This window comes from Chionomys nivalis, chromosome 17 (assembly GCF_950005125.1).
Source record: "Chionomys nivalis chromosome 17, mChiNiv1.1, whole genome shotgun sequence".
In the NCBI taxonomy this organism is placed as follows: domain Eukaryota; kingdom Metazoa; phylum Chordata; class Mammalia; order Rodentia; family Cricetidae; genus Chionomys; species Chionomys nivalis.
Genome location: NC_080102.1, coordinates 56,473,751 through 56,544,235, shown reverse-complemented (window position 1 = coordinate 56,544,235; position 70,485 = coordinate 56,473,751). Strand labels below are relative to the sequence as shown.

The 70,485-nt window shown below is 49.1% G+C and overlaps 2 protein-coding genes across 5 annotated transcripts; both read left to right on the top strand.

Moving 5' to 3' along the window:
- The first annotated feature begins 16,696 nt into the window (after positions 1–16,696).
- On the top strand, positions 16,697–22,317 carry Bcdin3d (BCDIN3 domain containing RNA methyltransferase). Its single transcript, XM_057791246.1, has 2 exons — positions 16,697–16,962; positions 20,105–22,317. The coding sequence occupies exons 1-2, from the start codon at positions 16,735–16,737 to the stop codon at positions 20,699–20,701; spliced, it is 825 nt and encodes a 274-aa protein (XP_057647229.1). The 5' UTR covers positions 16,697–16,734; the 3' UTR covers positions 20,702–22,317.
- A 12,175-nt stretch (positions 22,318–34,492) lies between these two features.
- On the top strand, positions 34,493–68,712 carry Nckap5l (NCK associated protein 5 like). 4 transcript variants are annotated; one of them, XM_057792208.1, is made up of 13 exons: positions 34,493–34,620; positions 54,063–54,123; positions 55,648–55,776; positions 56,120–56,188; positions 56,274–56,312; positions 56,934–57,053; positions 61,470–61,583; positions 62,500–65,114; positions 66,444–66,606; positions 66,763–66,844; positions 67,118–67,338; positions 67,512–67,654; positions 67,872–68,712. In XM_057792208.1, exons 3-13 carry the CDS (start codon positions 55,666–55,668, stop codon positions 68,032–68,034), a joined length of 3,840 nt encoding a protein of 1,279 aa, XP_057648191.1. In that variant the 5' UTR covers positions 34,493–34,620; positions 54,063–54,123; positions 55,648–55,665; the 3' UTR covers positions 68,035–68,712. The 4 variants fall into 4 exon arrangements, with proteins under 4 accessions (XP_057648191.1, XP_057648189.1, XP_057648190.1 ...); XM_057792206.1 differs by having other exon boundaries at positions 67,118–67,426; XM_057792207.1 differs by lacking the exon at positions 34,493–34,620 and adding an exon at positions 36,154–36,445 and having other exon boundaries at positions 67,118–67,426.
- The last annotated feature ends 1,773 nt before the right edge of the window (positions 68,713–70,485 follow it).

Genomic DNA, 70,485 nt, shown 5'->3' with positions numbered 1-70,485 from the left:
GTCTCCCTTCTGAGCATACACAGGAGCAAATAATCTACATGTAAAATAGAATTATTTGTGGGTTTTGCTTTATGTTTGGTGGAATGGAAGGAGGAGTTGCTTGTCCATAGGATGTTTTATTCCTGAAGTAAAAAGGTCAAGATAATTCTAGTTTTTTATTATTTACATCAGTCTCAATCTTTAGACTTTAGGAAAATCCATTCGCATGTCTTTGTAAACCTTAAGGTTTCATTGCAGCCTACAGTACAACATCACGAGTGGCAATTAAAAAAAAAAAAAAAGAAATCCTGCCTCAAAGACAAAGAAGATCTTATCTGTTTCCAATTTCCAGGAGGATCTATATATGTTTTTCTTTGGGTTCACCTTATTACTTAGCTTCATGAACTATAGGCTCAATGTTCTTTGTTTATAGCTAGTATCCACATACCATAATCATCTTTTTGGGTCTGGGTTACTAATTCCATCCATTTAATATCCTTTTTTTTTTTTTTTTTTTTTTTTTGGTTTTTCGAGACAGGGTTTCTCTGTGGTTTTGGAGCCTGTCCTGGAACTAGCTCTTGAAGACCAGGTTGGTCTCGAACTCACAGAGATCCGCCTGCCTCTGCCTCCCGAGTGCTGGGATTAAAGGCGTGCGCCACCACCGCCCGGCTTCCATTTAATATCCTTATAGATGGCTGTGAGCCACCATGTGGTTGCTGGGAATTGAACTCAGGACCTCTCTTAAACTCTGAGCCATCTCTCCAGCCCCCTGAATTTATAATTTTTACTAAAAGATTTATTAATGTTTCTATACTGAATTTACAATAAAGTATACTCTAAAGGGAAGTTTAAAAATTACATATATACAGCTGGGTGTGGTGGCTTGTACCTATTTCTAGTAACCAGAAGCTGAAGTGGAAAGATTGTGAGTTCAAGGCCAACCTGGGCAAAATAGTAAGTCCCAGGTCAACAAGGATTCCAAAACAAGCTCCCCCCATATACACACAAATCAATTAAAACAAATAAAACAAAACAAACAACAATGAAAAACAGAAAAGAGGAAGGAAGGAAGGAAGGAAGGAAGGAAGGAAGGGAGGGAGGAAGGAAGGAAGGAAGGAAGGAGAGAGAGGACAGAGAGAAGTGTCTTGGTATACAAGTATCCTTTCCTGAATATTATTTTTTGCCCCCTTTGTAACACTGTATTTAAAGTGTGTGTGTGCATGTGTGAATGTGTGAGTTTGTTCACTACTTGTGTTCAGGAGCCCGTGGAGGCCAGAAGAGGGTAGCACTTACTGGAGACACAGGGAGGCTCAAATAACATTCAGAAAGATCCACAGACATTTTCTATAAGAATCAGAAAGGGGCTGGGTGGTGGTGGTGCACACCTTTAATTTCAGCACTCAGGAGGCAAAGACAGGTGGAGCTCTGTGAGTTCGAGGCCAGCCTGGTCTACAGAGAGAGTTCTAGGACAGGCTCTAAAAGCCACAGAGAAACCCTGTCTTGAAAAAAAAATAAAAAACATCAGAATCAGAAAGTGTAGCTGAGGATTCCAGAGACATGGTCCCCAACATTTTCTTTGCCATATCTTATAGTGAGCTTCTGTTTTTCTCACTATAAACTAATATATGTCCATTACTGAGAGCTCAAAAATATTATATTTGAAAAGAAAAACCACAGAAGAGCAGTTTTAGGGTGAAGGGGCTGGCTTAGCTGGCAAAGGGCTTGTCGTACATGCATGAGAGCTGTGTTTGCAGGGTCGAGACTCTAAACCCTGTTCACACTGAGCTATGTGTGTACAGTGACTGTGTACAGGGTCGAGACTCTAAACCCTGCTCACACTGAGCTGTGCTGTGTACAATGACTGTGTACAGGGTCGAGACTCTAAACCCTGTTCACACTGAGCTGTGCTGTGTGCAATGACTGTGTACAGGGTTGAGACTCTAAACCCTGCTCACACTGAGCTGTGCTGTGTACAGTGACTGTGTACAGGGTCGAGACTCTAAACCCTGCTCACACTGAGCTGTGCTGTGTACAATGACTGTGTACAGGGTTGAGCCTCTAAACCCTGCTCACACTGAGCAATGACTACCATATACATACACACACACACATATTCAGATATCTCTTTGAAAAAATGAAAAATTAAATAAAATAATAGATTAGTGTGATCTTACATTAATAATAGTAAATAATAAAATGAATACTTGTGAGCTATTATTTATGGACAATTTCCAATGGTATAGATTCTTGTATATTGATACAAGTTCAAATTGTATTTGTTATGTTGAATATTCTCCTATTTCTGTTTAGAATATTTGTACACCTGTACAAAGTTATTTTGTCATATTGTAACTCTTTTTTTTTAATATTTATTTATTATGCATACAATGTTCTGTCTGTGTGTATGCCTGCAGGCCAGAAGAGGGCACCAGACCTCATTACAGATGGTTGTGAGCCACCATGTGGTTGACTGGGAATTGAACTCAAGACCTTTGGAAGAGCAGGCAATGCTCTTAACCACTGAGCCATCTCTCCAGTCCCCTATTTTGTCATATTGTATGCAGAAATGTTTCTACCTCTGTTTAAGACATTTTGTATATTGATACAATTTTAGGATATGTTTATCATAATGTATTATATATTTCTACCTCAGATCAAGATACTTGTACATTGTTTACATTTTGAGGTCATTGTCTTCATTTGCTGTACAGTTGTTTAAAGACTGTTTAATATTCAAATATAAAATCTTAATCTTTATATAGGTATTAAGAATTATAAGTCAGTAGTCATTTATGTTTGTCATACTTATAGCTAGATTAATCAGGGTTTTTTTTTAGATACATAGAGATTGTATTTTATATAGATAGATAATCTTCAACCACTTCAAAGAACTGTAGAATTTAAATAACTTAGGGTTCTGTTGATGTGAGACACGATCACTCCTGGCAGCACCGATCTATTCCTGAGAAATGATGAGCACCAAAGACACTCCACTTGGAGTTTGTTTTCTTCTTGGCAAACTGGCCTTTGGGCAAGAAACTGCCCATGCCTCGACCACTGACCACTGACAAAATATACATTGTCTGGACTGGACAAACAGGATACAAAGAAAAAAAGGATGCCAAACTTTGCCAAGACAGGGTAAGACCATTTTTAAAAGAAATTCCTGCCTCTGAAAATGGTCTGTCAGTTACTCTAGACCTTAGCCAAAGTTGGTTGCTTCAACGTTGCAAATGAGACTTTGGGTGATTGCCCAGGTAGCCAGTTGTCTCTGTCATCTACTGCCCATTTTGGAAGCTGCTTGATTGCACTTCCTGCCTACTCAAGTAATATTATCTCCCTTCTCAGGCCTTCAATAGGGTTGAAGACTAAATAGTCACAGTTACCTTCCTCTTATGATTTAGCCAAGCCATTTCTAATACAAGACTTAGACTACTTAGGATAAAATTATTATTTAGCATATGTTTCTTGCTTAATATTGTTTATGCTGGTTATAATTCTAATTTTTATTCTTGATATCTGTTCTTGGTGTATATAGTTTTGTATTGGGGTTGGAACTCTCTTATTTAACAAAAGAGGGAGGTGATGGGGAACTGCCTTCAGCCAATGACCTTTGAGAGGCTGGACCAGGTTGACGTGTGGCTTTGGGGTATCAAAAGGCTGTGGTCCTGCCTGCTCACTCCTCTCTTCCCACTCCACACCTGAATGTTCCTGTTCTGTGAGTTTTCCCTTTTAATAAAGAGAATCATTAGAATACTCTACTCAGAGTTAGCTTGGGGTACTTGACCTGTGTTCCCCTTATTCGATGCGTTCAGCATCAACCTTTCTTTTGGCACAATTTTGCACTTCTGAATGTTAACCCCTATTGCTAATTATTTGCTCACTTTCTTAATTTTCTGAAGCCTTCCTTACCAACAACTGAGTAGGTAGCTCTTCTCTCAGTGGGTGACTGCTCTCTCCATGTGTGACACTCTGATGCTCTGCTAACTGCGTGTGCTGATGCATTTGACTGCCATGACCTGTGCTAGTCACTCTGTAGGTCTGCACCTCGCTGTTCTCTCCATCACCATTCTCCCCTCTTGGGAACTGCCTTCTTCTAGAGTCTGTGATTGTCAACTCTTAGTTTTGTAAGTCAAAATCCATTTAATTTTCATTGTGTGTGTGTGTGTGCGCACACACACGTGCACGTGCATGCATGCATGTGCAGGGAGTGTGCATGCCTCAGCATATGTGTGGAGGTAAGAGGAGAAGCTGGAATGTCAGTGCTCACCCTCCATCTTGTTTGAGACAAGGTCACTTATCCTCCACTGCACATGCAGGCTAGCTGGCCCTCAAGTTTCTGCCTCCACTCCTGTCTCATCATGGGAGCACTGGTAATACAGATGAGTCATCGACACCCAGGTGAGTTCTGGGGAGACTTCAGGTCCTCATGCTTGTAGAGCGAGCACTTTATCCACTGAGCCTTCTCCCCAGCGCATTCTCAGAGTCATTTTGGGGGAACAGACTCTGCAGCAGCTTCTCCAGAAAAAAATTACAAAAGAAAATGCCTGTGGTTCCTTCCATGTTAGGAATGCATTTTTGCACTTAATTAATCATTTGATTATGTGCAAGATGGAACATTAAAAAATCATTTTCCTTCTGAATTATTAGGGCAGGGATTGGAGAGTAGTTGGTAATCAAGAGCACTGGCTGCCCTTCTAGAGGATCGGAGTTCCATTCCGAGCACCCACAGGGCAGTGAAACGGTCTCTGAACTGCAGGTCTTAGGGACTCAGCGCCCTCTCCTGGTATTTGTGGGCACTGCATGCACAGGGTGCACAGACACACATGCAGACAACACTTACACACATAAAATAAAAGTAACTCTTGGTTTTTTAAAACAGGATCCCTCTATGTAGTTCTGGCTGTCCTGGAACTCACTACATAGACCAAGATGGCTTTGTCTGTATGCCTCTGCCTCATACATCACCATACTGGACCCAAAATAAATAAAAATTAAGAATTAAAAGCAAAACATAATTATCAGAGCATTGTCCTGCTGCTCCATGCTGCCCAAATCTCTGTTTAGGAGCCCATTGTTATTATGGTTGTGAAATCCGTTTTGATTCTTGAGATAGGGTCTCATGTAGCCCAGGCTGACCTTAAAAATCACTATGTAGCCAAGGATGACCAACCTCTGATCCTCCAGCCTCAGCTCCTGAAAACTAGAATTACAGGCATGTGCCACCACACTTGGCTCATGTAGTCCTAGGGGTAAATCACAGGGTCTTGTGCATGTTCAGCGAGTAATCTACCATCTGAGCTGTGCTCCCAGCCAAAAACCTACTTTTAAAAATAATCTTTCTTGGATCTGGAGGTATAGCTCCGTGGTTAATAGCACTTTCTGTTCTTGCAACCCCAGTTCGGTTCCCAGCACCCACGTCACCTCTGACAGTCTTCTATTACTCCAGCGCCCTCTTCTGGTCTCCTCTGGCACTAGGCATGCAGATGGTGCACAGACGTACATGCAGACAAACACTCATACACCTAAACAATAAAAAAGATCAATTTTCTGTAAGACTCTGTGTTCTGTTTGTCATCTGTTGTGCCCTACCCATAAAGGAAGGTCAAGGGAAAGAAACAAAGAGCAAAACCATAGAAAATGCAGTCCTTCTAGGTAATAACCTATGAAACCCAAGCCTCAGCTAAACCAACAGCTTATATTAACACCAGACAGAGAATTCAGTTAAACGGCTCACATTTTCCAGAAAGCAGAGAACTCAGGCTCAAATGGCCTTCAACAAGCAATCTGTAAGCCTGCTTGCTATTTTCAGGAGACAGTTTCTCATTATGCTGTTTAGGCAGGCTCCACGCTCCTGGGCCTAAGTGACCTTCATGTTTCAGCCTCCCAAATAGCCGGGATATGCACCACCATGCCCAGCTTGTGTATGTGTTATTTATTTTTATCTGTTCTAGTTGACAGATTACTATTTCTGATATATATGTATATATAATAGTATAATATATATAATCTTATTATTAATATATATTAGAAATAGCCAGGTGGTGGTAGCGCACATCCTTAGTCCCAACATTTGGGAGACAGAGACAGCTGATCTCTGAGTTCGAGGCCAGCCTAGTCTATATAAGGTGTTCCAAAGCCAGGCGGTGGTGGCGCACGCCTTTAATCCCAGCACTTGGGAGGCAGAGGCAGGCGGATCTCTGTGAGTTCGAGACCAGCCTGGTCTACAAGAGCTAGTTCCAGGACAGGCTCCAAAACCACAGAGAAACCCTGTCTCGAAAAACCAAAAAAGAAAAAAAAAAAAGAAAAGAAAAAAAAATAAGGTGTTCCAGGACAGTCAGGGCCACACAGAGAGATTGTGTCTCCAAACAAACAAAAAGGAAGCGATAGTAATCTGTCAAGCTAGGAATGGCAGTGCACACTTGTCATCCCAGGACCCAGAACTCGGGCGTCTGAGATGGAATTTCCGTGCTTTATTATATAACATGAGTGAGGCCAGCCAGGGTTAAGAAGTAAGACCCTATTTTGTAAAAACAAAGCAAACAAATTAAAAGAGAATCTATCCAAATATTTCTCAGGGTGTCTCTGCCGTATGATATTTTCACCGATGAAGGGTGACACACTCAGTTTCTCCCCTGAGCTGATGGAGCATGTGGTGCCATCGGTGTTTTCTTCATTCTCCCCGTCTTCACTGATGGGGAGGGGTGTTCCGTGGAGGTCTCAGTTTATCTTCTCCTAAGGAATGGTTATGTCTAAAACATTTCTGTATGTTTATCTGACTTCTATCCTCTTCAGTGAGTTGTCTCCCAAACTTTTGCATATTTTAGTTGATTTTATTGAAGATTTTTGCATAGAGTTTTAAAAAGTTTATGCTTTAGGTGCAAACCTTTTTGAGGTATGTGGCTTGCAGATGTCTTTTCCCTGGTTGCAGTCCATCTACTTATCCACTTAACAGAGCTTTCCTCAAATTAAAATTGTCATTCACTGATTTTTCTTCTGTTTTTAGACAGGGCCTCACTCTCTAGACCAGGCTGGCCTTGAACTCAGAGATCCACCTGCTTCTGTCTCCAACACACTAGGATTAAAGGCTTACACACCACACCGTGGCTGACCTGATTTTTTACTTTGTGAATCATGTTCGGTTTTACATATTACACTTTTGTTTGTTTATTTGTTTTTCATGACAGGGTTTCTCTGTGTAGCTTTGGTGCCTGTCCTGGAACTCACTCTGTAGACCAGGCTGGCTTCGAACTCAGAGATCCGCCTGCCTCTGCCTCCCAAGCACTGGGATTAAACGCGTGTGCCACCACTGCCTGGCTTTAACTTATATTCTTGATCACGTAATCAATATGTATCTGTGTGTGTTCGTGTGTATGCATGTGTAGGTACACATGAATATGTATGCACAAGTGTGGAGGTCAGAGGTCAATTTCAAGTGTTATTCCTCAGGACCCCAGCTGGCCTGGAACTCGCTATGGAGACAAGACTAGCCTTGAACTCATGGAGATCCTTCTCCACCTGCCTCCCCAGGCCTGGGATTAAAGGCATGGGCCTTCACGTCTACCATCATCTTGTAGTTTGAAACAAGGTCTCTCACTCGGACCTCCACATCCCTCCTTAGGCTGGTCTAGCTGGCCAGCAGGCCCAGGACCCTTCTGTCTCTGCCTCCCCCGCACTGGGATGACAAGCATGTGCCATCATCCTTGATTTCAATGTTTTTTTTTTAATTTTAGGAGATTTAGGTTGAAATTCTGTCTCCTCTTCTGTGTGTGCCTACTGATATCTAATTGTTCAAGTACTATTTATTGAGAGGATTTGAAAATAGCCCCCACAGTCTTATGTTTGAATGCTTGGTCCCCAGATGAGTACTGTTTGGGAGGATTAGGAAGTGTACTGTGGCCTTGATGGAGGAGGTGTGGTCTTGTTGTGGCCTTAGAGAAGGTGTGTCTCTGAGGGTTAAAAGGCTCACGCCAGGCCCAGGTCTCTCTCTAATGCTTATGAATCGAGATGGAATGCTCTCAGCTACTTCTCCAGCATCATGCCTGCCTGCCTGCCACCATGCTTCCCCCCCGTGATGAAAATGGACTGAAACTCCATACATATGAGATACGGAAATTCTGTTTCCCATTTGTTTGTGACAGGGTCTTGCTTGCTTGCCCAGGCTAGCCTCAGACTCACAGCCGTCATCTTGCCTCCTCAGCCTTCTGAGTGTTGGAATTATATTTATGTAGCACCTCACCTGACTGAGAATTTTATTATTTATTTATTTTGAGAGTGGATTTTACTATGTGGCCATGGCTGAACTGGAACTCAGAGATCCTCCTGCCTCTGTCTCCCTAGTGCTGGAATTAAAGGTATGAGCCACCACACCAGACTGAGAATTCTATTTTTAACTTTTCAAATATTACATTTTTATTTACTTATCGTGTGTGTGTGCCACAGTGTGTGTGTGTGTGTAAGACAGCTTGTGGGAGTTAGTTCTCTCTTCCTACACCACCTATGGTTCAGGGATCAGACCAAGGCCTTTAGGCTTGGAGGCAAGCGCCTTAACACCTGCTGGGTCATCTCATTGGCCCTGTTTTTAACTTTCTTGGGAGCCTCCATACTGTTCTTCATCATGGTGGTACTAACTCATATTGCCACCAACACAGCACAACAGAATGGTACCTCTTCATGTAAGCGATACTCAGTGCATGACCCTTGAAGGGCGAACACAGGCTTCCTGTGTAGCTAGTTGTTTGAGCTCAAGCTTCCTGGTCTTTATAGCTTGAGAATTCTCCAAGAGCTTAGTAGCAATGGTCCAAAAGTCATTAGGGTTTGTAAGATGTCAAAAACTTAGCTATTTTATTGCAGTTGGCTAAGGCAACTTATTTCCCCTTGCTCGCATTTTTCCCTGTGCTGGATGGCACAGCAGTGGCCATGAGCGTTTTTGGCATCCAGCACAGGTCAGCTGAGTCGGAAATGCCCTCCATCTGGGCTCTTACTACAGTGACAGCTACTCCTCACTGCACATGTATGAACATTTGACAGCTGTCCTCACAATCACCCAGCATGCAAATCACCTGGGGTTGTGGCCCGTGTGGACACATCTAGGTCAAGTCAGGGCATTAAACATGTCCAACAGCACCTAGGACTGGAAGTCTGTGGGAGTGGAGAAGAATCAAGGTTTTAATAGACACGAAGCCAGAATCTAGTCTGAGGTGTTGTAATAGGAGCGGCGGGGCTGCGTCCCCGGCACCCGGCCGCCCGCATGGCTTTACCCAAAATAATTACACGGAAACTGTATTCTTTTAATCACTGCCTGGCCCATTAGTTCCAGCCTCTTATTGGCTAGCTCTTACATATTGATCTAGCCCATTTTTAATATTCTGTGTAGCACCACAAGCTGGCTTACCAGGAGAGATCTTAACCTGCATCTGTCTGGAGTGGGAGAAACATGGCGACTCACCGACCCGGCCTCTCTCTCCCAGCACTCTGCTCTGTCCACTCCACCCACCTAAGGGCTGGCCCACCAAATGGGCCCAGGCAGTCTCTCTATTAATTAACCAATGAAAGCAACAGATCAATACAAGACCCACTTCCATCATTTCCCCTTTTTCTGTTTAAACAAAAAAGAAAGGCTTTTACTTTAACACAGTAAGATCACATATAGCAAAACAGTTATTAAGCAAGAATTACAGTTACAATATTTATATCTATTTTATCTTTTATTATAACTAAGGAAAACTATAACTATTACTAACCATTTTTTAACTCTATTAAAGACTCCAGAAGGATATAATATTACCTAAGTAAACAAGAAGAAAACTCTAGAAATGACAGAGGCATCTTGCTGCCTGGACAGTCACCCAAAGTTTTTTTGTACCATTGGGGCATCCGTCTTTGGCCTTCAGGCCCATAGTATCCAGCAGACTCTTTCATGAAGCAGGAAATTTTAAAGACAGTTTAGTCACTTTTTGCTGTGTCCTGTAGAATGTCTCACAGACTCTTTTATGAGTCAGGAACCCCGAAAGACCATCTCACCTTTAGGCAAGTTTAGTAGTCCTCTCTCTGAGGGTTTTTTGTGTTTAGTTTATGTAACAGTCCAGGCAAGAGCAGTTTCTTGCCCAAATGGCTATCAAACTCCTTAAGGAGCCTCTTTGATGCCCATTTTTTTTTTGAAGTAGATTGGTGTCGCCAGGAGCAGAGTGTCTCATTGTCATGAAAAGTCCTAAGTTATTAAAACATTAAATGCCATATTTTGTAGTCTTTGAAAGATATGAAAAATGCCTATTTAACTGAAATATATCTATGCACATCTAGAAAATTTAACTAATATGACTAAAAGTTTGATAATTATCGATGATTATCCATTAACAACCTATATACATTACATTTTTAAATGAACTACACAATCACAATACCTTAATCAAGATTAGAAATATGTATACACATATAACAAAATTGACCTTTAAATCCACACCAATGCAAAGCTGGCTTACCAGGAGAGATCTTAACCTGCGTCTGTCTGGAGTGGAAAACATGGCGACTCACCGACCCGGCCTCTCTCTCCCAGCACTCTGCTCTGTCCACTCCACCCACCTAAGGGCTGGCCCACCAAATGGGCCCAGGCAGTCTCTCTATTAATTAACCAATAAAAGCAACAGATCAATACAAGACCCACCTCCATCACTGAGGAAAAATCTTCCAATCATCAGCCTTGCAGAATTGTCAGCAGAAAATTCCATTCCATACTGGCATCAGTGAAACTAATTTTACCCTGTTGGCAGTATACTCAATAATACAGCACATATACTTATTTAAGCACTGTGGTGTGTGTGTGCGTGTGTGTGTGCATACGTGCATACATGCTGAGAATCGAACACCCAGGGCCTGTGCTGGCTAGCTGCGCAAGCACAATGAGCTATATACCCAGCTCTCACTGTTTTTGAGATAATGTCTTGTTATAGCTTGCTATATATTCATACATCCCCGGCTGGCCTCCAAGTTTTAACCTTCCCACTTCGGTCTTCAAGTTTATCACCACATCTGGTTCATACTTTTCCTTTTTTATGGAAATTATGCAAAATATAACTTATCAGAATTTCTATGTTTAGGGCTAGCAAGGGTTCAGCGAGTAAAGGAACTCACTACCAAATCTGGACAGAGAAAACCATTCCCAGAAATTGTCCTCTGACCTCCACATGTGCATCATGGCACATGTGGTTTTTAAAAAGTGCAATAAAAAAAATCAGGAGCTGGAGAAATGGCTAAATGGTTAAGAAAATATACTGTTCCTACAGAGAACCCAAGCTCAGTTCCCAGTACTCATGTCAGGTAGCTTATAACCAACTCTAACTCTGACTCCAGGAGATCTAGTACCCTCTTCCTGCCCCCTCTGACACAAACTGTCCCCAATTCCATATACACACACTTTAAAAATAAAATCTTTTTCAGTTTTGAAGAATTCCTATGTTCAAATGTTTTATGACTTGGCACAAAATACTTCTCTCAGTGCAAACGAGATGGAGGATTGTAGAGACGGAGAACTGCTGAGACGGCGCAACTCCTGCAGAGAGGGAGGACTGCTGAGAGGGAGGACTGCAGAGACGGAGGACTGCAGAGACGGAGGATTGCAGAGACGATGCAGCTCCTGCAGAGACAGAGGACTGCTGAGACGGAGGACTGCAGAGACGGAGGACTGCAGAGACAGAGGATGCAGAGACGGAGGACTACAGAGACGGTGCAGCTCCTGCAGAGACGGTGCAGCTCCTGCAGAGGACCTGGGCTCAGTTCCCAGTGCCCCAGCAGGCAGCTCACAACTGTCTGTAACTCCATGGGTGCCACTCCAGGGCATCCAACACTCTCTCTGGCCTCCAGAGACTGCATGCTGCACAGACATACACGTAGGTATATAAAACTAAAATCGCAATGTAAATATTTGTTTTAAAAAGAAGTTATAGACTAAAAGAAAATTTAATTACATTTTTAGATCTATTTATTTTATACTTGTGAGTGTTTTGCATGCACATATGTATGTGAACCACAGGTTAGAAGAAGTCATTGGATCCCTGTCACCAGAGTTTCTGGAACTGAATGCGTGTGAGCCACCATGTGGATGATGGAGATTGAATCCAGGTCCTCTGTAAGGGCAAGGGCTTTAACTGCTGAGCCTTCTCTCCAGCTCAAAACTCGTCTGTTTGAGACAAGGCCTCCTAACCAGGCTGGCCTTGAGATCACTGTGCAGACATGAGTCATGTCCTCCTGAGTTCTGGGATGATAAGTGTGCACCATCACACTTGGTTTTCTGGAGTGCTGGGGACGGAACCCAGGGCTTTGTGCTCACTAGATGAGCATGTGCTACCAAGGGACTGCATCTCCAGCCCTAAAAGAGATTTTTTTTTTTTGAGACAGAGTCTCTTGTAGCCCAGGCTGGACTCAAATTCACTATGAAGCCAAGGATGAGCATGAACTTTTGATCCCTCTTCCCTTCTGCTAGGGTGTAGTGGGAGCTGCGGGCTGTGTTCCTGCCGCCCCAGCTCCTGGTCGCCTGGCTAGCTTATGCCCCAAAATAACAACACACAAACTGTATTCTTTTAAACACTGCTTGGCCCATTATATCTAGCCTCTTCTCGGCTACCTCTCGCACCTGGACTAGCCCATTTCTAATAATGTGTGTAGCACCCCAAGGTGCACTTACCGGGAAGATTCTAGCCTATGTCCATCCTGGGTCGGATCTTCATCGCATCTGCCCTGGGGAGCAGCTGCATGGCATCTCCGCTCACTTCCCTTCTTCCCAGTATTCTGTTCTGTTTACTCCACCCACCTAAAGGCTGGCCAATCAAATGGGCCAAGGCAGTTTCTTTATTAGCCAATGACCTTCCTCCATCACTAGGGTACTAGGATTGTAAGAATCCCTAGTGAGACTTGAACCCAGGACCTTGTGCATGCCATCAGCTCTACCAACAGAGTTATGTTCCTAGTACTAGAAACTTTGAAAAACTCAAACATGAAAAGAAATTTGACCCATTATGCTAAAAGGCTGAATTATCTTTCTAATCTCTTTCCTCTTTTTCAAACAATACTTAATATTAAAGAGATGCCAGGTCTGGGGTTGCCTGTGGTAAAGTCCCTGCTGCGCAAGCATGAGGACCTGAGTTTGGATCCCCAGTGCCCACAGAGAAGCTAGCTGTGTAACACATACTTGCATGCCACTGGGAGGTAGCAACAGAGGGATCCTGAGATCTCGGTAGGCAGTTGGCGTAGGCAGTTGGTGTAGGCAGTTGGCGAGCTCCAGGTTTAGTAAGGGATTGTGGTAGTTTGAGTGAAAACGGCCCATAGGCTCATAGGAACTGGCACTGTTGGGAGGTGTGGCCTTGTTGGAGTAGATGTGGCTTTGTTGGAGGAAGTGTGTCACTGGGGGTAGGCTTTGAGGTCTCAGAAGCTCAAGCCAGGTCCAGTGTGTCACTGTCTCTTCCTGCTGCTGCCTGTGGATCAAGATATAGAACTCTCAACTCTTTCTCCAGCACCATGTCTGTCTGCATGCCACCATGCTTCCCACTATGGTGACAATGGACCAAACCTCTGAACTGTAAATCAGTCCCAATTAAATGTTTTCCTTTATAAGGGTTGCCATGGGGCTGGAGAGATGGCTCAGTAGTTAAGAGCACTGGCTGCTCTTCCAGAGGTTCTGAGTTCAATTCCCAGCAACCACATGGTGATTCACAACCATCTATAATGGGATCTGGTGCCCTCTTCTGGCAGAATACTGTATACTTAATAAATAAAATCTAAAAAAAAAAAAAGAAAGAAAAGAAAAAAAGAAATAAGAGTTAGCCTGAGCTATTGGCTGAGCATTTATAATTCATATCAAGACTCTGTGATGGGGGAAGCTTTGTTAACCAATCATCTTTAAGAAGTGGAACCTAGTTAAGCTGTGGCTACCTGGAACCCAGGAAGAAAAACTGGGATGGACCAGGTGCTCGCTCTCTCTGGGTGATTCCTGCGGGATACAGCAGGACTTGGACTTCCCATTCTTGTGGCATGAGTTTCCCCTTATAATAAGTAAAAATATAATTGTTTATCTTTACTCTGGCCTGGTTATTTCCCAAATCGAGTTAACTTATACAACTCTGTGTGAGTTCTTTGAGAACTGGCAGCTGGAAAGAAAAGCCTATCTACAGCCCTGCCCTTCACCCTCTTGCCTGATACGCATTCATCTCCTGCCCAACAATACTCTGAGAACGCGAAGATGTGCCCACCTCCTAGTGAAATTAAATCCTTACTGACAAAAACAAAGACCAGCCAGCACCTCCACCAAGTGCTTGAAGACACAAAAAAAAGTGTGTAGGGAAGGTGACTCGGGCACCTGAAGAACTGAGGGTTAAGAGTTTGTGACAGTGACATGTAGTGACAGAACAGGGCTAACTCAGTTTACCAAAAACCTGTCCAGCACAGGATGGGTTGCTCAGAGCTAGAACGGGCAACAGAGTGCAGAGTGAGCTCAGGCCTGACTGAAAGATAGAACAAGACCCTGCCCCAAATAATCAAACCACTCCTGTCTAGGACAGAGAGAACACTGTTGGCTTTCTCCCTAAATTTTTCTGGAAGTGGTGCAAAATACTGCACTGTACTTCAATTCCGCTGTGACGCTTGGTCATTACTTTGTGTCTTTGAGTCTTAAAAGAGTGAAATAGGAAACCAGGCAGAGATGGAAGTAGAAAGTAAAAACTGGGAAGAAAAATAATAGGACCTCAGCTGCACGCGGTGGCCTATTATAACCCTAGCATCATGGGAGGTGGAAGCAGGAGGATCAGGAGTTCAAGGTCAGCCTCTGCTATATAACAAGTTCAAGACCAACCTAGACTACACCATGAGACTTGGTCAAAAAAATTTTTTTTTAAACAAAAACACGCAGTCAGGCAGTGGTGGCACATGCCTTTAATCCCAGCACTTGGAAGGCAGAGATAGGTGAATCTCTGCGAGTCCAAGGCCAGTCTGGTCTACAGAGCAAAATCCAGGACAACCAGAGCTGTTACACAGGGAAGCCCTGTCATAAATAAATAAATAAATAAATAAATAAATAAATAAATAATAACAAAAAAGTAAAACAAAAACAAAAGAAAACATATTTGTTCCCAGGGGTGGGGATACGGGTGGAGTGTCCCTAGAGACGTATTTGAATCCTGTTGGCACTTCTGTAGACATCTCTTAGAAGTTTAGCAAATCATTGGCCTAATAGAGTGGAAGGTCTCCTTAAGACAGACTGGTCAGACAGAACACAGCTCCAATGGTTGACTCTGTCTGATATGCTGGGCTATCCTCACTTCTAACTTGAACTTGTTGCTTAGGCTTTGGGGTGGTTTGAATAAGAACATCCCCCATGGGCTCATATATTTGAAAGCTTAATCACCAGGGAGGGGAGCTCTTTGAAAGAGTTAGAAGGATTAGGTGTGGCCTTGTTGGAGAAAGTGTGTCACTGGGGGTGGGCTTAGAGGTTTCTCTCTTTGCCTGTGGATCAGGATGTGGCCCTCAGCTACGGTTGCCGTGTCTGCCTGCATACCTCCACCATGAAGATAATAGACTAACCCTCTAAACTGTAGCAAGTGTCTAATTAAATGCTTTTTGCTTAATATAAGAGTTGCCGTGGTCATGTGTCTCTCCACAGCAACAGAGCAGTGACTAAGATCGACGACTCTTCAGTCTCTCCCCTCGCCAGCCTTCCCCATCCCTAACCTCTGGTTTAGACCACATTTAAAGCTTCTGAAGTATCACTGTTTCTTACGTGTGTGTACATGTGTGTGGAGGCCAGAGGCGTTTTCTGTGATCACCCACCTTATCTTTTGAGACAGAATCTCTCAGTGAACTGGAGTTTACCAAGTCGGCTAGTCTGGCTAGCCCGCAAACCCCAGGGATCCATTAGTCTCTGCGTTTCCAGCTCTGGGATTACAGGCATGCACCAATAGCAGCTTAGTATGTGGGTGTTAGGGATCTGAACCCAGGTCCACATGCTTACATAGCAAGCATTTGCTGACTGAACCGTGTCTACAGCCCTCCACTCACTTTTTGTCTAACTCCATGTCATCACAGCTCTTTAGCGTAACTCCTTTCTCCCGCCCACTTTATTTTCCCCTAGATGGATACTGTGTGGGTACTGTTTTGCATCCGGCAGTTTTCATCCTACAAAAATCTATCGACCATCTCTGCATCAGCGTTTACGGAAAGTATAGGAGATTCAAGGCTGAGATATATCAGTGCTGCAAGGTCATCTTTCGGAGGACAGTCTACAGTTGTTATGTCTGCCTGTCCCTTAGGAAAGGCCACCAGGTCTCCTGGCACTGCAGTGATCTACAGCTCCCAGCTACCTTTTACTAAACCAGGTTCAAGTTCCTGCATCACAGGCTCACCAGGTGACTCCCGTCACAAGCCAAACACACACTTCCCACCCTGCCCCAGACAACTGATAACTCTCCTTTGGGTCTTGCTTTGTGCATGTGAAACAAAAGGGAATTGGACCACTTGATTTCCAAGACCCCAAAAACTTCTTGTTTTGGTCAGTTGGCCTCAATTTTGGCAAGTCCATTAAGTAAGAAGGGATGATCCCGGCCTTCAGTAGGCTACCGCAAGCCCCAACTGCCTGCACTCTGGGGTCTTTCTCCCCTACCTCGGCCCGCCATCCTCCTGACCTCTCCCCTAAGCGCACGCGCACTGGCGCACGCCCGCACCCGCCGCAGGTTCCGGGCTTCCGGTTCCGCCCGGACCGAGGGACCGAGGCTGATGGCGGCGGCTGAGAAGTTGGCAGCAGAAGAGGCTGTGGAGACTGAGAATCCGGGAGCTCTGAAACCCGGAGCCGCCCCGTTCGGAAATTTCCCTCATTATTCTCGCTTCCACCCTCCCGAGCAAAGGCTCCGCCTTCTACCCCGGGAGCTTCTTCGACAGCTCTTCCCTCCCGAGGGTCCCGAGAGGAGGCCGATCCTAGGGCTCGACGTGGGGTGTAACTCCGGGGTGAGTGACACGGGAGGGTTCGGAGCGCTGGGAGCCAAGCAGTTGCCGCCTCATGGTCCCCTGTGGTTCTGACCTGGGCGTGGCATCAGAACTTGCCCGACGCGGGCTTTTAAAGTTTAGCGTTGACAGACACGTGCACTTCCCAGCTCTCCCGCTGCCCCCCCCCCCCCCGCCACCGAGTTAGGAATTTTGAGTAATCCCCAAATTCATTCCAAATTCCCGCCGGACCGTGGGGGAGGAGGACCGGCTTATCTGGATTTCCGGCGCTTGCCTCCTCTCCTTCTTTGCTGGCCTCCTGGCTGGAGAACCGGGGCCCACATCTGGGAACATTGGTCCCTAGAAGAAAAGAGCCAGGGAGACAGAATCATGTCTGAAACGTAAGGCTCCAGATATCCAGTGCAGGCCAGACCTGGAGCCAGGTACGTATTTATTTAAACTTGTGCTGACAGAGTGCAACAGTGAACAGTAGAGAGGATCAAGAAAGAAAACAGATCCTTCCGCCAGGGGAGGGAGGCCTTAACCAGCCTGCCCACCGCAAAGTGTTCTAAGGCGTGTAATGATTATAGTCGAAACCACATGCAAAACAAGGAAATGCCAATCTCACCTCTTTGAAACCACGGGATGTCTTAATGGAGCAGGCAGTTTTACCCCATGACTGCAAATGTTTCCAAAGTTAGGACCCAATGCCCATCACTCCAGAGTGGCAGAAGAGACTCGGGTGGCGCGGGGTGTGATGCTAGCACTCAAAAGATAAGGGTGGGATCCTGGCCAGTGAGGCTAGCCTGGGCTAAATGAGACCCTGTTTCCAAAAACAATAAAAAAAGAGAGAAAGAAACGTTGGTAGATGGTTGAAGACCGTGAGGGCTCAGCTGAGTAGCTTCGGATATAAGCAGATGGGCTTTGTGTCCCTTGCCAGCTTCATTAGAATGTGGGAAAACAGAAAAAGACTTCCTGAAAGGAACCCGGAAACCACTGAAGATTTTAAAGTTGAAAACATCCTACATAAAAACACAATAGAAGGGGCACAGCAGCGATGGGCTAAAGCATTTGTTCCCAAATACGGTTTATTTTTTAATTTTACCTAGGGTCTCACCGTGTAACTACACTGCCCTGGATACGTGTAAACCAAACACACAGGGTCAGACTGGAAGAAGGAGGCAGGCTTAGCAGCGCAGTGTGGGTTCTCGTGCCTGAATTCAGGTGTGACTCTGAGCTGCGTTAGCATGACTTCTTTGATGTTTATATAAAGTGCAGGCTCTTGACATTTCCCGAGTCTGCTAAGTCAGCATCTGTGTTTTAAGATGACTCCGTAGATGACTTGGGTACCGTTAAAGGTAGGAAGGCCAGAGGAAGCACCTTCAGAGCACTTGCTAGAGGTACAGCAAGGACCAGGTGCTTGCCGCTCTTCCAGAGGACCCAGTGTTCTCCTCCAGCCTCTCCGGGTACTTGCACACATGCATACACACACATAAATAAAAGTAAATTTTTAAAAGTCAAGAAAGTCTAGTGTGGAAAAAGGAACTCAGTGTAGCTTAAGTCTTCCTCGAGCCATAATTTTTAAAATACAGAGTTTTTTTGTTAATTATTCTATACCCTCATAATAGTACACAAACATGTCTGTACTTTATGATTATAAGGCAACCTTTATGGCCACTGTCAGAGTAAAAAAAATAAATAAAGCATTGTCTACCCCAGAGGTTCTTTATGTGCCGTTTCCTATTTATAAAAGCCCTTCTTCACCACAGGGAACAACTAGCCTATTATTTGCTTTTGTTTCTGTCTTACTCCTTTCCTGTCCCCAATTAATATAGTTTAGTTTTCCCACTTTGGATTTTTTTAAAGGAAGCCTGCATGTCCGCTGTGTCGGTACATGTCTATAATACCAGCACTTGAGAGACTGGAGCAGGAGAGCCACAGTTGGAGACAGCCTGATCTACATAGTAGGACTTGTTTGCAAAAAAACAGAAAAGGAAAACTTGTGTATTTTCATTGTGGCTTGACTTTCTAGTCAGCAGCACTGAATTGAAAATTCAGTCAGTAGTAGAGGTGAACATACTCTATTTTGGTGAATTAAGCCAAGATCCTCAACTTTACAATGTTACTAATATTCTTTCTTTTTTTTCTCCTCTTTGGTTTTTTGAGACAGGGTTTCTCTGTGTAGCCCTGGCTGTCCTGGAACTAGCTATGTAGACCAGGCTGGCCCAAACTCAGGGATCTACCTGCCTCTGCCTCCTGGGTGCTGGGACTAAAGGCGTGCGCCACCACCAGCTATTATTCCGTCTTAATGGCGTTCTTCTTACTTGCCTCGTTAGTGGCCATCTGTGTGGTTTCCTCTGTGCATGTTCTTCTCCTGCATGAAAAGACTAGGGAACACCGTGGAGAAACTATATAAGACAAGATGTTTGAATTAGTTACAGTGCCTCCATAACTATAATAGTTTCAGAGGAATGAGCTGGTGTCTCGTTTGAGTCAGAAGTCTGCTAAGATGGTAAGAGTCATGTCATGAGACACAGCTAGAAACATTCACGATGACTTGAGGTGGCGAAAGCTCTGACAGTAGGAACGAAGGCTGGATTGCTAGAATCCGGACCTTGCCAGCTCCATCTAAGAACCAAGTTTTCACAGGGTCATGCTTACTGTAGTCCCCACCTTCCAGAGAAGGGACCCCACTCACACTTGTGAATCCCTTGCCTTTGGATATGAGACACCCAGAAAAAGAAAATGCATCTGCCGTGGGCTCTTGGCTACCTTTGTCACGTCATTTGGGCTATAACTTCCAACTACACAAGTGTCAGGATATAGGTGGCCAGGCATGGTGCACACATGTAATCCAGTACTCAGGAGGAGCAGGAGTTCGAGACCATCCTCAGCTACATAATGAGTTTGAGGTCAGCATGAACCACTTAAGAGTGACACACAAAAAAAATTATAATGTAGGATCTAGGGCAGGTGCATTACAGCCATCAGCCTCTGGAGGGTGCTGAGAGTCTGCTCATGAAAAACCATAGCCTCTTTAGATTATTACGTTAAGAGCCTCACGTCGGTACAGTAAGAGCTAAGTGGCAGTCTCAAAGGATGAGAGATTTCTTTTCGGCTCAGTGTTTGAGAGCTGCAATGACAAGACTCTTTTGGATTCCTCTAGGAGCTGAGTGTGGCTCTGTGCAAACATTTCCTTTCCCTGCGTGATGGGGAGCCCTGCTCAGGTGCCTCCAGAGACCTCCGCCTCCTCTGCTGTGATATAGATCCAGTCCTTGTGGAGCGAGCCGAAAAAGCATGCCCTTTTCCCGATGCTCTGACCTTTATCACCCTGGACATCATGGATCAAAGGAACCGGAAGGTTCCCTTGAGTTCTTTCTTAAGCCAGTTTGGACGTTCTGTTTTTGACATTGTCTTCTGCATGTCGGTAACCATGTGGATTCATCTGAACCATGGGGACCGTGGTCTGTGGGAGTTCCTGGCCCATCTCTCCTCTCTCTGTCGCTACCTCCTTGTGGAGCCACAGCCCTGGAAGTGTTACCGGGCCGCTGCAAGGCGCCTCCGAAAGCTGGGACTCCATAACTTTGATCACTTCAGCTCTCTCACCATCCGAGGTGATATGGCCAGTCAGATCGTGCGAATCCTGACGCAGGACCATGCAATGGAATTAGTGCGCCGCTTCGGTAACACCAGCTGGGACCGAAGCCTTCTGCTCTTCAGGGCAAAGCACACTGTGGAGACTCATCAACCCCTGAACCGCTGACAAAAGAGACAGAAAGGAAGAAATCGGAATTCTGAATAGGAGGGCAAACAGGAAGAGCACCAGGGACACAATGTGACGCTTTCATACTGAGAATCGTGTTCACATCCTGGAGCAATCGAGCCTCCAGACCTGGCAGGAACTTTTGGCTAAGTGTCTGAAGCAAGTAACTGAAAGAATTAGTGTCTGTGTTCCCGATGTTTGGATAGCCCCTGAGGGGAATGAATTCAGAGAGCGGTGAACTAGGCGTCTGGATGGAGATTGGCCTGGGGAGTGAAACTGCCTTTGTAAGCTGTCTTGTTTGCTGGGGACCAAAGTTAGGGTCTTGTATGTGCTAGTGAAATATTCTACCCCCAAGCTACACCACCAGCTCTGCGGGTGTTTATAAAAGTCAGACCGGGTTAATAGACTGTGTCATCTCTTCTATTTACTTATTTTTATTTTATGTGCATTGGCATTTTGCCTGCATGTATGTCTGTGTGAGAGTGTCTGGTCTGTGAGTGCTGGGAATTGAACGTGGGTCCTCTGGAAGGGTAGTCAGTGCTCTTCACTGTTGAGCCATCTCCGGAGCTGCATACTGCCACTTTGAACTCCTTAAATCCAACCTGGATCTTCAGCCTTTTCTGGACTTGCTTGGCTGCCTTGAAACAGAGCCTCATGATGAAATCTGCAGTGAGCAGCCCTGGACTGGCTATAGGAAGTGGTCAGTAGGGAAAGCATTTCATCTTTCTAGAGGAGGCCAAGCCTCACAGTATAGTTATGCACTGAAAGACACACTAACTAACATTTTAAAAAATACTTAGAAGCTGGCTAGAGTGGCAGATGCTAGCACTTGACAGGCAGGGGCTGGAGGATCAGGAGTTCAAGGACAGCTTTAAGACCAGCCTGGCCTATATGAGTCCCTCCTGTCTTCAAAAAAAACCAGTGTGATAATAACAGCTGTTTAGGGCTCGGTAAAGCCTAATTGTAGACTGTTTACTCAGTACCTGTAAGGTTTGATCCCTAGCCTTTTCCTCATCCCCCACAAAAAAACAACAAAAAGAATTTAATTATGAACCCTAAGATAGGTAGTGATTTGTGATTTGGTTCTACAATACAGCTCAGCAATCTTGCTTTCTCTTCCTCTTCCTTTGCTGTCTCTCTTTAGTTTTCAGGACCAGATCGAACATGGGACCTTGTACCCACTGGCAAGACTCTGCCACTGAGTCCATCCCAGCCTGGTTTGATTTTGTTTTAATTTTTGCTTTGTTTTGTTTTTTGATCAAAGGCATCTCTATGTAGTCTTGGTTGTATTGGAGATTGTTACATTGACCAGTCTGGCCTTGAACCACCACCTGGCAGCGATGTAAACCTTTAATCCCAGCAGAGGCAGGCGGATATCTGTGAGTTCAAGGCCAGCCTGGTCTACAAGAGCTAATTCCAGGACAGGCTCCAAAGCTCCAGAAAAACCCTGTCTCGAAAAAACAACAACAGGGGCTGGAGAGATGGCTCAGAGGTTAAGAGCATTGTCTGCTCTTCCAAAGGTCCTGAGTTCAATTCCCAGCAACCACATAATGGCTCACAACCATCTGTAATGGGGTCTGGTGCCCTCTTCTGGCCTGCAGGCATACATGGAAGGAATGAGCATAAATAATAATAAATAAATAATAAATAATACATAATACATAATAAATAAATAATAAAAAAAAAGAAGAAAAAACAACAACAAAAAGGCTTACATTGTCATGCCTGGCCTTGTATTTCTTTATTGCAGCAAAATTTATGTGACAATATTTGTCATGATAGCCATTTTAATTTATTTATGGTATGTGTATTTTGTTTGGTCTGCATGTATGTCTGTGCACCATGTGCATGCAGTGCCCAAAACCACCAGAAGAGGGAAGTGGATCCCCTGGAACTGGAGTTAACAGATGGTGTGTGGATGTGCCCTCCTGAGTCCTCTGGAAGAGCAGCCAGTGCTGTTAACCACCGAGCCATCTCTCCAGCCCTGTGCTGGAGAGCATACAGTTCTGTGGCATTAAGTACATTCGCAGTGAAGGTTCTGCTCTTAGCAGGCACTTTGATCTGGTACAAGTGAAAGAACACTGTCGGCTTGGGATTCTCTCTAGCCTTCTGCTGACAGGCCTTCCGTTCCTGTTGCTTTAACTTACCCCGATGGCAGCTCCACCCCCAGGGCTCCAGACTAATGCTGTCCTGTTTTGTAATCATAATCCCCCGAAGTAGTTATTAGGCATCTCAGATTCAAAAGATCCCAAAAGCAAACTAATCCTATTCCAACCTAATCCCATTGTGGCGCTCATTTATTGCACACAGGAGAGACTCCAGTTGGCTCCTTCTGTCTGCTCCCCGCGTTGAAATAGGTGCAGTCCAGCCCGTAGTCTACCCCACTCACTGCACCCGTGCGGCAGCACCTGCCTTTTGAAGGCAGGATCCGGGTCCTGGGCCCTGACTTCACACATACCCACACATCCGAAATAGCGCTCTCCTTTTCCCGAACCCAGGAGAGCTAAGGATCAGAAGGAGTTTTTTGGAATAAAGTATTAAGCAAAAATAAGGTGCTGTTACTTTGTGACGTCGCTCCACTCCGTCAAATGCTGCAGCCTACAATTATGCTTGTTGGAACAGAGGCTTACAGGGAAAACGGCAGAAAATGTGACTCTTACTTGTTTTTCAGGAGAAGGAAGTGTAAAATGAGGAGCTCTGATTGAAGGCCACTGAACGTTTTAAATGGTGAAGAAGTGGGAATGGAAGAACAGAAACAAAGCTAGGTTGGGGTGGTCTCAGAATGGTCGCAGTTGGAGACAGAGCTAAGTTTCCTCCTCTGTATATCTTTTTTTTTTTGAGACAGGGTTTCTCTATGTAACAGTCCTAGCTGTCCTGGAACTAGCTCTTGTAGACCAGGCCGGCCTCAAACTCAAGAGATCCTCCTACCTCTGCCTCCTGAGTGCTGGTATTAAAGGCGTGTGCCACCACAGCCCAGCCTTCTCTCTATATCTTAACTGTACTATGCGGCTCTGCTGGGCACACTCTGTCACCCATCATCAGGACAGTACAAAGAATTCTGTCACTGTGTCGGGTCACACTAGATCCCAGCATGTCCATGTACTGTCCTGGGAGCCCGTGAGTGTTAGAGCGCGCAAGGGGCTTTGCTGGTGTGATTAGGGACCCTAACCTAGGGAAGTTAACTGGGCTCCCCTTTAAGAGGAAGGCAGAGATTTAACCACAGCCAACTGGGTGGCACTGAGGAAGGACCACAAGCCAAAGGATGCAGGTAGCTTCCAGAAGTCAGAGCGGCAAGGGGGTACAGACTTCCTTGATTCCCTAGAAGGCACACGGCCTGCTGAGACCTTAATCTGAGATTTCTAGAATAAGCATGTTTCAAGCCACTAAACTTGTGACTTGTCACAGCAATGAACGGCACAAACACAGGATCTTCTTTCTGTGGGACTGGTTTTGAAGGCCTCAGAACCTGGCCCAAATAACTTGTTTCATTCTTGGTTTTGCAGCCCTGGCTGTCCTAGAACTCACTCTAGACCAGGCTGGCCTCCAGCCTACAGAGATCGGCCTACATCTGCTGGGAATAAAGGTGTGCGCCGCCACCATGCCCAGCTGTTCCAAACAACTTGATGGCTGAGAACGAGCTCAGCGGCCAAAGGATATGGAGGGGCCCCATCTCCACAGTCACAGTGAGCACATGTCAGCCACGAACGCCTGCAGGTGCGGGCTGCCTGCTCACTAGGGACACGCTACAGGACAAGTAGTTGCTTGATCAGTCAGAGGAACCGCTGCACTTCTAGAAGAACATGTGTAATTAGTGCTCATAAAGATGAGGCCATGCAAACAATGGCTGCTTAATCGCCTCTGAGCTGTGAAGACCATGAAAATGCCTTTTCCCTGAGAAAGATCATCTTTATATCAAACCAGTGTGGCTGAGGCACAGCACCAAGTCGGCTGAGCCCATTCAGGCCTCGGGACAGACGTGAATAGAGAATGAGCTGAATAAACCTCAGCACTTTAAAAAAGACGAGCTGGGTGTGGGGGCACTCCAGCGCAGCACTTGGGCTGAGTTTGAGAAGAGAGCTCCAGGCCGATTTACACTATGTGACAAAGATCCCGTATCCAAAAAAAGTTATACATATGTAATCAAACTGGGTGATGGTGGCACACGCCTTTAATCCTAGCATTCGAGAGGCAGAGGCAGGCTGATCTCTGTGAGTTCGAGGCCAGCCAGGGCTGTTACACAGAGAAACTGTGTCTTGAAAAATGAACACAAACAAATTTAGATATGTAATCAAATATCTACAGAGTGTTTCCATTCAGTTAGCAGAGTGAGACCCACCAACCATCCCTTACACTGATGCTTCCAGTTCTGGCATTTAAATACCTATGAAGTTCATCTCCATTTGGGTCAGCCATATTTCAGATGCGTATTAGCATGTGGCTAGTTCACGTACTTTTGTGGCAAATGAGGAGGTTCCATGTCCAGGTCCTTCCATCGCCTGTCATGCCCTTAGCTGCTGCGGGATAGACTAAACAGCCCTGGACTTCCAAGGTTAAATTCAGCCTGTTTTACAAATTCAAGTTGACCAGAAGACGCCAACAGCAGCTAATGTGAGTGTGGAGCTTCAGGGAAGGGCGTCTATAGCTGCGGTGGGCACAGGAGACACGGAAGAGAGACAGCTGTCAGTGAGAGGGTGTGGAACGATGCCAGGAGCAGTCCCTGTGAACCTGACGTAAGGGACCCTGTGGCCAGAGCAAGGACAGGATGGGCTGGTGACAGGCAGGTGTCGGCATAGAGCAATGCAATATTGGAATACTGAAAGCAAACCATGGAATAGTAAAGGGAAAATATCCACCTGGGAGACAGCTCAGTAAACTGCTTGCTATGCAAGGTAGGAGGACCTGAGTTTGATCCTCAGAACCCCCTAAAAAAGTCAGTGATGACACACTTGTAATCTCGGTGATGGAGAAGAAGAGACCTGGAGATCCCTGAGGCTTGTTGGCCGGCCGACCTAGTCCACCTGGCGAGCTCTGCTTAGATAACGGGACCCTGTCTTAAAAACCAAGATGAGGGTGGGAGAGATGGCTCAGCTGTAGAAAGCACGAGCCGTGCAAGCCCAACTACTGAGTTCAGTCCCTGGGACCCATGTAAGAAAAGTTACATGTGTTCCCACGACTTAGGCAGCAAGGTGGGATGGGAGCAGATGAATCAAGAGCTATCCTGTCTCAACAGAGTGGAAGTCCAGAAGGAACTCCTTAAATTTGTCCTCTGACCTCCACATGCACTGCCATGGCACGGTGTCTGCAGGCCTACACTCACACATGGACACACATTTTTAAATTAAAAATAACAAGGTTGCAACAACTAGTGTCCACGTACATGGGAAGCAAAGGCTGGTAGATTTCAGTGAGTTTGACGCTAGCCTGGTCTATATAGAGTTCCAGGCCAACCAAGACTACATAGTAAGATCCTGTTCCAAAATACCAAGCTGGGTAGACAACACAAGACTACCAGCTCTCACTGGTAATCTAACACTCAAGAGGCAGGGCAGTGAGTCCAAGGCTAGGCCACCGAGCTACAAAACAAGATTCAATGTCAAAAACAAACAAACAAACCAGGGCAGACAAGAACTTAGCAGGTAAAGGCACTTGCCACCAAGCCTGACAACCTGAGTCAGCCCCAGAACCAACAAGAGACAACTAACTTCTGGAAGTTGTCCCAATGACCACACATGCACAATGGCATGTGTCTTCTGTAGCATGAATTCTAATTGTTCTTAATAATAAAAACTCAGAAGATGTTAAGGGGTGAAAGCTGAGAGATCAGAGAAGCAGAGCAGCCAGCCACTAGAAAGACCTTTTACCTTTATTGACTCCTTAGACTGAAGGAGCAATCCTGACTCTACAAATCCTCAGACTTCTGTTTCTAGGAAACCTCAGATTGCCTGCTCAGACTGAATCCACAGATTACCTTTAGCTCCCGTTCCCTCTGCCCTATATTCCTCTCTCTGCCCAGCCATATCAACCCTCTCTCCACCTCCTTAGTGTTGGGATTAAAGGCATGGGATCCTGAGTGCTGGTATCACCTTTGTGTTTCTCTTTTAGAGATTCAATCATGTAGCTCAGGGTGCCTTGAACTCACAGAGTCCTGGGATTAAAAGTGTGTGCCACCACTGCCTGGCCTCTATTGCTAACTAGTGACTTAGCTCTGCATTTTGATCTTCAGGCAAGCTTTATTTGTTAGATCACAAACAAAATATCACTATAGTCCTCCATGACAATAAACAAATAAATGTAAGAAAAAATTGAAAAGAATATATACATTCAAGGTAGTAAAAAAAATCAAAACACCCATATAAACAGGTTTAGTCATCTTAAAGAATCAAGGAAAGGAGAAAATGGCTCATTGCTGGAGATGGAAAATATAACCAAAAGATTGCAAGTGTTTTTGTTTTAAAGTATATGCACTCATTTTTACTGTGTGTGTGTATATATGCACACAAAGTCAGAAGCTGATGTTGGATGTCTTCTTCAATTGCTTCACCTTATTTATTTATTTTGTTTTTCGAGACAAGGTTTCTCTGTAGCTTTGGAGCCTGTCCTGGAACTAGCTCTTGTAGACCAGGCTTGATGAAGGAAGTCACAAAGCAATCCCACACAGATTCAGAATCATGAATAATAAAAGGGTTATTTTTTTTAAATATTTATTTATTTATTATGTATACAATAGTCTATCTGTATGTATGTCTGCAGGCCAGAAGAGGGCACCAGACCTCATTACAGATGGTTGTGAGCCACCATGTGGTTGCTGGGAATTGAACTCAGAACTTTTGGAAGGGCAGGCAATGCTCTTAACCACTGAGCCATCTCTCCAGCCCCTATTTATTTTTTTAGGGTTATTTATTTAAGGGGAAAACTTACAGATCACTGTCCTAGATAACAGTCCTCTCAGCTAACAGAAACAGAATCTAGCAGCCGGGAGCGGCAGCTGGAAGCAAGAGAGTGAGTACATGCTTTACAACTGTTTTTAGAGTATCAGAGACCACACCAAGTGGTCTCTGGTTTTTTTTTTTGTTTTTTTGTTTTTTTTTTTTTTTTTTTGGATTTTTGAGACAGAGTTTCTCTGTGGTTTTGGAGCCTGTCCTGGAACTAGCTCTTGTAGACCAGGCTGGTCTCGAACTCACAGAGATCCACCTGCCTCTGCCTTCCGAGTGCTGGGATTAAAGGCGTGCGCCACCACCGCCCAGCACTTCACCTTATTTTTAATTTATTATTGCATACAGTATGTGTGTATGAATGCAGTGTGTGTGAGAATGTAGTGTGTGTGTGCACGTGTGTAAATGCAGCGTGTATGAATGCAGCATGTGTGAACACAGTGTGTGTAAATGCAGCATCTGTATGTGAATGCAGTGTGTGTGAATGCAGCGTGTGTGCAAATGCAGATGCATATGTGCCATGCAGATGTCAAAGGACAACTCAGAAGTTGCTCTCTCCTTCCACTGTGGTTCCTGGGATCAAACTCAGGTCATCAGGCCTGCAGGACAGTGGCATTTATCTGCTAAATCATCTTACTGGCCTTTAGCTTTTTGGATAGAGTTTCTCACTGAACCTGGAGCCCACTGATTAGCTAGACTAGCTGACCAGCAAGACCCAGGGGTCTTCCTGTGCCCCAGAAGCAGGGTTACAGACACAAGCTGCCTCACTTAGTCAACTTTTTATGTGAGTGTTGGGGACTCCACACCCAGGTCTTCATACCTGCATTGACAGAGATCTTCCCCAGTCCCTGAATGCACTGTGTATGTGTGGTGTAAGTATGAGTCATGTGGGGTGTACACACATACATTGTGTGTGTATGTGTGTGTGTGTGTGCGCGCGTGCGTGCGCGCGTGCAGGCACACACCTATGGTGGAAGAGATTGACATCAAGTGTCTTCCTTAGTCACTCCATCCTATTTTTTGAAACAAAGGCTGTCATTGATCCTGGAAGATACTAGTCGACCAGGTGGCTGGTCGGCAGCTGTAGTGGTCCATCCCTCCACATTGCGGCTGTTACAGATGTGTACCACCATCCCACGCTCTTCTGTGTGAGGCTGATGGTCTACTGAGGTTCTCACGTGTGTGGTGCAGGCACTTTACTGACCGCCCCATCTCCCTGGCCCCGCACTCATATACTTTTAAGAGATTAAATTTAAATAATTTTCTATATTAAGCAATGCCTTCCTAAAACTGACTAAACAACTCTCACGGATACCCTATCGCCTCGTTCATGTTCTTCTATATCGGCCTAGTTTTTTTTTTTCTCTCGCAGCCAAGATGCCTGCAAGATTTAAACACTTCCTGTCTCCATTACTGACTATGTATGCCTTTCTTTCTCAACCGTTCAAAATCTGGTTTTGCCGGTCTCCAGTGATGTGTGGCTAAAGTCAACAAGGAATGTCTGTCCTGACCCAACCTCTGAAGCACTGGAAATTAGTTGGTCCTTGGACATCTGGCTTGGACTCTGGTGATGAAATTCCTCTGGTTTTCTTCCTCCTCTGGAGACCCCTGTCTAATGCTGGCATTCCTTGGGGTTCTGTTACACTACCCCCTCGCCTCCTGCATAATTTTCTCTACCCTGTAGCTTCAGGCGCCCCAGTTTTAATGACTCATAGATTTCTTTAGTCCATATCCTCTCTTGAGCTTCAAAATTATTTATCCAAAGCCAACATTATCACTTCTCATTCTTTATTTTTTAATTTTTAAAAAATATTTATTATGTATACAATATTCTGTCTGTGTGTGTATGCCTGCAGGTCAGAAGAGGGCACCAGACCCCATTACAGATGGCTGTGAGCCACCATGTGGTTGCTGGGAATTGAACTCAGGACCTTTGGAAGAGCAGGCAATGCTCTTAACCTCTGAGCCATCTCTCTAGCCCCTATTTTTTAATTTTTTATGTGTATGAAGGTGTTTGGCCTTCATGTGTGTCTGTGCACTAAATGCCCACCTGGTGCCTGCTGGGCCAGAAGAGACTGTCAGATCCCCTGGAACTAGGGTTACAGACAGTTGTGAGCCTCCACGTGGCTCCTGCTGGGAATCAAACCCCGGTCCTCTAAAAGATCAGCTAGTGCTCCTAACCTCTGAACCATCTACCCAGACCTACCCTCCAACTTCCTTCCCCCTGCTGGAATATATTCATTGTACATGATGCTGGATATCATAAAACACATGCATTCTGACTACTCATCCTTTCACACGAGTCTTCCCCCAATCCCTGCTACGCTCCTTTCTCCCAGTCTCTCTTCTGCTTTTGTCTTACGCTGTTTCCGGAAACTTGTACTGACCTAAAGATTGAGGCTCGTGTGTAGCTCGTCTGTAGCCTCTCCCGAAGAACAGCAGCAGCTGGGAAGCAAGTACTCATCCGTGGAGCAGCATCTCCAGTAGACATCCTCCGAGCACCTCAGTATCAACCTGTTCGGAAGTAAGCATGTCATCTCCCAAACCTTCTTTCTCCAGCATCTTTTATTTCAGTCTGTGGTCCTACTATGTGCAAAGTACCCAGTTTAAAGGTCTCGGCCTCCTCTCGCTTCCTTCCACTTCCAATCTCAAGGTCCAATGACTCTTGCTATGTATTTCATTTTCTTTGTTTGGTTTTTTGTTGTTGTTGTTTTGTTTTGTTTTGTTTTGAGACATGGTCTCTATTATGAAGCCCTGGCTGTCCTGAAACTCCATTTGTAGACCAAGCTGACCTTGAACTCCCAGAGATCAATGTGCCTCTGCGGAAAGAAGTGCCATCACTTTAAGCCATCACTTGTCTTAGTTTCCTACCCCAGACCACATCATTTCTTATTTTTCTCACCGGTTGTTATAAATGCTTTCTGTCCGGTGGCCCTGACTTCAGTCTTACCTCTGTCTACACTGTGACCACAGTGCTTTTCCAAAATACAAACCAGCTGGGCAATAATGGTACACACCTTTAATCCCAGCGCTCGGGAAACAGAGGCAGGCAGATCTCTGTGAATTTGAGGCCAGCCTGGTCTATAAGAGCTAGCTCCAAGACAGGTACCAAAGATACAAGAAACCCTGTCAAAAAAAGGAAGGAAGGAAGGAAGGAAGGAAGGAAGGAAGGAAGGAAGGAAGAAAGAAAGAAAGAAAGAAAGAAAGAAAGAAAGAAAGAAAGAAAGAAAGAAAGATAAAACTCAAAATACAAATCTGAAGCCAGGTTTGGTGGCACATCTTTGATCCCAGCACTCAGGAGGCAGAAATAGACAGCTTTCTCTGAGTTCAAGGCCAGCCTGTGCTACAGAGGGAGTTCCAGGTCAGCCAAGGATACATACACAGTGGGACCCTTTCTCAAAAAAGAAAAACAAGACACAACATACAAATCTAATTATCATCCTGCCAGCTCTCCCCAGCCGCACTTAGAAGCATGCAAAGGCTCGGCTGCGTTCTTAGGACTCAGTACAGTCTCACACTGCTCACTTTCCCAAAGTCATCCCTGCTGCTGAGCCTAACACTATATGCATGGTGCCCAGCATAGAAAAAAGACTCAGCAAAAATTTGGGGGACTGAACCCAGGACCTCACACATACCAGGGAAGTACTCTACCACTGAGCCATATCCCAGCCCTTTAATTACCTTTTATTTTGAGATGGGGTCCCATTTAGTTGCCTAGACTAGCCTTTGAAATCACTCTGTAGCTCAGGCAGGATTTGAACTTGTGATCTTCCCAAGTACCTACAACTACAGGCCTGGATCACAGGGTCCAACTCAAAAAGAGAAGTTCAAGGATGTGAGCAGATCCATCATATCTTGCAGGTGAGAGATTTCAAAGTATATTGGCAATGACTTACTCTTATTGAGAAAACGGACCAAACACTAGCCAGCTCCTGTCTTCCTCTTACTAGGCAGTAGTAACATCTAGACTGTGTCCTGGAGTGATCCAACTTGAAGAATAGGTAGGGAAGGGTGTTCTAAGAAGCCAGTTAGCAACCTGACCACATCTTAATACCAGGAGTTCCAAATCTGGGTCCTCTTAGCAACAACAGTAAGGTGACTGTGTCAACCTCTGATGGCTGACCACACAGTATTAAAGCAGGACTATGGGAAGACAGCTCACTGCTTATGAGTACTTCTTCTTGCAAAGGACCAGGGTTAAGTCTCAGCCCTCACAAGGTGGCTCACAATCATCCATAATTCAGTTCCAGGGGGGGCTGATGTCCTCGTCTGACTTCTGTGGGCACCAAGCACTCAACTGGTGCACAGATTTCTATGCAGGCAAAACACCCATTCTCAAAAAGTAAATAAATCCTTGAAAAACAGCGAGAGTGTGCAATTGAAATGCTGGCGTGAGTAGAGAGGGCGTGGCTCTCCGAGGTCACCATTACTATACACATAGTTATGCTACACCATCACACGGGTTTGTAAACAGCAGCCTGCAGCAGCCCGCAGCACCAGACACCCAAGAAGTCTAGCTTGTCTTATTACAAACAAGGACAGGAAGTAATTGGTGATGCATAATAACAATGGAGAATCAACTCTGGGACTTCAAAATTTTAATAAACTGATAAAACTGAATCAAAATTTAGTAAGCCTCATTAAAGAAAATAATGATGGAACATTGCTACAGTTTCACATCTTGTCTCTAAGGATGAATAAAGTTTGCCAAAATCTGATAGCCCAATATCAGGTGTGTGAGAGCCTGTAAGGATGGTGAGGACATGCAAATGTTCTGCCTGTGTTTATTAAATAAGGGTGAACACGCGAAGTTTAAAAATCTAGTTGTTGGGGGCTGGAGAGATGGCTCAGTGGTTAAAAGCATTGCCTGCTCTCCCAAAGGTCCTGAGTTCAATTCCCAGCAACCACATGGTGGCTCACAACCATCTGTAAAGAAGTCTGGTGCCCTCTTCTGGCCTTCAGGCATACACACAGACAGAATATTGTATACATAATAAATAAATAAATAAATAAATAAATAAATAAATAAATAAATAAATATTTAAAAATCTAGTTGTTGTTTGCTTCCAAAAATTCAGTCACTTGGAAACATTCAAAAACAGTTAGAAAATGCCTGGCAGACTTAAGGTTCCCATCCCAAGGCACAGGAATGCAACAGACACATCATTCCTACTGGACTTTACAGCCCGTTGCGGGAAGAACTGTGTCTCATGTTTGTTATTCTCCAGGATTAGCCCATTGATCCCTATTCAATCAACATCGGGTGATTGAGCAAGGATTAATCAGTCCTGTAGTATTTCAAAAATGCCATAATCGAGCATCAAGAAATATGACGAAAAGGGAATGGAAGGCCATGAATTTGGCTCCATGATAGAGTGCTTGCCTGATGTGTGTAACCTCTGGGCATGGTGGCATGGTGGCACACCTGCAGTCCTAATACCCAGGAGACAGAGTGCTTGAAGTCATCCTAGGTTATGCAGTGAGACCCTTGTTTGTTTGTTTGTTTCTGTTTTTAAATCCAAAACAACTCCTTTATCCATGGGTTCATTCTGTTTTCCATACAAAACTTCTTGCATTAACTTTCCCCACTCCCCACCCATTCGCTTGCTATCCCAGGCCGGTAATAGCTTTTTGCCACTCTCTTGTCCTGTCTAAACCTTGCTCCAGGTCTCTGTCTTTAGAATCCCACTTTAAGTAAGAGGCCTTCTTCAGAGAGGAACTCTTAGATTAATCTCAGTCAACCAGACCACCTTATGTTCCCTTATGGTTTATGTTCCTTTACTGGACTCATTCCACTTTAAGGCTAATCTTGTACACCTACAAACAGAAGCAATTTTAGTAAAATATACATTGTGTCCAATGTGTGATATAGTTCAGAACCTGCACATCCATGCCAGTCAGTACAGGGCAGGTTGTGAAGGCTATAAATTATTCACAGAATAAAAAGAAAGCTGTTAAGGGCCAAAATGGTGGCAGAAGCTATAGGATCACGGGAAGTTTGGGGTCAGCCTGGCCTGTATTATGGATTCTTGGTTAGCCAGGGTTATATAGAGACCCTGTCTCAACAACGTAACAAATAGACCCGTGAGAATGGTACTGAGCTCTTAGGATGTAAAGGCCTGAGTGAGTTAATTAGCTTGTTTTCTCTACTCCAACGATTTGAACTGCACTTCCCTCTTCCCCGGTCGGAAGTGGCTAAAAATCAAGGCCATATCCTTTTCTGCACTAGAGATCTGCCCGCCTCTGCTTCGCGAGTGTGAGGATTAAAAAGCGTGAGCAATCATACCCAGGTCTGACTTGCCTCTTAAACCTACATTGCTTTCCACAATGCTGACTGTTCCTCACCCAGTTTCTGGGTATCTAGGAAGACCCCGACCTAGAGAAGAGAGCGACGGGAGCATTTAAGGCCAAGGAGACACTCAGGATTCTTCCCATAGATTTACACCCAACACGTAAGCAGAAAGGCAAATTACAAACACGCTTTCAACCACATACACGTGCACGCCCAGACCCACAGAAGCAGACGCGCATGCCCGTGGGCCCGCGGGAACCTACTTAGTTCTCTCTGTTCTAAATGCCCCCTTTCCAGCCCCACTCGGCCAAGTCTGTCATTCCCAACCCCGGCCCTGGGAAGGTTTGGCAGGTCAGCTCCCGCCCGGCGAGGATTGTTTCGCCGCGGAGGGGGAGGGGAGGCCCTTCCCACCCGCGCGGGCGGGCGGAAGCGGCGCGCGCCGGCCGGGCCGACTTAGCTCTCGTCCTGGGAACATCTGGACAGAGCTGGGAGGGGCGCGCACCCAGGCTGAGCTTGGATTGGCTGCGCGGGAGGATGGAGGCGGGGCTTCGGCGAGGGGCGGGGCTCATTGGCCCCTTTAAAACCTTGACATCAAGAGGCGGCTCCGGTACCCCCCTTTCTTTGCCCCCCCACCCACCCGAGATGCGGCCATGGACCCGGCGGACCAGGCCTGCCCAGCTCAGCACCTGATCTCGGTGAGTTCAGGCCTGTTTGGCATTTAACGGACTGTGAGGTGGGGGGGCCGTACGTCCTGGGCGGGGGCCGGGGAGTGGGGAATGAAAGGCTCTCGTGGCATTTTAGGCTTGAAGGGGCAGCGAGGCTTCCGGCCCACACCTCGTCGCCTGCCCGTCCCTCCCGCCGCACTCTCCCAGGAGGGGTCCTGTTGTGACTTTGTCCACCCCCACCCTACCCCCTCCCGCCCCTAGCGCCATCCTCGCGCACACTCGGTGGCCCCGGAAGGGAAACTTTCGGGAGTGGGGGATGTTCCGGTGGCGGGTCTCCCTCCCTCTTTGAAAGCACTGACCTTGCCCCCACTGCGCATCCCACCCTGCCGGCATCCCACGGTCCCGGTACTGTTTAGCGGTGCTGGGTTGCAGAGGGAGGGGGCTCTTCCCCCCCCTCGGAGCGCAGGCGCAGACTGGAGCCTGGGGCACCCCTTCGTACTCCTTCCAGTCCCCGTGGCCCGGGGCTGTAGGGCGTGGGGGAGGCGGGGAAAGGCGGAGTGACCGGGTCTTCTTGGGAACAACCCTACTGAAGCTCTGAGGGGCTATGGGATGGAGAGAACCCGACAATCTGCCTGCTCAATAGAGGCTGACGGAGGAGAATGGCTGGGCTAGAGTAGGGACAGGGCAGCCCCAAAAGAAAAGGCTTTCTGGTTTTTGGCTGGGGTGCTAAAAAAAAAATGCAGAGAATTTGTCAGTGCCTGATATTCCCTTGGTTTAGCAGGCCCGGGAAAGCGGCTCTTGGGACCCCAACTCTCTCTTTACATCCTGGGCGGAAGGCCCCTCTTGTCTCCCTAGCCTTGGCGCTGTCCCAAGGGCGCAGAAGGCCTTCACCTCCCCATAGGTCTGGCTTTCCGAAGGGCTCAGCCACCCAGTCTGCCCAGCAGCTGCCTTTTAAAGACCCTCCTCAGGAGCCAGTGGTTTTAGGCTTGAGGGCTTCCTTAGCTTTAAAGGCAATCTCTTATTCCCATGTCCACAAACTCGCTCTTCCCTTCTCCAGCGTGTCTGCTTCTACACAATTGTCAGCCAGAGGAAGTGGTTGGAGACAGAGGCCGGGGACCAGAACTGGTTTGAGGAACCATGGAGAAAGAATCTGTCTAACCATTGTGTGCCCGGTCCTTTGAAGGGAAGTGAACATTGCACAACTGCTTTGTTGTAGACCCTCTTTCATCTTACAGACAACTCCCCCCAGTTCTGACCTGAGAGCCTGGCTCTCAGATTTTGAACCCCAAGCCCAGTGTGAGATGAATGGGGTTTCTTGCTCCAGAGAAACCAGGAGCGTTTTTGTCAAGAGAGGGATCCTCACAGAGATTGTTTGGTTTTGCTTCCAGCGCCTGTGGTCTGTACCTAAGGTGCCTTTGACTTTATAGTATCCTCCACCAGCTCCAGTCTTAGACAGGGAGCTGCTGGCCCAGGCTGCAGAGAAGGAAGCAGAGAAGGTTTGTGTGTGGGCACTGGATTGCTGTCAAGATGGCTGGAGTCAGGAGCTTTGGCCCTGCGCTTCCAGCCTACTCTGACCTTGAGCAAGATAGTTTGCTTCTCTGGAGCTCAGTTGCCTTCAGCTTTGGAACTCAACAGTAGGACCAGAAAGATCTAAAAATCCCTGGAGAGGGGAGAGAGGCCCTCCATCAGGGTGACTCCATTAAGAGAGCTAAAATGCTTGGCCACAGTGTGTCAGGATTGGACTTTAGGACTGAGAGAACAGAACCCTTTTCTGCCTGTAAATAGTGTTTTTCTGCTTACCCTGCCGCCTTGGGATATGAACTCCTGCTGGCTCAGGTTCGGCCCACCCATCAAGGTGAGACACCATGACTGGGCCAGGCTTTGGGTTGGATCTTTGGGGAGGGGTTGAGGGAGAGGAGGAGGCAGCCAAGGGCCAGCGGGGTAGGCAGATTCCCAGGAGACAGTTTGCATCTCAGCTGTTGGGACTTGTCTTAGGATCTGAGCCAGGGAGCCCAGCACATTCATCCACCCTCTTGTGGGAAGAGGGCAAGGAGGGCCCCACTGCTGCTGCCCATCCTACCTACGGGCTCTACACACTGCTCCTCTGTGCTCAGCCCAGCTCCAAGGCAGCAAGGAGACGCGGCCACAGCCCTGTTTTTCCCAGCCCCCTTACCTCTTTGAGGTAGGGCTCTCTCAGGACGCTGGTACTCCAGGTTAGGACTTGCTTTCCAGCCCATGAGCCACGAGGCTTCATGTTCTTGTTTATTTTCATCCTTGGTCTCCCAGGTGATGGGGAATATTGTTGGAGATTGTGGTGCTTAAAGAGGCCCTGGGCTGGCACAGTCTCCTGCATTGTCATTTACTCTGTCCCCTGTCCTGGGTCCGGGGAGCCCTCTAGCCTCAGCCCCGCTACCCTAGGTGAGTGAGCTTCTACTGAAGGCTTGTGGGTTAAAACCCAAGAAACGTTCCTTGCCATTGTGAAGCCCTTGAAGTGGATAATGGAAACTCCCAGGGAGGTCAGTTTCCCAGAAGCAGTCACTGGTGGAGTTCCTATCAGACTGAAGGATGCAGCTGTTGCTAGGCAGAAGCGGCAATCCCATCTTGAGGAATGGCGGAATGGCTGTGAGGAGGGTCAGCTCGGGGGCCCTGTGGAGGGGAAAGGACATCAGCCTGAGTGAGGGGTGAGGGGCCCTGGTGTGCAGACCCGAGTCACCAGGGCGATCGCTGGCATTGCCCAATCTCTCAATCTCTCTCTCTCTCTCTCTCTCTCTCTCTCTCTCTCTCTCTCTCTCTCTCTCTCTCTCTCTCCTGCTTCCCTCAGCCCCTCCCCCAAACCCCTATCACTCTCTGCTTTGACAACCCTCTCCTGAACCTGACAGCCCCTCCAGCCTGTCTGGCTGCGCTAATAGAGCGATTGGATTTTCTATACTTGGAGTTTGGAGTTTTTTGATTGAGCATGCAAATTTATGCAAATCAACCTGAGATCTGCCACCACATCAAAACAATGTAGAGCCTCCACAGGCTGGAAGGAATCCGAGAGAAAAATCTAATCCGAGGCCCACTTTCAAGTTAAAAATGGGGAAACAGAGCTGGGTATGGTGGCCCATGACCTTTAATCCCAGCACTCGGGAGGCAGAGGCAGGTGGAACTCTGTGAGTTCGAGGCCAACCTGGACTACCATGAGTTCCAGGATATCCAGGGCTGCATAGTAAGACCCTGTCTCAACACCCCCACCCCAAACGGAGAGACTGACAGAGAGGAAGTGATTCATGGGGCAGTGAGTGCCCAAGGTGGGATTCAAACCTCGGGCCTCTGGTTTACATGGTTTTCTGCCGTAGTCTCTCATTCACGAGAGAGCTGGTTATGCTTAAATCAAAGAAAGCCAGTTCTTGAACTGAACAATTTAGAGTGTTAGCCTAGGCTTCCCCTAGTGCTTTGGGCAGCTTTCTGACTGGTTGGAGAAACACTGGAGCAGCAGAAGGCAAGATCGTGGATGGCTTCCTGCCATGGTTCTCGTTCCCCGTGAGCTGCTTTTGTTTCCAGCATCAGCACGGTGCTAGGCTCACAGCAGGCTATGAGCATAGCTGTGGAATCTTGTTATCTGCTGTCTCAGTTTGACTTTTCGCTGCTTCCCTCCTTGGATACAAGTTGGAAAGCTCTGCTGTGGGTTCCCACCCACCCCTGAGTGTCAGGCTGGCAGGGGCACCCTCTGCGCGTCCCACTTGCTGCGAGAAGAAGACCATCCCAAAGGTGGGTGGGTGCTACAACAAGAAGCTTGGGTTTTTCAGTGACTTTTTTTTTTCCCGTGCTAAGGAGTGAACCCAGGGCCTTACAGATGCCAGGTTCTGAACTAGACTCCTCATTTCTTGACTTGCTCTTGCTTAGGTTCCCACACCCAGCTGCCAGTTGCCCCACCCCCTGACACTTCATTGCCTCTTCTTGTACTGTGTTTGTGATGTGCAATTATGGAACTCCAGCCCCCTCTTATCCTGTGACCCCTCGTCTAGGGATGGCTCAGGCAACCGTTGGCCTGCTTCCCTGTACTCCAGGAGAGTAGAGCAGGGACTCAAAGACAAAGGCCCTAATTCCCTGCCAGGGCTGCCCACCCTGTCCTGGACAAGTATCCGGTCTGTCTGCACCCAGGGCTGCCCACCCCGTCCTGGACAAGTATCCGGTCTGTCTGCACCATCTTCGCTTCGCCCACATGTGGAGTGAATGCACTTCGCTAGAACGTCTCCCAAAACTGCAGGAGTGTAGCCGGGACCTCCAGTTCCCAACTGCCCAGCAGCTCAGCTCCACTGGAGCAAGATCCTTCTCCCTGGGCCTCAGTTTCCCAGCAGAACTCCTAAATTAATAACACATCATCATTGGGGTGTGGCCCTGCTCCGTAATTACCGTTTTTCTCAGCTCTGGGAGTTACGCAGATAAAAGAGGTCTGAGGGGGGCAGGCTGTTATTAAGGTGAATTATCATTGCTGTTATTACTGATTTCTAAAAACCCAGTAGGTGCTTGGCAGAACCCAGTTAGGCACAGCATCCTGAACCTTGTGCTGGTCCCCTGAGCTCTGGGAGCTTTTTATTTAAAAAACAAAAATTGCAGGGTCAGGGGTATAACCCTGTAGTAAAGGGCTTGAGAAGCCCTGGGTTCCATCTCAAACACTGCTTTTGTTTGTTTGTTTGTCTGTCTTTAAACAGCTCTCTTAAAAGGAGGGTTGACCCAGCTGGTGTTCGTATTGTTGCCTGCAGGGCCTGAGCAGTAGGTGCTGCTGGCTGCATTTCTTCCCTCTCAGCCTAAATCTGCTTCTGACCCCAGGGGGAGGCTGTGATAGACCCTGGAACTCCTGGGGTCCTCAGGGACAAAGTTTCCAAAGACTGATTCACTTTACACCAGCTGGATTGATACAGGGGCTGTAATTGGTCCTTTTGTGCAGGGCTCTCTTGATACATTCCCCCTAGAAACTGCCCATAGCAGCTCTGGACATTTCCAGAAGTCCTTTGCCCATCTTATTCCCACCTGACTCAAAAGTCTCCCCTAGACCAACTTCCTACCTCTTGGCCCCCAAGTTCTGTATAGACTGGAGGATCATCTGCTTCTGCTATCTGGCTAGACTTTGCTCCTTCCTAAGGGTCAAGATCAAGTTCTCAACTTTCCTAACACTGTGACCCTTTAATACAGTTCCTCATGTTGTGATGACCCCCCAACCACAAAATTATTTTTGTTGCTACTTCATAATTATAATTTTGCTACGGTAATGAATTGTATTGTAAACATCTGATATACAACCCCTGTGAAAGGGTCGTTTGACCCCTCCCCTCACAGGGGTCTGGGCCCCCGCTGAGAACTGCCGGTCTAGATGGCACATAGCTCTCTCTCACTCAGGTAGAAGTGGCTCTCGCCAGTCTCAGTAGTGCTGCCATAGACCAGGGACACAGAAGCCTCCTCTTACCCTGGGGAAGAAGGGAGCCAAGGCGTTGGTACTCATGGACAAAGTCCACACACACACCACACACATCTGGCCAGGCTGCCTCACCTGCTCCTGGGATGTTTCCTCTTCTTCTTTGTGCAGGACTATAGATGGACACAGCTGGGAGAAGCTTTAGGACAAACTTGGTTAGCCCATAATGATGGTACGGGCCTGGGTGGCTAGCAAGACTCGGTCTCAAAAGGACATTTGGTCAAGCAGTTTTGTTTTGTTTTTTTAATTGGTTTTTATTTTATTTTTTTAAACAGAGGCTCACTCTGTGGCTGAGGCTGGCCTCCTGGAACTCACTATGTTACCCGCAATGACTTCAAAATTGTAGTCTTTCTTCAGCCTCCCAAGTAGTGGAGGACATGTGTGAGCCGCTCTCCACTTGTATATGTTTTATTTCTGGGGTGCTGGTGACTGGACCCAGGGCCTTAAGGACATGTCCCAGGCAAGGGTTATTCTCCCCTTCTGCATCCGCTGACTCCTTGAGACAGGGTCCCTCTACGTAGCCCTGGCTGTTCTGTAACTCTTCAAGGTGATGCTGGCCTTGAGTTCAAGAGGTCTGTCTGCCTCTGCCTCCCAAATGCTGAGATTAAAGACATGTACCCAACCTCAGACTCCTTATAACATCTCTGAAGCTGGGAATGGTGGCCATGCCTTTACTTCTAGCACCCCGTGAGTTTGAGGCTATCTTGGCCTACATAATGGGGCTACATAGTGAGACCCTGTCTCAAAAAATATATATATATATATTTTAGAGCTGGTATTAAGTAGCCATGTACTGGGGTCATAGAATGAGAGGTGTATGCTACATTTGAAGCTGAGAATTTTGGTTGGTTGGGGTTTTTTGTTTTTGTTTTGGGACAGGATTTCTCTGTGTATCTCTGGCTGTCCTGGAACTAGTTCTGTAGACCAGGCTGGCCTTGAACTCACAGATTTGCCTGCCTCTGGCTCCTCAGTGCTGGGATTAAAGGGGTGCTCCACCACCACACATACAGCCTAGAGTTTTATTTTTCACTTGAATTTTTTTTTTTTACAAAGTTGAAAAATCAGTAGTTTTTTTAAAGGCATGCAGTGAGAACTACTCATCCTCACCCCCCCTTCTCATAGATAACATCTTACTGGTCTCTCACTTAATCATCCAGTTGTTTTGTTTTTGCTGGGGATCAAACCAAGCACCTGGCTTGTGTTTGGCAAATCCCCTGCCACTGAGCTGAGTCTCTCGCTGACCTCACGGTGTAGCCAGCCTAACCTGACCTGGCAACAGGACCGTCCTGCTTCAGCTTCCCAAGTGCTAGTGGTACAGGCGTGTGTCGTGATGCTTGCCCCTGCAGAGTTTCTTTATACAAAAGCAAACACACACAAGTGTGTATTCTCTTTCCCCCTCTTTCACCTACGCTGTGCGTCTTTTCTCTTACTGGTTAGCAACCTCTGAGTGTTGGAGGGGTTCCCCAGGCCTCTGGCTACAGGCTGCTATAGCAAAGTCACGTGAACTTCAGATATTACAAGCAACACACATTTCATTCTGACAACTTTAGAGGTGAGGAGTACAAGATCAAGCTTGTGCAAATATTCAGTATCTTGCAAAGGATGGATTTCAGGTTCGACAATAAAGCCTTGTCATTGTGTTCTCTTGTGCTGGAAAGCATAGAGGTTTCTCCAGGAGTAAGACATTGAAAGATGAAAGAGGCCTGAGGAGCCAGGCTGTAATTAAGGCCTCTTTGTTTTGTTTTTGTTCTTGTTCAAAACAGATCTCACTGTATTCCAAGATGACCTTGACCCTGAACTTTGGTAATCTTTCTCAGCCCTCTGAGTATTGAGATTGCAGGCGTGAGCCACCACTGCAAAAGAGTTCATGGCCTCTTTTATAAGGGCACTAATTTCGTCCTAAAGAACACCACCCCTAACCACACCTCTCAGTGACCCCGACTCCTTATACTCTCACCCTGAAACTGAGGATTTCCTGGGGAGTTGTTTACAGACAATACAGCCATGCCCCCTCCTCAGGTTCCCTCACTGGACTGCAAATGACGGTCAGAGTTTATTGGCCAAATGCTGATCTTCACTCAGATGCCAGGACTCCCGTCCAGTCCAGCTGCTGAGGAGTTTTTAAGCCATGCAAGGCCACTCGTAAAGCCAGCAGATAGTTTAGAGCTTCCTAGCAAGGAAGTCCACACTCATCAGCCACTGAACACTTGTAAATGCAGCTGTGAGGCGGGCTGCAAAGAAAAGCCGCATGCAGCCTTGATGTGATTGTCACACTGTGTACATGGATTGCGTTAGGACACTGTACCCCATAAATCATTACAAATCTGTGTCAACTCTAAAGAAAAGGCACGTACTGGAAGAGTAAGCACTCGCAAGACCTGCCCCAGCTTGGTGTGTATTCGTGTGAGCGGAGGCACGTGCCGAGCTGTGTGGCTGGGCACTGCTGGAAGCAGGCGCCTGGCCAAGGCCGCAGATCTGCACCACGTGAGCTGGCTTTCCCAGCCTGGCTCAGTGATTCTGTTCTCTCCACTTCCCAAGTGTGGGGACGTCCTCGGCCCCTGACTTCCTCTGTGTCCGAGGCAGAGACTCCCCTTCTCTTTCCTTTCTCCCCGACCCTGGGCTGCACCTTCGGTTTCCCCAATCCTGGGCCCACAGTTCTGCTGAAGCTGAAGCCTGCTTTCCCTCCCTGCGGCTTAAGGGAACTTCGGGGGTGTTTGCTTCTCATTTCCTCTGTAGACAGCACCTCACTTCCTGCACCCCCTCCCCAGAAGGCTGCGAACACTCTTGGCTCTGCCGTCCCTTCCTCTCCTCCCCCAATGCTTTCCTGGAAAGCCTTCAAAGCAGCTGCTAGTTCCCAAAGGTACCATGAGTGGCACACAAAACACAACACCATCCGTCCTTCGTGGTCCAGAGGATCCGCCCATCCACAGCCCTTTCCATGATACCAACCTTATGTACCCAGCTGGGAGAGATGAAGAAGAGGGCTCACTCCTACTTCACAGAGAGTAAAATCCAGGCCCAGAGGTGTTCATAGCTTTCTCAGTCTCTTCTCAGGTCACTTCCGTTTATAGGCAGATGGGAAGGAGCAACTGTCGGGGAAGTGACCTACAGTCCCCTCCAGGTTTGAGCTGCCAGCTTAGGAGGGGACATCTCGGCTTGGCTCACTGGAGCTACTGGGTGCAGAGGGCTGGTCAGAGCTTGTTCCTGTTACAAAGAGACCTGGGTACAGAGCTCAGAGGAGTGGACCCTGGGGTCAAGTGTGGGGAGCTAGAAGGTTCTCTGACCAGCTTTCCTGGAACCGTAGGGAACCTGAATCAGCTGAGCAGCCATCCAGCACTGTCACCTAAGGGCAGTGGTCATTGTTTGCTGCCACCTCCAGAGGCCTCTACCTCTGGCCTTCCTGAAAGCCCCAGCATGTGTCTGGTTACACCCAGCACCCCCTCCCCCTTTGTTGTGTGTGCAGGTGCATGTTCCTAGGCCTTCTGCCTGTCGCTTCTGTCTTCTTCCCTTGACACGTGTTCTCTCATTAAACCTGAAGCACACTGGTGTTGGCTAGTCTGGCTTGCCACAGGGCTCCTGGGATCCACACATCCCTACTCTTCCAGTGCTGGGGTCACAGGTAGAGGTGGCCATGATGTGGCCATGCCTGCTTTGTATGCATGTATTGGGGATACGAACCCAAATCTTCATGTGTGAGTGACGGCAAACACTCCTGTGGTCCCCCATCCCATAACCAGTAACTTAAAAAAATACTGGCTCCTACCCAGGAACGAGAGAAGAGTCAGTGTTCCCTAGATCAGAACATGAAAAACACTTTGGGCGCCGTCAGTTCCAGCTGCACCGAGTCATCTGTTTGCGCATGCACCCAGTTTCCTGCCCCTTTCTCATGTGTGCACTTCTGCGGCACAGGGGAACAAAGGTCAACCATCAAAGATATGTACGTTTGGGGTGTAAGACACCATTTTTGGTTTTGTTTTATTTTTCTAGACAGGGTTTCCTCTGTGTGTAGGCCTGGAGCCTGTCCTGGAACCCTGTAGACCAAGCTGACCTTGAATTCACAGAGATCCACCTGCCTCAGCCTCCTGAGTGCTGGTCGCCCAGTTTACGGTGTATTTTTTGTTGTTTTGGTTTTGTTGTTGCTGTTGTAGCGCTGGGCCTTACAGATGCTAGCTAAGAGTTTTAGGGCCTCGCCTGGGTAGGCTGGCCATAACCTCAGTCTGTAGTTCAGAATGGCCTTGGACTTCCAATCCTCCTGCCTCAACCTCTTGAATAGCTGAGATTGCAGGGCTGTGCCACCAGGCCCAGCCCAGCACGGTAGCTTGATGTGTTTTCAGGGTCACTAAATCAAGCTAATTAGCATATGCGTTGCCGCCTATGTAACTGAATTTGGTACAGCTTGATCAGTGCAAACACTTTGTACTTGACCGTCCTCAAGCCCCTGGGAACTGCCATCTTACTCCGAACTCTATGCGGTTCACTTTTTCCAGTTTCACATATAAAGGAGAGCACATAGTAGTTATCTTTGTACACCTGAGTTACTTCATTTAACCTTATGTCCCCAGATTCTTCATGTTGTGGCAAATGAGAAGATCTTCATTTTTAAGACTGAATAGTATTCCGGCGTGTTTGTGTGTCTCGATTGGTTTGACATTTATCCGTAGGAGGCTGAGCCTGGCTATCGTGTGTGATGTGCGGTCAACAGGGGTGCAGACAGCTCTGACTTGTGATTTCATGTCTGGCAGCTGTGTACTCAGTAATGGGATTGCTGGGTTAGCGGGTATTTCTATTTTGATATTTTGGAGGACCTCTGTTCTGCTTCCAGGAAGCGCTGTACCAGTTACATTCCTCCCAGCCGTGCCCCTCTTCTCCACAGTGGTCAACACTTATCCTTCACTGTTTTTGTAAAGCTATTATAATAGGACTTGATGTTTCCTTCTGTTTCAATTTCTATTTCCCGGGTGGTTGGTGACAGTGAGCATCATCTATATGTTTATTGGTCATTTGAACATCTCTTGAGAAGTGCCGTTTCAGGTCCTTTGTCTATTTAATTTTGTTTTTAGTATCTATTTGTGTTCTCAGGACTGAACTCGGGTCGTCAGGCTTTGTGGCAAGCACCTTTACCCACTGAGCCATCTCATCAGCCCACTTTTACCCACTTTTAAATTAGGGCATATTTGTTTACTTTGAGTTGAGTTCTTTCTATATTTTAAATGTTTTCATTTTAATTTCTTATATATTTATGGGGATTTTGCCTGAATGTCTTGTCTGTACCACTGTGTACTTGATGACCAAAGAAGACAGAAAAGAATGTCAGATCCCCTGGAACTGGAATTACAGATCATTGTAAGCATTTGTGTTGGTGCTGGGGCTCCAGCCCGGGCCCTGTGAGGAATAGCCAGCCCTTACGCTCCTGTGTCAGTCCTGTGAAGTGTGTGGTCTGCAAGCATTTCTCCCACTGTCTGAGTTCTCTTCCTGCATTACTAATGAGCTAATCAGTTTGTTGTGTAGCTTTTTAGTTTAATATGATCCTGTCTGCCTAATTTTACTTTTGTTTGAGGCATCATAATCCCCAAACTCCTTACCCATGGGTTCTGTGGGGCTTTTTCTTTTTAAATGCTGTCGCCATCCTGTTTTGACTGCTGTAGTTTTGGAGTAGAATTTTCAGTTAAGCCTCCAGTTTTGTTCTTTTTGCTCAAGATTGCTTTGTCTATTCAGTCTTTTATCATTTCACATAAACTTTTTTTTCTGTTTCTGTGAAAATTATCATTGGAGTTTTGATAGGGGTTGCCTTGAATCTGTCGTTACCGACTAGCATGGAGATTTCAACAGTGCAGCCGGTGAACAGATGCTGTCTTTGCTTACCTACTCTTCCCTGCGCCTGGGCCCATCAAGGCCTCCAGCCGGGTTGGTCTCATTACCATTCTTTCTCCACTTTCCTCAGACTTCTGTCAGCTGCCCATCCCGCATCCCCAGAGGGTAAAAAGCCAGCAGCAGGCTAATCTCTGATCTCCTGCCATGACATTTCTTCTAGTCCTCTAAGAATCTTCTCGCCAGGCATAGAATTAGGAGTTCAAGCCAGCCTCAGCTACTGTAAAATTATAGATAGATGGATGGATAGATGGATGGATGGATGGATGGATGGATGGATGGATGGATGGATAGATAGATAGATAGATAGATAGATAGATAGATAGGATCCAGTGGAAGAATAGATATAGATGATAGATAGATAGATAGATAGATAGATAGATAGATAGATAGATAGATAGATAGGATCCAGTGGAAGGATGGATAGAGATGGATGGATAGATAGATAGATAGATAGATAGATAGATAGATAGATAGATAGGATCCAGTGGAAGGATAGATATAGATGATAGATAGATAGATAGATAGATAGATAGATAGATAGATAGATAGATAGAGGATCCAGTGGAAGGATGGATAGAGATAGATAGATAGATAGATAGATAGATAGATAGATAGATAGATAGAGCTGAATTTCTCAGATTAGCCGTCATTCCCCCTGTAGGTAGTGGTAACAGTGATAAACTGAGCTTTTCCTCTCAGCCCTAGACAGGTGATGCTCAGGGGCTGTGCAGCAGCCCAGGTGGTAGAGTGCTCATCCCTTTGTTTGATCACCAACACTGCAAAAGTAGAATGAAATGGATAAAACAACTAAATGTGATTCTCAAGCCTTTTGGTGTATGAACTCTATGCTTTTATTTATTTAGTCTCTAGTTTCACGGGCTTCATTCAGACTGTTGGTTTTAGACCTGTGGCAGGATAGAAATGCGTGTCCGGGAAGCATCGCCAACCTTCCCATGCTTTGTTAGAACTAAGAGTTTCAAATATTTATTTCATTCTCTTAAAAATAAGGCCAGTGGGGGCTGGAGAGATGGCTCAGTGGTTAAGAGCACTGACTGACTTTCCAGAGGTCCTGAGTTCAATTCCCAGCACCCACATAATGGCTCACAACATCTATAATGGGATCCAGTGCTCTCTTCTGTCATTCAGGCACACATGAGAAGTGGAAGACTGCTCATTTGTTCCCGGCCCCTTAGAGCTGAAATAATCACACAGAAACTATATTATTTACAACAATGTTTGGCCAGTAGCTTAAGTGTATTGCTAGTTAGCTCTTACATCTAGAACTATCTCTATCAATCACTGTATCACCACGTGACTGTGGCTTTCCAGCAAGGTTCCATCTGTCAGCTCTGCATCTTTCCCCTTTGATGGCTATATGGCATCTCCCTGACTCCACCTTCTTTCTCCCAGCATTCGGTTTATTCCCCCCTCCCCGCCCCCGCCTAGATCTACTCTGCCAAGCCACTGGCTGAAACAGATTCTTTATTAACCAATGGTATTCACACATCACACATGCTAATAGAGCACTCATATACATAAGTAAATAAATTATAAAAAAAAAAATTAAGGCAGTAAAATGCTTGTCCTGGTAAAGGATTTGACACTAAGCCTGAGTTGGATCTCTGGGAACCTGGTGGGGAAGGAGGGAACTGACTCCCAGAAGTTTTCCTCTGACCTCCACATGCATGCATGCTGCCTATGTAAAGGTAAAAACAGGTCTAGTAAGAAGGTTTAGTATGTAAAGACACTTGCCACCAAGCCTGATGACCTGAGTTTGATACCCAGGACCACACGGTAGAAGAGAAACTGCTACTTCTGGTAGTCAGTGCTGATCTTCACAAATTCACCAAAAGGAGGAGAGGAGAGAGAGACGGGGTGGGGGGGGCAGGAGAGAGGAGATAAAAAAAAATATATAATAATAATGACAACAACAGCCACCTAGCTGGACTCTTAGTCCCAGTACTCCAGAGGCAGACAGATCTCTGAGTTCAAGGCCAGCCTGGTCTACAGAGCAAACTCCACCCTGTACCAGGCTTTTAGGCACCAACTAGCTCCCAAATTATGACACAGAGACTTATTATTAGTTTTGAATGCTCGGCCTTAGCTTGTTTCTAGCTAGCTCTGACTTAAATTAACCTGTTTCCTTTGCCTTGGGGCTTATTATCTTTCTTCTGTATATCTTACATTCACTGCTTCTCTATGGCTGGCTAGGGGCTGCCTTGTTCTCTCCCTCACTCTTTCTTCTCCTGAGCCTAGATTCTCCTTCTGGTTATTCTCTCTGCGTAGCAGCCCCGCCTAGCCCTCTCCTGCCTAGCTGTTGGCCATTGGGCTTTTTATTAGTCCAATCAGGTGCCTTCAGCAGTCAAGGTGAGAAGATGCAACACATCTTTACATAATTAAACACACATTCTTACATCATTAAGCAAATGCAGCAAAAGTAACACGCCTTTACACAGTTATTTAAAGTAGTATTCTGCAGCATAAATAAACGTAGTGCATCTTTTCCTAGTTATAATAATATTCCACAATACCGTAACTCAGCAAAGACTGTCTCCAAAAACAAACAAACCAAAAGTAGTAAGTCAAAGTAAAATAAAAATTTAAGAAATAGGGGCTGGAGAGATGGCACAGAGGTTAAGAGCTATTGCCTGCTCTTCCAAAGGTCCTGAGTTCAATTCCCAGCAACCACATGGTGGCTCACAACCATCTGTAATGGGGTCTGGTGCCCTCTTCTGGCCTGCAGACATACACACAGACAGAGTATTGTATAAATAATAAATAAATATTTTTTTTAAAAAAATTAAGAAATAATAAAAGTGATATGTTATTATATTTTGTAACAAAAAAGGGAGATAATCAGTTTTCTCAATTTTTGCAAATCTGGTGTCTGATTTGGTAGAGAGCAGAGAGTCTCGTCGCTTCTATTGTCATCGTCGTTGTCATAGTGGGCTACACAGTCTTTGGGAAATGCTACTGGAGACGCTTAAGAGAGAAGGCCAGGAATTAAGGTAGACAGTGTCTTCTTACTGTAAAATAGTTTTTACCTTGTGGACTGCTTGACAAGGCTTCAGGGTCCCCAGGCCACTCTTTATGAGTCACTATTCTAGAACAGTCTCCTTGTAGTGGGAAAGGGCTTGTTCCTGAGAGATTGTCGCCTTAAAGCAGCTAAACTGTGGAGCTGGGCTAGGCAGGCTCTTGGCTGGCCTTTTGGGAGTGGGGCCTAGGCTGCTTGGCTGCTGAGCCCCTGGTGTGTGGTCCTATAAATAAACCCATTGTGTGGAAACCCCTTCCCTCGCCCCACCTCCAGCAGCTGCTATTTTTGTTGTTGGTTATGTCTCGGACAGGGAACAGCAGAGCTCTGAGCAGAGGTGAGGACTGTTGAAATCCAGAGGACTTCAGGGGGCTAATAACATGTCACCCTGCCCAGTAGGGTAGGCCTGGTCCTGCTTTGAGTTGAGTTTGGAAAAACTTGCACTTCTGTGGTAGGCATCACTGCAGAAAGGCCACTGTGTCTCTGTACCACTTGTGGGGGGCGCGGAGGATGACAGGGACAGGACAACACTCTTGTCTGCCCTCTTTCCCAGTTCCAGTTGGAATTCTTAGGTACTTTGGGCCAGAGATGACGTGGACTCTCTCAGGTCTTGCCCTATCCCTGCTTACACCCTCAGCAGCCCAGGGCTCTTAGCTTGCTGTGTGCTTGCTGTGGGTGCCAAGGTTGGCTGTTGACAAGTGAACTCCTGGGTGTTACAGGCTGGGATTCCAGAAAGCAGCTGGCCGGGGAGCTGAGCTGGTTGGTGTCCCAGAGGATTCTTTTATTTAAGTAAGTCCCCGCCCGCCCCGCCCCCACCGCCTGCCCCTGGCTTTTCTCCCAGGAGGACTGTTGGGGGAACAGCTGGGAAATGAGGGGCTCCTAAGGGCCAGAAAGCCTTGGCTGATGGCCCAGGTGAGGAGACACACACACACAGAGGGAGAGAGAGAGGCTCAGGCCCTGACTAGAGAAAAAGAGGACGGGGGCACAGACCTCTGCTTTCCTTGGCTGAATCAAGGCCAGTACGGCAAGATCTCCCGAGGTGCACGACTTCTGCCCATCCTGACCTCCTAGATTTAAAGGGAGGCCAGGCTTTGCATGCAGCAGACCTGGCATTGAGATTGGGAGGTAAGGGGGGGGGGTTCATGATCCAGTTCACTGAGAAAAGTCCCCAGGTTACCCAGCCATATCTTTGTCTGTCTGTGGCCGGTTTTCTTTTGCTCAGGTTGGCCTAATCTCCTGCCCCTCTTTCCAATCCCTGGATTACGGGCATGAGCCACCATACCTTTGGGTTTAAGGTTTTTGTTTCCTTTATTTATTTTGGGTTTTCACTCTGATCCAAGCTGGTGTGGTATATCTTACTTCATATCCCAGGTTCTTCTTCAACTCCCAGCTGCCCTCCTACCTCAGGGTCAAGATTACAGGAGTGAGCCACACACCTGGCTGACCAGACACCTCTAGCCCAGTTTCCCCTCCCCTGCCTCCCGCTGCCTGAGAGCTCTCTGCTCGTCCTCCCTTCACTCCCTCTCCACTGAGGTCACTTCCTGGGAATCAGCCATCTTGAGAGTAGGGGCCTCCTGTTTGCAATTCAGAAGCTTCCAGTCCAAGCTAAGAGTTTCCAAACCCAGCTGCCTCGTCCCTCCCCAGCCTGGTTGGCAGGGAGTGATCTGATACAACCTTTCTGAAGTGCTGTGGGACTCTGTGGTGGAATGTCGGAAATCCTGGGACCCAAGGGAGGAGGAGCATGCTTGGCCCCAGAGGCATAGTGACATCCAATATGTACAGTCTCTGGTCTTAATGCGACTGTCATCAGCGGATTTCCTGTTTTGAGTTTGGTGTGTGCCTGGAGATATCACTGGTGCACTCTCGTGTTCCCTCGAGGGCCACAGGAAGTTTCTTTGAAAAAAATTTTTAAAGTTTTCAAGAATAAATGGCTCTCAGGATGCAGCCAGCTGATTTTGAACTCACGACACATCTGCCTAGACTCCCAAGTGTTCCAGGATTGTGCCTGCACACTAACTCTCTTTACACCTTCAGCTCTGGCACCTTCAAGGCAGGTGAAGTCATTTCCCACCAAGCCTGCCAACCTAGGCCCACATGGTAGGAGGAGGGCACCAACTCCCCCAAGTTATCCACTGCCCTGCAGTGTGAGATATGCACGCGCTCCGGCTGCTCCCATGCAGTGTGAGATATGCACACGCTCCGGCTGCTCACATGCAGTGTGAGATATGCACACGCTCCGGCTGCTCTCACACATGCAGTGTGAGATATGCACACGCTCCGGCTGCTCCCATGCAGTGTGAGATATGCACACGCTCCGGCTGCTCACATGCAGTGTGAGATATGCACACGCTCCGGCTGCTCCCATGCAGTGTGAGATATGGCACACGCTGCGGCTGCTCCCATGCAGTGTGAGATATGCACACGCTCCGGCTGCTCCCATGCAGTGTGAGATATGCACACGCTCCGGCTGCTCACATGCAGTGTGAGATATGGCACACGCTCCGGCTGCTCACATGCAGTGTGAGATATGCACACGCTCCGGCTGCTCTCTCCCATGCAGTGTGAGATATGCACACGCTCCGGCTGCTCTCTCACATACACACAAATGTAAATACAATAAAAAAAGGATTCTGCTTGCGTTCCGGCTCCACACATAGGTACTGATACACTGCTTCTCACCACCAAGGCTAAGCACAGGGCTTATCCCATGACCATTCCCAGAGCAGGCTGACAGCTCCCTGCTCTCTGCTGCTGGAAGCCTACAGATGCCATCCTGAGTTGCCAAGGCCTCTGTGGAAGGGAACAACAGTGTTTCTCCCACAGTGGGAATGACTCACGGACTTCCTGTGTCAATACTTGCAGAGAGCTACAGGAGAGACTATCACTCATAGCTTAGAGCCATCAGGTTGGGGCTGGAGAGGTGGCTCAGAGGTTAAGAGCACTGACTGCTCTTCCAGAGGTCCTGAGTTCAATTCCCAGCAACCACATGGTGGCTCACAACCATCTGTAATGAGATCTGGTGCCCTCTTCTGGCCTGCAGACATACATGCAGACAGAACACTGAGTAAATAAATCCCCCCCCCCCCCCCCGCCCCCGAGACAGGGCTTCTCTGTGGTTTTGGAGCCTGTCCGCCTGCCTCTGCCTCCCAAGTGCTGGGATTAAAGGCGTGCGCCACCACTGCCCAGCGAGTAAATAAATCTTAAAGGAAAAAAAAATGAAACATCAGGTCATCCAGTATATCCCCGTGGAACTCGACCCCTGCCTCTTCGTCTGTAGGGTTCATATTTGGAGAGGGGTACGGGTTGCCTTTGGGGTATGTGGGTCTCCACCTACTTCAGCAGATAAAACTCCAGTGACCTCAAGTTCTAGCCCTCTCTCCTGCCTGGGATGCTTCCTTATCGTTTATAAAGAGACATCCCAGTAAATTACCTCTGTCCTCTTTTGGGTTTTGTTTCTGTGTAAAGAGCACAAGCGGTTGGACTTTGTAGCTTTCGCTTTATTTCTGGACGCTGGACCCTGTCCAGTTCATCCCATTTGCCTCGTTCACCATCCCTGTGCACAGAGGTGTGCATACATGCCAGCTGCTCTTCCCTAGGAGTTGCTATGGAGGAAACAAAGAGTGCAAGCTAACGGGGAAAGCTGGTGACCACTGGGCATCAGAACCACAGACTGGGGGATGCTGCAGACACCAGAGTTGAGGGGTGAGCGCAGAGCTGCCAAAGGTTGGATGTAACCTGGGGCCTTCTGAGTCTTAACCCTTACACGTGTGTGGGAAGGGAAGGACTTCTTAAAGTTGTTCTCATTCTTCCCAGGCCCCCATTTCTAAATATATCAAATGGCATAATGTCGGGAGCAAATCAAGTTATACTCAGCTCATTTGACAATGTTAAAATAACAAAGGGCTTTATTTCTTTAAAGACTTACTATGTTTATTTTATGTGTGTGAATGTTTTTGCCTGCATTGTGTAAATGCGGCACAGGTGTGCATTGCCCTTGAAGGTCAAGAGATGGTGATGGACCCCCTGGAACTAGAGTTACGGGTGCTTATGAGCGATCATATGGGTGCTGGAAACAACCCATCTTCTACAAGAGCAACAAGTGTTCCTAGCCACTGTGCCATCCCTCCAGCTGCCAGTACTGTACATTTATTTTCTTGTGCAGTGTTAAAAATAAGTATTACATAGCTCTTCCTTTTCTGCTCACTCAGGAATGCATGCATGCAGCTAAGAAGGAAGACTTCTCGGGCCTGGGGTTGTAGCTCAGCAGCAGAGACTTGCCTCGCATGCCCCAAGGCCTCTGGCACTGCCCTCCCCGCCCTGCCCAGAAACCACCGGAAAGGCTTCTCTCCTTTGCCTGTTACCCTCAAAGCTGTCAGCTGACTCTTTCTGGTGTATGAGGCAGAGCCTTGTATATACTAAGGGACTCAAAGGGAAGGTCCTCCGAGGACAGAGCAGGCCAGGCCAGGCAGCACCCAAAACGTGTAGATGCCCTGCATCTAAGACTCAAGTGCGGAGGGCCCGGAACTCGGGCTTACTGTGTGTGAGCCCAAGGTCACAGCAGGCTTTGGACTGCCTGATGAGCACGTGGTGTGTTGGAAGTGTCCAGTGAGTTTCTGCTGAACACTGTATCCATTATCTCATGTGTCCTCTATCTGCCCTTTGTACTGAGTAGCCTTATCCCCATTTCTTAAGCCAGGAAAGTAATTCTCTGGGGTCAGTATCTAGCTCAAGCCGGCCTAACTGTAAAACTCCAGGAATACAGCAGGTTCTACCTACTGTGCTCCCAGGGCTAGGCAGAGTTTGCATGTAGGTTGTTCCATGTAGCTGACAGTAAAGCTGAGACCACGAAGGAGGGGACATCCATGCCTGTCCAGTGTGCTGTGTGGACCAGTCATGTGACTGTGGCAGGTCCTTTACCCTGAGAACGCCTATGAGACCTCTGTGTATAGTCAGCCCCTCGTGTTGTCTTGTGCCTTGTGTTGTCCATGAGGTAGAAGCTTTGAAAGCGGAATGGCAGGGCCCTCAGCGTGCAGCTGTGCCCTCTACCTGGCACGAAGCCACGACCCACAAGTACCGAGAGAGGGCGTCACTCACATCATCTTGTTTTCTCTACAGGTGAGGTGACCTATCTGGCTGCCAGAGTGAGGGTGCCAGCCTGGGTGAGGGACAGAGACCGGTGAGTAGCCTAAGGCCTGTGCATACCGGTGAGAGGGACTGGAGAAAGGGCTGGGGACAAGAAAGGCGGCACTGTGCCTCAGTGCAGAGGAGAGCGAGTTTGGACGCTGAGATCCTTCCTCTTCTGTGATCCACAATTTCTAATTCCCTTTTATGGGACCTTTAATTGGCTAAGGAGGAAGCGATGGAGCCCCTTCCCACTAAGGTTCCCCACAGCTTTGGTGTCACTGGCTCCAAAACAGCTGGCAGGAACATCTTAATGGAAGAGGAGCTTTGACTTTCGGCAAAGTGGACAGTGCAAAGAGGACAGTGCAAAGAGGACAGTGCAAAGAGGACAGTGCAAAGAGGACAGTGCAAAGAGGACAGTGCAAAGAGGACAGTGCAAAGAGGACAGTGCAGAGAGGACAGTGCAAAGAGGACAGTGCAAAGTGGCTTCATCTGGTGGCAAAAGTGGGAGCTAAAAATCATTCACAATCTACTGACCAGGAGGTGGGGAGGGTGAGCGCAGGACTGAGCTGTGTCCTCCAAAGGTCCTAAAGACTCAGAGCACTGCCACCAGACAGGGACTGCGTGCTCAAGAGAGCCCGGGAGGGGGGGGGGCGCATTTCATAGTCCAGCCGAGAGATGAAGACTTGGCATTTAAAGCTATCAGCAATGGCGAGAGCCTCATGGACAGGAGGAACACACAACACACTGCTAGTCCGCTCTGCTGTGCTTGTGTAGCCCAGGGTGGACTAGTCTCTTGTTTTCAGCCTGTCTGCTGCATGCCAGATTTCACGAGGACAGTGTGAGCTTGGGCAGGAAAGGAAGTGCTGTACCCTGTGCTCAGAAGCCGACAGCCTTGGTCAGGGGACCATTACAGAACTGCCGGAGCAGCACCAAGCACAGATTGACCGCGAGAGCCCAGGCAGCAGTGGGAAGACTGCTGTTGGGCAGCAGCAGGAGGCGCCTGCAGAGAGGTCCCATTGCAAAGCAGCTGGCGCACTGGGACCAGTGGCCGCGCTTTAAGCTCTCTCAGTACCTGGGCCATTAGAAGTACCTGGGCAGTGTTGGGGGGACACAGGATTCTTTCCACTGTGTCGAGGAGGTGACAGCATAGCTGCTATGTGGGTGCTGGGACCTGAACCGTGGTCCTCTGGAAGAGCAGTCAGCACTCCTAACAGCTGAGCCAAGTCTCCGGCCGGCCTTTACCTTTCAAATCACTTTGGCAGAGTTAATCTTTATGTGTCAACAGCGGGTAAGATTAGTTGAAGTTGATGTTAGTTTGTAACCAGGGACACTGAGTCACAGGGCAACTGACTGAGTTGCAAGTTTGTGGTGAATCCTAGTGGAAAATTTGAGGTCCAGGCCCCTAGGCAGGGTATGGGGACACTGGGATTTCTTTAGCCTCTGCCCCAAGAGCAAACGGGTCACCAGCCTGACTTGAGCTGTCGCATTGTAACAGAGGTCAGAGAGTTTTGTCCTCCTCTTTATTTCTCTTCTTGCCTGTGAGTAGCCTGCCAGGGCTTCACTCTCTTGTTCCCAGGGCCTGACACCCAAGGCGATGGAGCAGCCGGCCGTAGGCACTGGGAGCCTGAAGCCAGCGGCCGGTGACGACAGCAGCATGGAGCTGGGCACCTGCCACGAGCTTCTGCACCGACTTCGGGAGCTGGAGGTGTGTGGTGGCAGGCAGGGTGGGGCAGTGGTGCTGGCCAGGACCCTGGGGAGTCAGGGCTGCCCACCTAGGGCTTGCCAAGCTGGAGGAGGCTGGGTGCTTCAGTGCAGTTCCCCTGAGCAGCTTGGAAAGAGGACACTGCAAAGGGGTGAACTATCCTATACCCCAAGTGACTCCCTGCCCTTCACTTTTATGGCCCTGCTGACTCCAGGGAAAACGGTGGTCTCAGAGACAACTGAATACAACAGTCAGGTGACCTAGGGCCCAGTTGACAGACAAGGCAAAGCCCTTTCCCCATGGTAAGAATGAGCTCCAACACTTCCCTTCTCCTCCTCCCCTGTAGGCAGAGAACTCAGCGCTTGCCCAGGCCAATGAGAACCAGCGGGAGACTTATGAACGCTGTCTGGATGAGGTCTGTGGGTATGCCAAAGGACAGTGCTGGGGATGGGCATGGGTAGACATGATGCCAGCTCAGCTTCCGGGCTTTCTGTCTCCAGGTTGCCAACCACGTGGTCCAGGCACTACTGAACCAGAAGGTGAGTGATTCAAAAACCAACTCATACTCCCGCCCGACCGCCCCGAGGTGGACCGAGGATGTAGTCAGGAGGGCTATCCTGGGACTCTAGGGGCCTGCTCCTAAGTCTTCACTAGGGACTAGAGGAGGAGCTACCTCCACCTGGCCCCGCTCTGCTGCCTCTGGCAGGACCATCTTTATCAGGAGACAAGGGGGGCATAGGTAAGGCCAGATCTGGTCTCTGAACTGTGGGAACTTTGATTTGGACTTGGCGCCTTCCCTTAGCCTGAGCCCACTGGCTTCTCTAGGTTGGGATGGCATTCAGAGTGGTGCTGACGCTGTGAGGCCCAGTGGCCTGGAAACATTAGCTTCAGATAACTGTACTATGAAGCCCTTTGACTTCAGAGTCTTCCATGTCTTATGACCTTTCTTTGACACAATTTCTAGGCAGGAGGTAGCCAGCCCCAGAAATGGTGAAAAGGACAGAGACCCTGGCCTTTATGGTCCACTAGACTAGTAAACCTAGAGAACTGGTCCCCAGAGGCGGTAGCCAGGAATACAGCTGACTGGGCTGAGACCTGCTCATTTCACGGTTCCTCTCCTGCCTCCCCACCCTTGCTTCCTGTACCTCCTGGGTGGACAGGACCTGCGGGAAGAGTGTATCAAGCTGAAGAAGAGGGTGTTTGACTTGGAGCGACAGAACCAGATGCTGAGCGCACTATTACAGCAAAAGCTGCAGCTCACGGCCAACTCCCTCCCTCAGGTGGGCAAAATGCTTCTCCTTTCTCCCTGGAGCCAGTGTCTGCGGCCCTGTTGGCATCAGCATTCCATTCTGCTCACCTCATAGGAGAAGGGCATGAGTTGTTCTCAGCACAGGGGTTTGCAGGGCCATGCGGGAAAGGCCTACCCAGACTAACAGACTCATACCTTAGCTGAGGGAAAACTCACTGAGTCCCCTCATAAACTTAGCTGCTACCCATTCCTAGGTTCTCCCTAGCCAGCCAGCCAGCATCTTTGTTGTTGTTGAACAGATTCTTACTCTGTATCCCTGGCTGACCTTCACTTGAGGCAATTCTCCTGAGTACCGAGATTATGAGTATGGCCCTCACTCTCAGGGAACACCCCCTCCTTTTTTTTTTTTTTTTTTGGTTTTGAGACCTGGTTTCTCTGTGTAGCCCTGGTTGTCCTGGAACTTGCTTTGTAGACCATGCTGGCCTCATACTCACTGAGATCCGCCTGCCTCTGCCTCCCGAGTGCTAGGATTAAAGGCGTGCACCACCACCACCTGGCCAGTGTACCCCTTCTTATTGACAGAGAAAATTCAAACTTGCTCCAGCCCTGTGTGGAGAATTGGGTGGAGGCAAGACATGCAGTTATTTCTAGCTCCATAGAGGCCCTGTGGCCACTGACGCGGCTTCTTCCTGGCCAGGGCTAGGGCAGGGCTAAGCATAAACAACCCGTGGTTTCGTGTCACAGAGAGAACAAGAAAGGCTCATCACCCTGGTAACCAGATGTGTATGGCTGCACACACTGCCTCTGACTAGTACCTTCAGAGGCAGTGGTTTCTCCTGGCAGCCTGGATCCTACCTGCCCTGGGAACAGTGGAAGGCTCTGTGCATGGGTCCTGGGTTCAGTTGTCACTGGTACCACCTGTCAGGGACCCCATAGATGGGGTGAGACATAGAGAAGATAAAGAGCAATCTGGAAGTCGAGGAGAGCAGAAGGTTGCTTCTGAGGAGCAACTAGCCCTTCCCCATCTTGACAAGAAAAGGGCTATAGCAGGGAGGAGCCGAGCCGAGTCTGTCTGTCGGAACCTGTGTATCTCGCCAAATAATGCAGCCTAGAGCCTGACCCCTCAACTGGGCCCCCACCGGCAGGGGAGAGTCTGTAGTTGTTCTTGCCCTACTGTGTCACTGCCGGGCAGAACCCCCAGAACCCCGAGGCCTACTGTCACCAAGCTCCCTCTGTTTCAGTGACTGATAACAAAACAGGGAGCAACCTTAAGTCAGGTTTTTAGAAAACCTAGATGAACCCTGGGACCGCTGAGGGTTTTGTCCAGCAGATCTCTCTATTCCAAGTTACCATGATGCAATGGAAAATTACAAACCTTGGCCTCAGATAAACTGGGGTTGGATTTCTAGCTGAACTGCTTCTTAGCTAAGTGTGACCTCGGGCAAAGTATCAAACTGGATAAACTATAGGTTTCCCCCTTACAAATGGGCATAAATGCTTACGTTACACATTCGTTTCTCGGATTAAATGAGATAATATGTAGTGGTTGGCTCACAGAAAGTCAGTAAGTGGCAGCAGTTTGTACTACTGATGTGATTCCCAGGGTGTGCTTCGCCAGGTGAACCTCTGTCAGCAGACACCAAGCTTTTCTCGTGAGCCACACCTTTGCCAAAGCCTGAGGAACTGAACTGCATCTCAAGGCCCTGTGGGGTCGCATCCTGTGCAGGGTGGGTGTGGCCCTGGAAGGCTGAGACTCCTAAGAGCAGTCTGTGGACAGCCATGCTGCAGTCAAGTGTGGCAGTACTACTTATGCCAGTACGGGGACAGCTAGCCCTCAGAGAAGGCCCCGAGGCCCGGGGAGGTGGCTTATTCAGTGGCTTATTGCTCTTGTGCAAATATTAGGGCTTGTGTTTAATCCACAGGCCCCATGTAAAACGCTGGGCATGGTGCTGTGCAATTTTCATTCGAGCTCTGGGGAGCTGGAGACAGGAAGAGCCTTGGACTCACTAGCCTGCTCACTGAGCCCCAGGACTTGCTAGCCTGCTCACTGAGCCCCAGGACTCACTAGCCTGCTCACTAAGCCCCAAGAACTCACTAGCCTTCTCACTGAGCCCTAGTACTTGCTAGCCTGCTCACTGAGCCCCAGGACTCACTAGCCTGCCCACTGAGCCCTAGGAGCTCACTAGCCTGCCCACTGAGCCCCAGGACTCACTAGCCTGCTCACTGAGCCCCAGATCCCAGTGATGAACCCTGTCTCAAAAACAAGGCAGGTGACTCCTGAGGAAAAGCACCGACATGCACACGTGCATGAGTGCAGGCACATGTGCACGCATGTGCAAGCACCACACACAGACACACACACACACACACACACACACACAGACTTAAGGTTCCTGTAAGGAAATGCTATTGGGCCTGCATGTAGGTGGAAAGGAGAAAGACAGAGAAGGAATCCCCCGCTGAACACTAGACAGGGGCGCTGGTGGCTCGCCTAGAGCAAAGGCTGTGTGAAAGGACGCAGGTGACTAAAGCTGGAGCAGCTGTCTTGAGAATCGCCAGCTGGAGGGGAGAAGATCTACGGGGGGGGGCGGGGGGGGGGCAACGGCCAGGAAAGGAGACTTTGTAGCACAAGGGCACTTTAGGAAACAAATGTGTTAGCTTCCTTGTGCCAGACTAAAGGGTCACTGAATGGGGTTTAGGGGACTCACTGGAATGCCAGGCACTGTCCAGGCCAGAGTGGGAAGTTCTGGGCTGCAATGGCCAGAGGCAAGGCGGATGCCGAAGGCTGTGAGAGACAGAGTGAGTGAAGGGTTAAAGCTGACTCATTCCCATTCCGCACATGGAACCACTGGGGAACACAGAATGATGGCTTCTTTCGTGTGTGTGTGTTCCTGTGTATGTGTGAGCGTGCGCACCAGAGGTCAACCTTGGTTGTAGTCCATTCTTCGCGCGCTGTCCACCTTGTCCTGGAGGACAGGAAAGGAAGAGGGTGTTTCCCTGACCTTTTGCTACTGCAAGCCGGAATAAATAAGGGCACGCCGCTGTGCCTGGCTTTGTGTGTGTGTGTGTGTGTGGTATGCATGTGGTAGGATGGGCACATGTATGTGTGTGTACTTGCAGGTAGAGGCCAAAGGTTGGTGTGTCTTCCTCAGTTGCTCTCCCTACCTTCTACTGAGGCACAGGATCTCACTTGACCCCAGAGCCGGATGGTTTGGCTAGTGTAGGTAGCCAGCTTGCTTCAGGGAGCCCCTGTCTTTGTCTCCTGTGGCTGGAATTCCAGACTCTCATGACCCACCTGGCATGCATACAGATGCTAGGCATCCAAAACCTGGAATTCCAGGCTCTCATGGCCCACCTGGCATGTATACAGATGCTGGGTATTCGAATCCTGGAATTCCAGGCTCTCATGGCCCACCTGGCATGCATACAGATGCTAGGCATCCAAATCCTGGAATTCCAGCCTCTCATGGCCCACCTGGCATGTATACAGATGCTGGGCATCCGAGTCCTGGAATTCCAGCCTCTCATGGCCCACCTGGCATGTATACAGATGCTGGGCATCCAAATCCTGGAATTCCAGCCTCTCATGGCCCACCTGGCATGTATACAGATGCTGGGCATCCGAGTCCTGGAATCCAGCCTCTCATGGCCCACCTGGCATGCATACAGATGCTGGGCATCCGAGTCCTGGAATTCCAGCCTCTCATGGCCCACCTGGCATGCATACAGATGCTGGGCATCCGAGTCCTGGAATTCCAGCCTCTCATGGCCCACCTGGCATGCATACAGATGCTGGGCATCCGAGTCCTGGAATTCCAGCCTCTCATGGCCCACCTGGCATGCATACAGATGCTGGGCATCCGAGTCCTGGAATTCCAGCCTCTCATGGCCCACCTGGCATGCATACAGATGCTGGGCATCCGAGTCCTGGAATTCCAGCCTCTCATGGCCCACCTGGCATGCATACAGATGCTGGGCATCCAAATCCTGGAATCCAGCCTCTCATGGCCCACCTGGCATGTATACAGATGCTGGGCATCCGAGTCCTGGTCCTCACATTTGCATAGCGCTCTACCCACTGAGCCATCTTATCCATCCTGCCTTCATTTTCTAAGCCCTTCCACCTCTGCATTCTAAGATCCTAGGTGGTCAGAACAGGAAGGGACCTTCATGGTAGTTTCCTTTGTAAGTGGGGAAGCAAGGTAGTGCTGTAGCTGAAATAGGCACACTGGGTTAGACCCACTGCTCTCCTGGCCCTAGGACATCTCTCCCAACCCAAATCCGCTGTGCTAGTCGACTTCCATGCTACCTGGCCCTGTTCTGTCTTCAGGTCTCCTGCTTTTAGGCTTCCCTCACTGGGAGACATCTCTGGAGGGGCGTGGTAGGTGGGATGCCTGGCTCTGTGAGGGCTTGATGATAGCTATGCAACTCTCCCTTCTGTCTGCAGATCCCACTCACCCCACTCCAGACACCATCAGAAACACCAGCCTCCCCGTCCCTGAATGCTGCTGAGGGACCAGCAACCTCCCTGCCTTTAGGACACTGTGCTGGGCAAAGAGAGGTAGGAGGGACGGGTGTTGACGCTTGTGTCTGAGTGATTAGATGCTCCACTGCTGGCTCTTAGCGAGTCTGAGGGGAGGGGCTGTTTCCTGTGTGCAGACTCCTGTCCAGGCTGGAAGTGGGAGCCCTCAGCTGTCAGCCTTAGACCAAGAAAAACAGGCCTGCCCTCCCCGAGCCATGGCCTGCAAGCCAATGTCTGCAGCCGTGCAGCTGGGTCAGCGCTCACACTTGCTGACCCTTCCATGCCAGGTGCCAACTGTGCAGGACACTTCGGGGCTCTTTTATGGGGTGAAGCGTAATAACTATCTCATTTCACAGCGGACACCCTGAAACTTAGGGCTCAGACGGCTTGCTGAAGGTCATATAAATGAAGGGACCTGGACTTGATCCCCTCTGACTCCAGAGTGCATGTAGTTCAGCACTGTACCAGAACAAGAAGGGACTGGGTCACAGAGAAGAGTCATGGACTCATCCACAGGTCCCTTCTGCTGGCACTCCTGCCTGCTGGTCGGCTGGCTGTGGAAGGCCCAGGCTTGCCTGCAGTGAGTGACTTAGGTCTTGGCTATGATACACCCTCCTCTAGAATGTCTGTTCTTTCTGGAGCCAGAAAAACAGGCAGGCTTCCCTCCATCCCAGAACAAACACAGAGGTCAGAACAGGAGCTGGTTGGGCCTGGCAATGTGAAAAGCAGTGGGGATGGAAAGCTGGGCATGGGGTAACCAGTCTACTCAGAGTATGAGGCACAGCAGCTGGGCTAGGCAGGGCTCAGCTGTCCTCAAGGAAGCTGAGCTGTGTGTTCATTTGTAGGACAGACAGCCAGGTGAGGTTGTCCTTAGGATACGCTTTTACGTTTATCTTAAGGCCTGGGCCTTGCATGCCAGCTACACAGAGTCTCTTCCCATGCCATCTCTCCCCAGGTGTGTTGGGAACAGCAGTTGCGGCCAGGAGGCCCAGCAACTCCAGCCACTCCACCCCCAGCACTGGATGCCCTGTCCCCGTTTCTTCGGAAGAAAGCCCAGATTCTAGAGGTGCTGCGGGCCCTGGAGGAGACTGACCCTTTGCTTGCGTGCTCACCGGCCACCCCCTGGCAGCCCCCAGGCCAGGGCCCCAGCTCTCCAGAGCCCATCAATGGCGAGCTCTGTGGCCCACCCCAGCCTGAGCCCTCACCCTGGGCACCCTATCTGCTGCTCGGCCCTGGGAGCCTAGGAGCTCTGCTGCACTGGGAGCGTCTCTTGGGGGGCTCTGAGGAAAATGGAGGTACCCGGCAACCCTGGGCACCTAGCAGGGCTCCCCCACAAGCTCAGGGCCCCAGCTCTGGCCCACACTGTGCCCCAGGTAGTAGCTCCTCCTCCTCTTCCGATGAAGCAGGCGACCCCAATGAGGCACCCAGCCCCGACAGCCTGCTAGGTGCCCTGGCCCACAAGCAGGTGAACCTGGGCCAACTCCTCGAAGACACGGAGACTTATCTCCAGGCTTTCCTGGCTGGGGCTGCAGGCCCTCTCATTGGTGACCACCCGGGTGCTGGGAAGCCATCCTCACCAGATCCAGGACCCCCACAGCTGTCCAAGTCCAAAGGCCTCCCGAAGTCAGCTTGGGGTGGGGGTACCCCAGAGGTCAACAGGCTGGGATTTGGTGCTACCTCAGAGGGCCAGGGGCCCCTTCCCTTCCTCAGCATGTTCATGGGTGCAGGGGATGCCCCATTGGGCTCACAGCCTGGCCACGCCCACTCTTCATCTCAGGTGAAAAGCAAGCTCCAAATTGGGCCCCCTTCTCCCGGGGAAGCCCAGGGACCCCTTCTGCCCTCGCCAGCCAGAGGTCTCAAGTTCCTCAAACTGCCTTCAGCCTCAGAGAAGATCCCCAGCCCAGGAGGCCCCCAACTCAGCCCCCAGCTCCCCCGGAATTCTCGAATCCCCTGTCGCAACAGTGGCTCAGATGGTAGCCCCTCTCCACTACTGGCCCGCAGGGGTCTGGGTGGAGGAGAGTTGTCCCCAGACGGGGCACAGGGCCTGCCCAACAGCCCTTCGCCCTGCTCTGCTGTCCCAGAGTCTGTGCAGTTCAGACCCTCGCAGTCAGCTGTGCCCACTACACTGTCTCCAGGACCGGTAGCATCTCCCTGCTTTGAAAACATCCTGGACCTCTCCCGGAACGCCTTTAGAAGCTCTTCCCCAGAGCCACCTCCATCCCCACTGCAGGTGCCCGCCTACTCACAACTGACTCTGGAGGTACCCCAGACCCCTGAGGTCCTCAGGAGCCCTGGGGCTCCCAGCCCTGGCCTCTCAGAACCCTGCCCATATGGGAGCCCCCAGGAGAAGGGTCTGGACAAGGCAGGTTCTGAGTCTCCCCACCCCAGCCGCAGGACTTCAGGCGGCTCATCCAAGAAGCCTGGCCAGGGATCAGGGCGACGACCTGGTGATCCTAGCCACACACCTCTGCGGGACAGATTGGCAGCCCTTAGCAAACTGAAGACAGGCCCCGAGGGACCTCTGGGTCTAGAGAAGAATGGAGTGCCGGTCCGGCCTGGCATGGAGAAGGCCAGACTAGGGCGGTCAGGCGAGAATACTGGAGACGTGCCTCCCTCCACGAGGCCTCTTGAACAGCCAGAAGCTAAGGGCATCCTGAGGGGAGCAGTGGCCTTAGGCACAAGCAGCCTGAAGCAGCAGGAACTGGGACTGACAGATCCTGGGGCCCGAGTCTACTCCTCCCACTCCATGGGTGCTCGAGTGGACCTGGAGCCCATCTCACCAAGGAGCTGCCTCACCAAAGTGGAACTAGCTAAGAGTCGGCTGGCAGGGGCTCTGTGTCCCCAGGTGCCACGCACCCCTGCAAAAGTGCCAACCCCAGCCCCTAGCCTGAACAAGCCCAAGAGCCCTCACAGCAGCCCGACAAAGCTACCCTCCAAGTCACCCACCAAGGTGGCACCCCGACCTGTGGCACCCTTAGGCACCAAGGAGCCCTCCAAGCCTGACAAAGGGAAGGGCCCTCCTTGGGCGGACTGCAGCAGCACCGTTGGCCAGCCTACGTCCCCAGTACCTGGCCCCACCGATCCAAGCCAGGGTCCAGAAGGGCCAGCCCCACACTCAGCCATCGAGGAGAAAGTGATGAAGGGCATCGAGGAGAACGTCTTGCGACTTCAAGGTCAGGAACGGACGCCAGGCTCCGAAGCCAAGCACCGCAACACCAGCAGCATTGCCAGCTGGTTTGGCCTTAAAAAGAGCAAACTGCCAGCTCTGAACCGCCGCACAGAGGCTACCAAGAGCAAGGAAGGGGCTGGTGGGGGCTCCCCACTCCGGAAAGAAGTCAAGACAGACGCCCGGAAGCTGGAGGCTGAGAGTCTCAACATCTCCAAACTGATGGCCAAGGCGGAGGACCTGCGCCGGGCACTCGAAGAAGAGAAGGCCTATCTGAGCAGCAGAGCCCGCCCGCGGCCTGCAGGCCCAGCCACCGTGCCCGGCACAGGTCTGGGGCAAGTGCAAGGCCAGCTAGCCGGCATGTATCAGGGTGCAGACACCTTCATGCAGCAGCTCCTGAACAGGTGAGGAGGGCCTGTACTAGGGAGATGCTCAGAGTGCTGGGGCTTCCCAGAGGTCAAGGGGATGCAGCTCTGCGCTGGTGCCCTGACCAAGTAGGAGGGTTAGGATCCAGAAGTGGGTTTACAGCCCTGCCCTCCTTCATGCTGGCTAGTGTCAGACTCAGAAAGACTAGCTCTCTTTTGACCCACCTCCCCCCATTTCTGCCCCCGCCCAGGTGTCTGCACACACTAATTGAAGGCTGCTCCTAAGCAGGCTGCTGGAGTCTGCCCCAGAGAGGGCAAGAAAGACCCCTTTGACTCTTGCCACCAAGGGAGTAGTGGTTTAGGGAAGGGGACCCACTTACAATATTTACTCTTTCTAGGCCAGTTGTATAAAAGGAATGAAGGACTCAGGCCCTGCGAAGGGCTTTCATTTGGGGCTACCATGTTCTCAGAAACCCCAGGGCAGCAGGCAGGGACTGTTGTATCCAGTCCCGTAAGTGAACTGGCCTGCCACTGCGCTAGGGCATGACGATCCTGGGAGGACTTGAAGCTGCCCCCCCACCCACGTTTTTTTCCTGCCCCTCCTTATTTCCCTGCTTCCCCTCCCCCACCCTGCCCATCATTAGCTTCAGGAGGAGGGGTGATCCATATGGCTGTCTCCCCAGGATGAGTGGCAGAAAGTACCTCTCTAGGACTAGCTCTGTGGGAGGGTTCGTGGCTGATGTATTAGATACTTTGAATCACTAATTAAATGAGTATCTAAGACAAACTACTTTTATAAAGAGTTTCATTTTGGACCATGGTTCTAGAGATCGATGGGTCATATCTGGTGATTGCCTTCTGCTTCCAGAGAATCTCAAAGTGTGCATGTGGCTCTGTTGGTGTCTCCTGAAAGCCCCCAGCCTCAGGTCTATGACCATACCTGATACTGCTCACTTCCCGAAAAGTCCTGCCTCTGGAAGAATCTTCATCTTTTGTCTGTCTGTTTGAAACAGTCTCAATATGTAGACTGTTCTGAAACTCCCAGTGTAGCTCAGACTGGCCTCAAATTCAGAGCTCCACCTGGCTCCGCCTGGTGCTGGAATTAAGGTGTGCAGCACCGTGCCTGACAACGTTTCCATCTTTTTGGATGGGATTTAAAATAGGGTTTCTCTGTGTAGCCCAGCTATCCTGGAAGTCACTCTATAGATCAGACCGGCCTTGAACTTACAGAGATGCATCTGCCTATTAAACGTGTGTGCCAGCACTGCCACCTGACTGGCATTTCCATCTTAATACCTTGTTAGGAACGGTGCCTTTCAACGCCTCAAGCCTTGGTTTCCCTCACGTTCGTTGTGCTGTTGTTCCTAGGGTGGATGGCAAGGAGCTGCCCCCCAAGAGCTGGCGGGAGCCCAAGCCTGAGTATGGGGATTTCCAGCCAGCGTCCACCGACCCCAAGAGTCCCTGGCCTGCCTGTGGACCCCGGAATGGCCTGGTAGGGCCACTTCAGGGCTGCGGAAAACCTTCTGGAAAGGTAAGTTCTTAAGCAGGGGCTGCATCAAGGGCCTGGCTTCCTGGGCACCTGGAAGTCTGCATAGGGCTGACCACCCAGCCTCCTGTACCCCTAGAGGCACTGTGGGGGACTTGGGAGTCACTGGAATGGACACCCATATCTTCTGTACCCACACAGCCCAGCAATGAGCCAGGTAGGCGGGAAGAGATGCCCTCGGAGGACAGCCTGGCCGAGCCAGTTTCCACCGCACACTTCACAGGTCAGCAGGGTCCCCTCCCTCACTGCCCGCCACTGCAGCGGAGCCAACAGAGCCAGCAGTGCCACAGCTGCTGGGGATGTAGATCTCAGTGGCTGCATAGGAATAATTCTCCCTGCCCTAGGGGCACCTGTGTCAAGCTGAGAGAGTGGCAGAGGTGGGGGTGAGTTCTGTGAGACCATCCTTTGGGGCCGAGAAGACTGGGTGGGGTGGCCTGGAGCTGGGAGAGAGCGAAGGGCTGAGCCCAAGCCTCATGCTCGTGTACTCTCTCCACAGCCTGTGGCTCCTTGACTCGAACCCTGGACAGTGGCATTGGGACCTTCCCCCCGCCAGATCATGGCAGCAGTGGAACCCCCAGCAAGAATCTCCCCAAGACCAAGTCATTGCGGCTAGAGCCTCCGCCAGGGGCACCCCCAGCTCGGCCTCCAGCCCTCACCAAAGTCCCTCGTCGTGCCCACACGCTGGAGCGGGAGGTGCCAGGCATTGAAGAGCTGCTGGTGAGTGGGCGGCACCCCAGCATGCCAGCCTTTCCTGGACTGCTCACTGCTCCTTCAGGACACCGAAGCCATCAGACCTGTCCTGATGGTGAGTGTCCTAGCAGGCAGTGGACATCGTCAAGAGGATGCTTAGCGCTGGGCAGATGCAGCCACTTTCCCCTTCTCTTGGGCAGATCCCTGTGAAGATCCAGGCCCTCCCCCACCTGTCCAGCTGGCCAAGAACTGGACCTTCCCCAACACCAGAGCAGCCGGCAGCTCCAGCGACCCCTTCCTGTGCCCACCCCGACAACTGGAGGGCCTGCCTAGGACCACCATGGTAAGCTTCCAGAAGGAAAAAGAAAGGGGTCTGGGGTCAGGAGGGAGTGACACCGGGAGACAGACGTGCCTGGTAAGGTGCTTACAGCCTACCCATCCAGGAATGAGGGCCCGTTTTGGGAGAGGGCTTCCTTGCTCCCCAGAACCTTGGAAGGACTGTGTATAGTCAGAACGCCAGTCTGCCTCTGTGGCCCTCTCAGCAGGTCCTTCTTCTTTAGGCACTGCCCGTGGACCGAAAGCAGAGCCTGGAGCCTAGCCGCACAGCTACGCCTCAGGGCCCAGCATTTGGAGGCAGTCGTACCCCCAGCACGTCGGACATGGGCGAGGAAGGCAGAGTGGCCAGTGGGGGAGCTCCCGGGCTGGAGACCTCCGAGTCCCTAAGTGACTCACTCTATGACTCACTGTCGTCCTGTGGGAGTCAGGGCTGAAGGACTGCACCCACTCCAGTTCCTCTGGAGCTGGGGACCCCAGACTGGGCCTGCCTCAGAGCTGTGAGGCTCCATGTGAAGGGACCAAGGAGAAAGTGGATAAGAAGTGACCGGGGTCCCTGGCATACCCCACTGCTGCTGTGGATGAGACAACCATGCTCAGCTCAGGGAGAGACCTTACCCCTGGTCCCTTAACTCGCCAGAGTAGGGCTCTTCTCTGAGGGACTGGGGGCCCCGACTGCTTGTCCCAGCTCCCACTTTAGACGGAGCCATCTTGTGGTGCTGGGCTTCCTGCCCACCATTTCTGCCCAACCTGGCTGCAACCCTGCCCCAGAAGCCCCCATGGGGCCAATTTTAGAAGCCCCGGGCTTGTGGAGTTTGGGGGTGAGGGGGACAAATTGCCTTCACTCTCTGCCCTGGTCCTCCCTGCTGTCTGAATGGTGCTGCCTCCCTTCCCCACGTCTTTGGGGTCTGTTGGTCTGTCTTCATCTTTGTTTTTATACACATATATATAAAAGCGCCTGGCCCAGCCCCACTGCGGTTAATTTATCTGATGTTTAAAGCGGCTGCTCTGCTTCCAGCCTCTGCTTCTGCGGTACCCTAATAAAACATGGCGGCCTCTCCCCTCCGTGACTGTTGTGACAGCGCCTCCCTTTATGCTAGCTTCTCTCTACATAACCCCGAGGTGGACAGGGGGGCAGGTCGAGGGGACCCCAGATGCTCTTACAAGGCTCTGTGCCTGCCTTCCACCCAGAGAATGTGGCTATTCCTCTAAGAAGTGACTTAGGGGTTTGTGAATGAGGCCCTGCTTAGATCTGAGGTTTGAGGCTGCCCCCAAGGCCAGGGGAGGCACAAGGCTGGGCAGCCTTGGAGAAAGATGGGGAAGAAGACTGATCGTGCACTCAAGTCCCTCCGTGTGCCAGCTGGGGCACAGGCCAGCTGAAGAGCAGCCTCACTGGCTTTGCACAGAGGGAATAGTTAGTGACTGCCCAGGCAGAGAGGGGACGAGTTTGGTGGGGAATGCTAACCTTGCCGTCTTCCCACCCTTGTGGCTCGCAAACTGTCCCCTACAGTTGCAGAGTGCTAGACCAGAAGTCAAGGATCGACATCACCAAAGCTGCCGTTCTAAAAGCTGAATCACTACAAACTTCGGTCTTCCTCACCTGTCTATTAGATTGTACTAAACCAGGTGGTCCCGTCAGCTACGTCCCCCTGAATGTTCTGCAGTCCATCCATGTCCGGCCTATCATCATCGAAGACTTTAACAAGAGCCAGAACAGGGCGGTGCTAACAGTTTTAAGTTTGCCAGCCTTCATGTCCCTGCCTCTTCCTAAGTGGGCTGAAGGAAGTCTGCAGCCTCCTGACTTGTCTCTTGGCCTATGATTGCCTTAAGCTTGCTGTATTACATCATTTCCTGTTAGAACTATACCCTGGCCTTCAAGCGGCCATTCCTTTCTGGAAAGCAGTTTGGCATGGTGGACTTGCGTCTCATCTCTTTCCCTTCAAAGGATCCATCTACGTTCTTGCCAGGGTCCAGTCAGTTTGCTCCTGGGCTCTGTTCTCGCCCCCTGAGCCAGTGTGAGCTGACTGGAGAAACGTCCCAGGACTCATGACGATGCCCAGAGGCAGCCTTTCCTGCCATGGCTCTCCTCCCTGATCCTCTGCAGGCTTCTGCACTGAACAGCTGCAGCCCACGGCTCTACTATGCCCGCCCCCGATGAGGGCCCGGTTCCAACTGAAACAGTTTGGGGATGGGTGTGTGAGTGCGGTTATTGATACTCCAGGGAACCCAGTTTCTGGGACTTCAAGGAAGGCCTTGGCTAAAAACCTCCTTGATCCTGGCTGGGGCAGAACACTTGGTATCTCAGTGTGCAACAGCTGCTCGTAAAGTGAGTGTGACCTCACTCCTAACTCAAGAACAATGGTCGTCCCAAAAGTGTGGACTGTGCTTTTTCTCAGGGCTGCAGTGGTTTTTTTCTTTTCCTATACCTAGCTTTTCCCCCCACAAATAGTATGTTTTGTTTCCATTACCAAAAAAAAAAAAAAAAAAAAAAAAGTTAAAAAAGAAAGGCTCAGCAGCAAATTCTAGACAGACGCTCTCCTCCCCCTAATTGCTCTCCTCCCCCTAATCGCTCTCCTCCCCTAGAGACTCTCCCCTCCCAGGTGGTCTCCTCCCCCAGGTGCTCTCCTCCCCCTAGATGCTCTCCTCCCCCAGGTGCTCTCCTCCCCCTAATCACTCTCCCCCCCAGATGCTCTCCTCCCCCTAGACGCTCTCCTCCCCCCAGATGCTCTCCTCCCCCAGGTGCTCTCCTCCCCCAGGTGCTCTCCTCCCCCAGGTGCTCTCCTCCCCCAGGTGCTCTCCTCCCCCTAGATGATCTCCTCCCCCAGGTGCTCTCCTCCCCCA

Coding starts and splice junctions, on each gene's coding strand:
- Bcdin3d (XM_057791246.1), top strand. CDS start 16,735: ATGGCGGCGGCTGAGAAGTTGGCAGCAGAAGAGGCTGTGGAGACTGAG. Junction 16,963..20,104: donor ACGTGGGGTGTAACTCCGGG/GTGAGTGACACG, acceptor GGATTCCTCTAG/GAGCTGAGTGTGGCTCTGTG.
- Nckap5l (XM_057792206.1), top strand. CDS start 55,666: ATGGAGCAGCCGGCCGTAGGCACTGGGAGCCTGAAGCCAGCGGCCGGT. Junction 67,427..67,511: donor CCATCAGACCTGTCCTGATG/GTGAGTGTCCTA, acceptor TCTCTTGGGCAG/ATCCCTGTGAAGATCCAGGC. Junction 67,655..67,871: donor GCCTGCCTAGGACCACCATG/GTAAGCTTCCAG, acceptor CTTCTTCTTTAG/GCACTGCCCGTGGACCGAAA.